The sequence below is a fragment of the Triticum aestivum genome, chromosome 4A (assembly GCF_018294505.1).
Source record: "Triticum aestivum cultivar Chinese Spring chromosome 4A, IWGSC CS RefSeq v2.1, whole genome shotgun sequence".
NCBI classification, from domain to species: Eukaryota; Viridiplantae; Streptophyta; class Magnoliopsida; order Poales; family Poaceae; genus Triticum; species Triticum aestivum.
Window position 1 is genome coordinate 558,495,233 of NC_057803.1, and position 72,089 is coordinate 558,567,321.

At 44.8% G+C, this 72,089-nt stretch overlaps 3 protein-coding genes across 5 annotated transcripts; 1 reads left to right on the plus strand and 2 right to left on the minus strand.

Annotated features, from left to right (window-relative positions):
• Positions 1-16,283: 16,283 nt before the first annotated feature.
• LOC123086952 (formin-like protein 20) lies at positions 16,284-18,462 on the plus strand. Of its 3 annotated transcripts, XM_044508820.1 has the most exons (3): positions 16,285-16,872; positions 17,448-17,593; positions 17,876-18,462. In XM_044508820.1, exons 1-2 carry the CDS (start codon positions 16,326-16,328, stop codon positions 17,543-17,545), a joined length of 645 nt encoding a protein of 214 aa, XP_044364755.1. In that variant the 5' UTR covers positions 16,285-16,325; the 3' UTR covers positions 17,546-17,593; positions 17,876-18,462. The 3 variants fall into 3 exon arrangements, with proteins under 3 accessions (XP_044364756.1, XP_044364755.1, XP_044364754.1); XM_044508821.1 differs by having other exon boundaries at positions 16,284-16,872; positions 17,474-18,461; XM_044508819.1 differs by having other exon boundaries at positions 16,286-16,872; positions 17,448-18,460.
• A 5,742-nt stretch (positions 18,463-24,204) lies between these two features.
• On the minus strand, positions 24,205-26,438 carry LOC123086955 (UPF0481 protein At3g47200). Its single transcript, XM_044508823.1, has 2 exons — positions 25,589-26,438; positions 24,205-25,259 (listed from the first exon to the last, which is right to left on the minus strand). Exons 1-2 carry the CDS (start codon positions 26,192-26,194, stop codon positions 24,552-24,554), a joined length of 1,314 nt encoding a protein of 437 aa, XP_044364758.1. The 5' UTR covers positions 26,195-26,438; the 3' UTR covers positions 24,205-24,551.
• Positions 26,439-32,240: 5,802 nt separating this feature from the next.
• LOC123086954 (beta-fructofuranosidase, insoluble isoenzyme 3-like) lies at positions 32,241-34,536 on the minus strand. Its single transcript, XM_044508822.1, has 3 exons — positions 34,250-34,536; positions 32,805-34,153; positions 32,241-32,568 (listed from the first exon to the last, which is right to left on the minus strand). The coding sequence occupies exons 1-3, from the start codon at positions 34,440-34,442 to the stop codon at positions 32,365-32,367; spliced, it is 1,746 nt and encodes a 581-aa protein (XP_044364757.1). The 5' UTR covers positions 34,443-34,536; the 3' UTR covers positions 32,241-32,364.
• Between the last annotated feature and the right edge of the window lie 37,553 nt (positions 34,537-72,089).

Consider the following 72,089-nt stretch of genomic DNA (forward strand, 5'->3'; position numbering starts at 1 on the left):
CAAGGTGATGTGGTATGCTCCTATAATACCACGGTTGAAACGTTTGTTCCAAAACAAAGAGCATGCCAAGGCGATGCGATGGCACAGAGAAGACCATAAGAAAGACGGAAAGTTGAGAGTACCCGCTGACGGGTCACAGTGGAGAAAAATCGAAAGAAAGTACGGGAAGGAGTTTGCAGATGACGCAAGGAACGTATGGTTTGGTCTAAGCGCAGATGGCATTAATCCTTTTGGGGAGCAGAGCAGCAACCATAGCACCTGGCCTGTGACTCTATGTTTGTATAACCTTCCTCCTTGGTTGTGCATGAAGCGGAAGTTCATTATGATGCCAGTGCTCATCCAAGGCCCTAAGCAACCCGGCAACGACATTGATGTGTACCTAAGGCCATTAGTTGAAGAACTCTTACAATTGTGGAATGGAACAGGTGTACGTGCGTGGGATGAGCACATGTGGGAAGAATTTGACCTAAAGGCATTGCTGTTCGTGACCATCAATGATTGGCCTGCTCTCAGTAACCTTTCAGGACAGACAAACAAGGGATACCGCGCATGCACGCACTGTTTGGACGATACCGACAGTATATATTTGGCTAATTGTAAGAAGAATGTGTACCTGGGACATCGTCGATTTCTTCCGAGCAGGCATCCCGTAAGAAAGAAAGGCAAGAATTTCAATGGTGAGGCGGATCACCGGACGAAGCCTCGCCACCGTACTGGTGCTGATGTACATGATATGGTCAAGGATTTTAAGGTGGTCTTTGGAAAGGGTCCTGGTGGACAACCTGTTCTGAATGACGCTGACGGACGTGCACCCATGTGGAAGAAGAAATCTATATTTTGGGCCCTGCCCTATTGGAAAGATCTAGAGGTCCGCTCCGCAATCGACGTGATGCACGTGACAAAGAATCTTTGTGTGACCCTGCTTGGCTTCTTGGGCGTGTATGGGAAGACAAAAGATACACCTGAGGCACGGGAGGACCAGCAACGTATGCACGGAAAAGACGACATACATCAGGGTCATGCAAGCTATGCTCTTACCAAAGAAGAGAAGGAAATCTTCTTTGAATGCCTGCTCAGTATTAAGGTACCCTCTGGCTTCTCGTCGAATATAAAGGGAATAATAAACATGGCAGAGAAAAAGTTCCAGAACCTAAAGTCTCTTGACTGCCACGTGATTATGACGCAAATGCTTCCGGTTACATTGAGGGGGCTTCTACCGGAAAACGTTCGATTAGCCATTGTGAAGCTATGTGCATTCCTCAATGCAATCTCTCAGAAGGTAATCGATCCAGAAATCATACCAAGGTTAGAGAATGATTTGGTGCAATGTCTTGTCAGTTTCGAGTTGGTGTTCCCACCATCCTTCTTCAATATCATGACGCACGTCCTAGTTCACCTATGTGAAGAGATTAACATTTTGGGTCCTGTATTTCTAAACAATATGTTCCCCTTTGAGAGGTTCATGGGAGTCTTAAAGAAATATGTTCATAACCGTGCTAGGCCAGAAGGAAGCATCTCCAAGGGCCATGAAAATGAGGAGGTCATTGAGTTTTGTATTGACTTTATTCCTGACCTTAAGCCGATTGGTGTTCCTAAATCGCGGCATAAGGGCAGACTGGATGGAAAAGGCACGCTAGGAGGGGAACAAATAATATGTATGGACAGAAATTCTCTCACTGAAGCACACTACACGGTTCTACAGAATTCCGCCTTGGTGGCTTCATATATGGATGAACACAAGAATTTGCTATGCTCCAAACACCCGGAGCGGTCTGTGTTGGGTAACGTAGTAATTTAAAAAATTTCCTACGCACACGAAAGATCAGGGTGATGCATAGCAACGAGAGGGGGAGTATGATCTACATACCTAGTAGATCGACAACGGAAGCGTTTGGTTGATGTAGTCGTACGTCTTCACAATCCGACCGATCAAGCACCAAAACTACGGCACCTCCGAGTTCTAGCACACATTCAGCTCGATGACGATCCCCGGACTCCGATCCAGCAAAGTGTTGGGGAAGAGTTCTGTCAACACGACGGCGTGGTGACGATCTTGACGTACTACTGCTGCAGGGCTTCGCCTAAGCACCGCTACAATATTATCAAGGACTATGGTGGCTGGGGGCGCCGCACACGGCTAAGGAATAGATCACGTGGATCAACTTGTGTGTTCTAGGGTGCCTCTGCCTCAGTATATAAAGGACCAAAAGGGGGGAGGCTGGCCGGCCACATAGGGCGCGCCAGGAGAGTCCTACTCCCTCTGGGAGTAGGATTCCCCCCCCCCAATCCTAGTTGGAATAGGACTTGTGGAGGGGGGAAAAGAGAAAGAGGGTCCGGCCCCCTCTCCTTGTCCAATTCGGACCAAGCGAGGGGAGGGGCGCGCGGCCCATGTAGGGCTGCCTCTTCTCTTTTCCACTAAGGCCCATCATGGCCCATTTAGCTCCCGGGGGGGTCCGGTAACCTCCCGGTACTCCGGTAAAATCCCGATTTCACCCGGAACACTTCCGATATCCAAACATAGGCTTCCAATATATCAATCTTTATGTCTCGACCATTTCGAGACCCCTCGTCATGTCCGTGATCACATCCGGGACTCCGAACAACCTTCGGTACATCAAAATGCATAAACTCATAATATAACTGTCATCGTAACCTTAAGCGTGCGGACCCTACGGGTTCGAGAACAGTGCAGACATGACCGAGACATGTCTCCGGTCAATAACCAATAGCGGGACCTGGATGCCCATATTGGCTCCTACATATTCTACGAAGATCTTAATCGCTCAGACCGCATAACAACATACGTTGTTCCCTTTGTCATCGGTATGTTACTTGCCCGAGATTCGATCGTCGGTATTCCAATACCTAGTTCAATCTCGTTACCGGCAAGTCTCTTTACTCGTTCTGTAATACATCATCCCGCAACTAACTCATTTAGTTGCAATGCTTGCAAGGCTTAAGTGATGTCCATTACCGAGAGGGCCCAGAGATACCTCTCCGACAATCGGAGTGACAAAACCTAATCTCGAAATACGCCAACCCAACATGTACCTTTAGAGACACCTGTAGTACTCCTTTATAATCACCCAGTTACGTTGTGACGTTTGGTAGTACCCAAAGTGTTCCTCCGGTAAACGGGAGTTGCATAATCTCATAGTTACAGGAACATGTATAAGTCATGAAGAAAGCAATAGCAACATACTAAACGATCGGGTGCTAAGCTAATGGAATGGGTCATGTCAATCCGATCATTCTCTCAATGATGCGATCCCGTTAATCAAATAACAACTCATTGTTCATGGTTAGGAAACATAACCATCTTTGATTAACGAGCTAGTCAAGTAGAGGCATACTAGTGACACTTTGTTTGTCTATGTATTCACACATGTATTATGTTTTCGGTTAATACAATTCTAGCATGAATAATAAACATTTATCATGATTATAAGGAAATAAATAATAACTTTATTATTGCCTCTAGGGCATATTTCCTTCAGTCTCCCACTTGCACTAGAGTCAATAATCTAGATTACACAGTAATGATTCTAACACCCATGGAGCCTTGGTGCTGATCATGTTTTGCTCGTGGAAGAGGCTTAGTCAACGGGTCTGCAACATTCAGATCCGTATGTATCTTGCAAATCTCTATGTCTCCCACCTGGACTAGATCCCGGATGGAATTGAAGCGTCTCTTGATGTGCTTGGTTCTCTTGTGAAATCTGGATTCCTTTGCCAAGGCAATTGCACCAGTATTGTCACAAAAGATTTTCATTGGACCCGATGCTCTAGGTATGACACCTAGATCGGATATGAACTCCTTCATCCAGACTCCTTCATTTGCTGCTTCCGAAGCAGCTATGTACTCTGCTTCACATGTAGATCCCGCTACAACGCTTTGTTTAGAACTGCACCAACTGACAGCCCCACCGTTTAATGTAAACACGTATCCGGTTTGCGATTTAGAATCGTCCGGATCAGTGTCAAAGCTTGCATCAACGTAACCTTTACGATGAGCTCTTTGTCACCTCCATATACGAGAAGCATATCCTTAGTCCTTTTCAGGTATTTCAGGATGTTCTTGACCGCTGTCCAGTGATCCACTCCTGGATTACTTTGGTACCTCCCTGCTAGACTTATAGCAAGGCACACATCAGGTCTGGTACACAGCATTGCATACATGATAGATCCTATGGCTGATGCATAGGGAACATCTTTCATATTCTCTCTATCTTCTGCAGTGGTCGGGCATTGAGTCTTACTCAACTTCACACCTTGTAACACAGGCAAGAACCCTTTCTTTGCTTGATCCATTTTGAACTTTTTCAAAATTTTGTCAAGGTATGTGGTTTGTGAAAGTCCAATTAAGCGTTTTGATCTATCTCTATAGATCTTAATGCCTAATATGTAAGCAGCTTCACCGAGGTCTTTCATTGAAAAACTCTTATTCAAGTATCCCTTTATGCTATCCAGAAATTCTATATCATTTCCAATTAGTAATATGTCATCTACATATAATATCAGAAATGCTACAGAGCTCCCACTCACTTTCTTGTAAATACAGGCTTCTCCAAAAGTCTGTATAAAACCAAATGCTTTGATCACACTATCAAAGCGTTTATTCCAACTCCGAGAGGCTTGCACCAGTCCATAAATGGATCGCTGGAGCTTGCACACTTTGTTAGCTCCCTTTGGATCGACAAAACCTTCTGGTTGCATCATATACAACTCTTCTTCCAGAAATCCATTCAGGAATGCAGTTTTGACATCCATCTGCCAAATTTCATAATCATAAAATGCGGCAATTGCTAACATGATTCGGACAGACTTAAGCATCGCTACGGGTGAGAAGGTCTCATCGTAGTCAATCCCTTGAACTTGCCGAAAACCTTTTGCGACAAGTCGAGCTTTGTAGACAGTAATATTACCGTCAGCGTCAGTCTTCTTCTTGAAGATCCATTTATTCTCAATTGCTTGCCGATCATCGGGCAAGTCAACCAAAGTCCACACTTTGTTCTCATACATGGATCCCATCTCAGATTTCATGGCTTCAAGCCATTTTGCGGAATCTGGGCTCACCATCGCTTCTTCATAGTTCGTAGGTTCATCATGATCTAGTAGCATGACTTCCAGAACAGGATTACCGTACCACTCTGGCGCGGATCTTACTCTGGTTGATCTACGAGGTTCAGTAGTATCTTGTTCTGAAGTTTCATGATCATCATCATTAGCTTCCTCGCTAACTGGTGTAGGTGTCGCAGAAACAGTTTTCTGTGATGTACTACTTTCCAATAAGGGAGTAGGTACAGTTACCTCGTCAAGTTCTACTTTCCTCCCACTCACTTCTTTCGAGAGAAACTCCTTCTCCAGAAAGTTTCCGAATTTAGCAACAAAAGTCTTGCCTTCGGATCTGTGATAGAAGGTGTATCCAATAGTTTCCTTTGGATATCCTATGAAGACACATTTCTCCGATTTGGGTTCGAGCTTATCAGGTTGAAGCTTTTTCACATAAGCATCGCAGCCCCAAACTTTCAGAAACGACAACTTTGGTTTCTTGCCAAACCACAGTTCATAAGGCGTCGTCTCAACGGATTTTGATGGTGCCCTATTTAACGTGAATGCGGCCGTCTCTAGAGCGTATCCCCAAAACGATAGCGGTAAATCAGTAAGAGACATCATAGATCGCACCATATCCAGTAAAGTACGATTACGACGTTCGGACACACCATTACGCTGAGGTGTTCCGGGTGGCGTGAGTTGCGAAACTATTCCACAATTTTTCAAATGTACACCAAACTCGTAACTCAAATATTCTCCTCCACGATCAGATCGTAGAAACTTTATTTTCTTGTTACGATGATTTTCAACTTCACTCTGAAATTCTTTGAACTTTTCAAATGTTTCAGACTTGTGTTTCATTAAGTAGATATACCCATATCTGCTTAAGTCATCTGTGAAGGTGAGAAAATAACGATATCCGCCACGAGCCTCAATATTCATCGGACCACACACATCTGTATGTATGATTTCCAACAAATCTGTTGCTCTCTCCATAGTACCGGAGAACGGTGTTTTAGTCATCTTGCCTATGAGGCACGGTTCGCAAGTACCAAGTGATTCATAATCAAGTGGTTCCAAAAGTCCATCAGTATGGAGTTTCTTCATGCGCTTTACACCGATATGACCTAAACGGCAGTGCCACAAATAAGTTGCACTATCATTATCAACTCTGCATCTTTTGGCTTCAACATTATGAATATGTGTGTTACTACTATCGAGATTCAACAAGAATAGACCACTCTTCAAGGGTGCATGACCATAAAAGATATTACTCATATAAATAGAACAACCATTATTCTCTGATTTAAATGAATAACCGTCTCGCATCAAACAAGATCCAGATATAATGTTCATGCTTAACGCTGGCACCAAATAACAATTATTTAGGTCTAATACTAATCCCGAAGGTAGATGTAGAGGTAGCGTGCCGACTGCGATCACATCGACTTTGGAACCGTTTCCCACGCGCATCGTCACCTCGTCCTTAACCAATCTTCGCTTGATCCGTAGTCCCTGTTTCGAGTTGCAAATATTAGCAACAGAACCAGTATCAAATACCCAGGTGCTACTGCGAGCATTAGTAAGGTACACATCAATAACATGTATATCACATATACCTTTGTTCACCTTGCCATCCTTCTTATCCGCCAAATACTTGGGGCAGTTCCGCTTCCAGTGACCAGTCTGCTTGCAATAGAAGCACTCAGTTTCAGGCTTAGGTCCAGGTTTGGGTTTCTTCTCTTGAGTAGCAACTTGCTTGCCGTTCTTTTTGAAGTTCCCCTTCTTCTTCCCTTTGCCCTTTTTCTTGAAACTAGTGGTCTTGTTGACCATCAACACTTGATGCTCCTTCTTGATTTCTACCTCCGCAGCTTTCAGCATCGCGAAGAGCTCGGGAATAGTCTTATTCATCCCTTGCATATTATAGTTCATCACGAAGCTCTTGTAGCTTGGTGGCAGTGATTGGAGAATTCTGTCAATGACGCAATCATCTGGAAGATTAACTCCCAATTGAATCAAGTGATTATTATACCCAGACATTTTGAGTATATGCTCACTAACAGAACTGTTCTCCTCCATCTTGCAGCTATAGAACTTATTGGAGACTTCATATCTCTCAATCCGGGCATTTGCTTGAAATATTAACTTCAACTCCTGGAACATCTCATATGCTCCATGACGTTCAAAACGTCGTTGAAGTCCCGATTCTAAGCCGTAAAGCATGGCACACTGAACTATCGAGTAGTCATCAGCTTTGCTCTGCCAGACGTTCATAACATCCGGCGTTGCTCCTGCAGCAGGCCTGGCACCCAGCGGTGCTTCCAGGACGTAATTCTTCTGTGCAGCAATGAGGATAATCCTCAAGTTACGGACCCAGTCCGTGTAATTGCTACCATCATCTTTCAACTTTGCTTTCTCAAGGAACGCATTAAAATTCAACGGAACAACAGCACGAGCCATCTATCTACAATCAAACATAAACAAGCAAGATACTAATCAGGTACTAAGTTTCATGATAAATTTAAGTTCAGTTAATTTACTTAAAGAACTCCCACTTAGATAGACATCCCTCTAATCCTCTAAGTGATTACGTGATCCAAATCAACTAAACCATGTCCGATCATCACGTGAGATGGAGTAGTTTCATTGGTGAACATCATTATGTTGATCATATCTACTATATGATTCACGCTCGACCTTTCGGTCTCCGTGTTCCGAGGCCATATCTGTATATGCTTGGCTCGTCAAGTATAACCTGAGTATTCCGCGTGTGCAACTGTTTTGCACCCGTTGTATTTGAACGTAGAACCTATCACACCCGATCATCACGTGGTGTCTCAGCACGAAGAACTTTCGCAACGGTGCATACTCAGGGAGAACTCTTCTTGATAATTTAGTGAGAGATCATCTTATAATGCTACCGTCAATCAAAGCAAGATAAGATGCATAAAATATAAACATCACATGCAATCAATATAAGTGATATGATATGGCCATCATCATCTTGTGCTTGTGGTCTTCCATCTCCGAAGCACCGTCGTGATCACCATCGTCACCGGCGCGCCACCTTGATCTCCATCGTAGCATCGTTGTCGCCTCGCCAAGCTTGTGCTTCCACGACTATCGCTACTGTTTAGTGATAAAGTAAAGCATTACAGCGCGATTGCATCGCATACAATAAAGAGACAACCATATGGCTCCTGCCGGTTGCCGATAACTCGGTTACAAAACATGATCATCTCATACAATAAAATTCAGCATCATGTATTGACCATATCACATCACAACATGCCCTGCAAAAACAAGTTAGACGTCCTCTACTTTGTTGTTGCAAGTTTTACGTGGCTGCTACGGGCTTAAGTAAGAACCAATCTCACCTACGCATCAAAACCACAATGATAGTTTGTCAATTTGACTCCGTTTTAACCTTCGCAAGGACCGGGCGTAGCCACACTTGGTTCAACTAAAGTTGGAGAAACTGTCACCCACAAGCCACCTCTGTGCAAAGCACGTTGGGAGAACCGGTCTCGCGTAAGCGTACGCATAATGTCGGTCTGGGCCGCTTCATCCAACAATACCGCCGAACCAAAGTATGACATGCTGGTAGGCAGTATGACTTATATCGCCCACAACTCACTTGTGTTCTACTCGTGCATATAACATCAACATATAAAACCTAGGCTCGGATGCCACTGTTGGGTTACGTAGTAATTTCAAAAAATTCCTACGCACACGCAAGATCATGGTGATGCATAGCAACGAGAGGGGGAGTATGATCTACATACCTAGTAGATCGACAACGGAAGCGTTTGGTTGATGTAGTCGTACGTCTTCACGATCCGACCGATCAAGCACCGAAACTACGGCACCTCCGAGTTCTAGCACACGTTCAGCTTGATGACGATCCCCGGACTCCGATCCAGCAAAGTGTCGGGGAAGAGTTCCGTCAGCACGACGGCGTGGTGACGATCTTGACGTACTACTGCTGCAGGGCTTCGCCTAAGCACCGCTACAATATTATCGAGGACTATGGTGGCTGGGGGCGCCGCACACGGCTAAGGAATAGATCACGTGGATCAACTTGTGTGTTATAGGGTGCCTCTGCCTCAGTATATAAAGGACCAAAAGGGGGGAGGCTGGCCGGCCACATAGGGCGCACCAGGAGAGTCCTACTCCCTCTGGGAGTAGGATTCCCCCCCCCCCCAATCCTAGTTGGAATAGGACTTGTGGAGGGGGGAAAAGAGAGAGAGGGGCCGGCCCCCTCTCCTTGTCCAATTCGGACCAAGGGAGGGGAGGGGCGTGCGGCCCATGTAGGGCTGCCTCTTCTCTTTTCCACTAAGGCCCATCATGGCCCATTTAGCTCCCAGGGGGTTCCGGTAACCTCCCGGTACTCCGGTAAAATCCCGATTTCACCCGGAACACTTCCGATATCCAAACATAGGCTTCCAATATATCAATCTTTATGTCTCGACCATTTCGAGACTCCTCGTCATGTCCGTGATCACATCCGGGACTCCGAACAACCTTTGGTACATCAAAATGCATAAACTCATAATATAACTGTCATCGTAACCTTAAGCGTGCGGACCCTACGGGTTCGAGAACAATGCAGACATGACCGAGACATGTCTGCGGTCAATAACCAATAGCGGGACCTGGATGCCCATATTGGCTCCTACATATTCTACGAAGATCTTTATCGGTCAGACCGCATAACAACATACATTGTTCCCTTTGTCATATGTATGTTACTTGCCCGAGATTCGATCGTCGGTATTCCAATACCTAGTTCAATCTCGTTACCGGCAAGTCTCTTTACTCGTTCTGTAATACATCATCCCGCAACTAACTCATTTAGTTGCAATGCTTGCAAGGCTTAAGTGATGTGCATTACCGAGAGGGCCCAGAGATACCTCTCCGACAATCGGAGTGACAAAACCTAATCTCGAAATACGCCAACCCAACATGTACCTTTGGAGACACCTGTAGTACTCCTTTATAATCACCCAGTTACGTTGTGACGTTTGGTAGTACCCAAAGTGTTCCTCCGGTAAACGGGAGTTGCATAATCTCATAGTTACAGGAACATGTATAAGTCATGAAGAAAGCAATAGCAACATACTAAACGATCGGGTGCTAAGCTAATGGAATGGGTCATGTTAATCAGATCATTCTCTCAATAATGCGATCCCGTTAATCAAATAACAACTCATTGTTCATGGTTAGGAAACATAACCATCTTTGATTAACGAGCTAGTCAAGTAGAGGCATACTAGTGACACTTTGTTTGTCTATGTATTCACACATGTATTATGTTTCCGGTTAATACAATTCTAGCATGAATAATAAACATTTATCATGATTATAAGGAAATAAATAATAACTTTATTATTGCCTCTAGGGCATATTTCCTTCAGTCTGATCACTGGATTACACGTGAACAAACTAGGAGTTTCGCCAGCTGGTTGCAGACACGTACCATGCATGACACCTCTATTGAAGATGACCTGTACTTGCTGTCCCAGTTACCATCTTCGAATATAATGACTTTCAAAGGGTACGAGATAAATGGTAATACATTTTACACAATCGCCCAAGATAAGAAGAGCACCAACCAAAACAGTGGTGTCCGCTTTGATGCAGAAACCAAGACGGGAAAGGAAACATATTATGGTTATATATAGGACATATGGGAACTTGACTATCGATGTGGTTTGAATGTCCCTTTGTTTCGGTGCAAATGGGTCAATATGACACGAGGCGGGGTAACGAAAGACCCGCAGTACGGAATGACAACAGTGGATAACAATCTTGCGTATGCAGATGAACCATTCGTCCTAGCCAATGATGTGGCACAGGTTTTCTATGTGAAGGACATGTCTACCAAGCCGAGAAAAAGAAAAGATAAGGAAGCGAATGCATCGTACGATGAGCCAAAGCGGCACATAGTTCTTTCTGGGAAGAGAAACATCGTGGGAGTGGATGGCAAGACAGACATGTCAGGAGATTATGAAAAGTTTGATGAAATTGCTCCATTCACAGTGAATATTGACCCGAGCATCCAGTTAAATGATGAAGATTTTCCATGGCTACGACGCAAAGGGACACACGCGAAGAAAAAGTTTCACACCCAAAGATCTGGGATGTGATCGGCTTCACTATCATCACTTTCTTCCGTGTTTCACACCCAGGAGGGAATCTCTGTAATAGTTAGGGTAGCTAGTTATGTGTTTTGGCATTTGAAACGCGAAGAAATTTTATGTGCAAGCAAATACTTTCATGCATTTACTGATTTTTTTCAGCTAAATGACCCTGAAATTGAAAAGCATTTCAAATAAACTCAGAAAAGGTTGAAAGTTGGCATGGTATCATAATTTCACCCACACAGCTGTAGAGAGAGTTACCGCAAAAACTGGATGCACTTCATATACAAAATGGACAATCTCTTTCGAAGTATCAGGGTTTCAGACGAAAATTCATCCGTTACAAAGGCATTTCATTTTTTAAATAACCTAAGCATTACCAAATTGAATATAATGATAAAACACACTAATATTAAACATAAAAAAAGAATCACTGAAAAATCTATTTTCAAAGTTAAGTTATTCACAAACTAGTGATTCACACAAATTTCAAATAATTCAAAATTTAAACTATTCAAATTTGTAAACTACCGGTACTAACAAAAAGTTTGTAATTTTTTGTACCTAAAGCAAAAATATTCACAAAGAAACTCTAAATAGAGCCAAAAAAACTCAAAAATAAATAAAACAAAAATAAATAAATAAAGCAAACAAAATAAGAAAAAAGCCCACCTACTGCGCCACAACGGCCTGCATACGACTAGAAACCCAACCCGTTGTTGGGCCAGGATGCAGGACCGCAAAGGCCCAGTAGGCCCACAGGGCAGCACAGAACATTTAGGCCCAGTAGGTCTGCTTTGGAGAGGAGTTCGAGGGAGCTATCACACTGGGGCTTATAAACCAGTGCGGACGCCCCTCGGCTAGCGAGATGGGACTAAACATTTCACACCGCACCTGCGCCAGTGCACCCCCTTTAGTACCGGGTGGTGGCTCAAACCGGTACTAAAGGGGGGGGGGTCTTTAGTACCGGTTGGAGCCACCACCCGGTACTAAAGGGGTGTCGTTCCTGCCGCTTGGCCTGGCCAAAATAGACCTTTAGTACCGGTTGGTGGCTCCAACCGGTACTAAAGGTTGTTCTATATAAGAAAACACTTCAAAAAATTTGTCAGTTTCTTATCTCTCCCTCTGCTTCTTTCTCCTCCGCCCCGTCGCCGCCGCCCCTCGTCGCCGACCCCGTCGCTGTCCCCGTCCCCGTCGTCCCCGTCGCCGCGCCGCGCCCCGTCATCGCGCCCCGCCCCGTCCTCCGTCGTCCCCGCCCGGCCCATCGCCGCCCCGTCCCCGTCGTCGCCACCCCGTCGCCATCTCCGTCTCCGTCCCCGTCCCTGTCGCCACCCCCCGTCGTCGCGCCTCGCTAGTGAGCTCCTGCCCCGGCCGCCATGTACCACACACACACACACAGACACACACAATCTTTCTGTTTTTTAGTGATAGAATTATTAGAAATGTTAGTTATATAGAAATGTTAGTTATAGAATTATTATAAATGTTATTCAACAACCACAAGAATCATGAATGGGCCAAGTACGTCAAGGGAGGAAGGAAGACTCCAGTATTCGAGGGAACACTAGAGAAGCAAAGTGCTCATTGGGACGATTTCTTGAAATTCAAGGATTCGGAATTATCTAAGGAACGGTCGAGAATAAACAAGGCCAATGCCGCAAAAAAGGATAAGTTCCATAAGCTGGGGCCAGGTGGCTATGCAGTGGGAATGCCTAAGTGGGATAAGTCCGTGAAAGAGATGGAGGATGCAGGTGTCACTCCAGAAACATTGAGCAGGCCCCCCAGGTGCAGGACTTGGTTCTATGCGCATGGGAGGGAGTTGGACCCGAAGACAGGCAAAGTTTCGAAGAAGGCATGTCTGGACGGAGCCAAAGATAAGCTACTTGTTGCAATAGAAGAGGCTCGATCGGGGGTGTTCCAGCCCAACAGAGAGAACGACGAGCTTGCGTGTGCCCTGGGAAATCTTGAACACCCGGGAAGAGCACGAGGCATGGGCTCTATTCCGTGGTATGAGGAGTTTTCGGACTGGAACACCAACTACAGAACCCGTGCGAGAAAGAAGATTGCGGAGGAGAAGAAGAGGAAGGTGGAGGAGGAGCAGAGGAAGCTAGACTATGAACGCCTTCAAGGCCTAGAATCAGCGCACGCGGACTTGGCAGTCAAATTTCAGCGGCAGCAGGAGCAGATCGACTCACTTAGCCAGCAAAGGGGGTCTCAGCAGCTGCATCAGCTAGCGGATGATCCAGCATTGGATATCACCGTCCCATCCATGCCAAGAAGCAGCGTGGGTTCCGCCCCGGGCGACGCATTGCTGGATAGCTACCCAGTGGATGACATCATGGAGAACACTAACTGCGAGCTACACTTCAAAATGAAGAACATATCCATGAAGGTGGCGGACGCCCTTGCTTTTACAAATCCCCCCGAGGCAACCTTCCATTGCAACCCGATTCCAGCGGGCTATGCTCGTGTCTTGGTTGATGAGGTGGTGGACCAATATTCGGGGCTAGAGCTTGACATTCCTGGAGGTGACGATGAGCACACACTAGGAGAGGCCAACCATCGTATCATCCTATGGAGAAAGGATTGGATCATCTTTCGAAGGCCACCGACACCGCGTTATCCGACTCCTCGTCGAAGTCCACCACCGAGTCAGCAGACTCCCGCTCCTCCAAGTCCACCAACGCGTCAGGCCACTCCTCCTCTAAGTCCGGCACAGCTTCAGGCCACTCCTCCTCCAAGTCCGGCACAGCTTCAGGCCACTCCTCCTCCAAGTCCGGCACAGCTTCAGGCCACTCCTCCTCCAACTCAGCCACATCAGCCGTCTTCGCCGCCTCAACAATCACGGAAGAGAGCCGCCTCAGCTATGGTGCGTAGTGGTACAAGTCGAGGTAGTACTGGAGGTACAGGCGGAGGCAAGCGATTTCAATATGGTCCAAGCCTCGCGCCTCTTCCGCAGAGGCCTTACGACAAGTCCGAGGAGTAAAACGTAGCCATATCGAAGGCCGAGGTGGAAGCCCATTTTGCACCGAAATCGCCACCGCCGCCAAGGGAGAAAGTGCCTGAGGAAAAGATTGACCACTTCATTCGTATGGCTAGAGCACCATCTCCCAAGTCTGTTGACACAGACTATGAGCGCCACATCAAGAAGTTAAATCGAGCACATCTACAGAAAGAGGCGAGCTCGAGCTTGAGCAAATCAGCTGGCAAAAGAAGCGGTAAAACCGTTCCCCAGCTGGGAGAACAGGCGGCGCAATCAATCCCCCCGCTTGTTGTGCCAACAACACATGAGAGTAGGCGCGCCCAATATTATTGTGGGCAAACCATTAACGTTCCCGGGCTGGGCGATGTGGTAATAACCGAGGAGCATATTGAGCAGGCTGAAACGCTCATGATCACTGTTGGACAACTCCTCGATATCGAGCCCATGTCTCCGACTAAAGAGGAGGAAATAAAACGGAAATATGCCCGGGGCCAACCTTTGGTTGAGCCAGACGAGGTCAAGAAGCTCCCAACGAGAATGTATGAATTGCATCAATGGTACATGGACATTACCAAGATTTCCAATCGAGAGTCCCTCATGGTGAATGTCAAGAAGGATCATTATTACAATGAGAAAGCTGTGTCCGTTGAGTATTCAGAACTATTTCATCTATACAATCAAGACGCACTCGACAAATCTATCGCCAGTTGCTATTGTCTGTAAGTGATTTCTTTCTGTAATTTAAGTCTCAAGCTAGCTGTAGTGATCATTTTGATCAATCATTACCTGTAATTATCCTCACTATATTCTTTTCTGTGGTATTATGCAGGATGAAGATTTATGAAATGAAAAAAGGTGGACGCTATGGCATTGGGTTCGTTGACCCAAATACCATTAATGAATACACATGGAAATTAGATCCATATTACGAAAAAAGTGTAGAGGAAAGCATGCTAGAGTTTTTCAAGCGCCTCAAATACAATGAAGATATACTACTTCCTTACAACTTCGAGCGAGTCACACTGTCTTGTACTACAAATTCTGTTTTTGCCTACTAGCTAGCTACATGTTTTTGCTTACATATGCCCGCTTAATTAAGACATGCAAACGTGTGTGCATGCAGATTTCACTGGATCTTGTTAATCATTAAAGTTGATGAAGGAACAGTTGAAGTACTAGACTCACTACTTAAGAAACCAACTGACTACACCATCGTGAAGGGGATGGTCAACAGGTAATTTCAATCATTATTAACTATATCTCGGCCTATTTAATTAGTTCATCATTTCCTAATAACAACTATTTAATAACCCCTTTATTCATTTTCTTTGTCGGCAGGCAGGGCTTGGGCAAAGTTCATCAGGGCCACTCCAGGCCCATGGAAACAAAATCTAAAATGGTATCGACCCCAGGTAAGTAATTAAGTAGTACTAGCTAGCTGCCATCTCTTTAATTATCATGCTTGATTAATTATTATCTGATCAAATTCCATTCTTGTAAAGGCCCTGAAGCAGGCGCCGAGGAATAATCTGTGTGCATACTACGTTTGCGAGAACATTCGCATGATGGCGTCCGAAAGGAGCAGATCTCAAAGACAGGAGTGGGTACGTTTGTCAGAACACTATTCATAATTTTTACACCATTATCGATATTTAGTCACACAACTAATACACATGCATATTGATCTCATTCTTAACAATCTAAAGAGGTGCGGGAGAAGCTCCTACCAGAGGACCGCATAGAAGCAATTCAAGAGGAAATAGCGGGATTTTTGCTCGACCAGGTCATAGATCCCAAAGGAGAATACTATTACCCGCTACCGCCCCCATGAACCACTTTCAATTGTTATCGTACTCCGAAGGCACCAATTAAGCTAATGCCATTGACTCTGAAGGCATCAATTAAGAGAAATAATAGATAGCTAGCTAATTATATATATATATATATATATATTTATATATATATATATAGTAGCACTATTTTGATTCTGGGATCAGAATAGTTATTTGGATCACAGCAGCCGGCCCGATGAGGTGTTCCTGAGATTAAGAGCAACACTAGACCGGCCCATTAGCACATCACCGAACGGCCTAATAACCCGGCGACGACCTTCCGTCTGAACGCTATCTCTAACCTCCCACGAGATGCTCAAAAAAAAAAAAAAAAACCTCCCACGATTCCACCATCCTCCTCCGGTAGCGCCGCCGCCGTCCACCGGCCTCGTCCTGCCCACCTTACGTCGGCCTCCTCCTACGAAATCGCCGCCGCCCGTCTCCAACGGAACCGCCGCCGGCCTCATCCCGTGGCCCTGCAGCCGCCCTTTTGCTGCGGCCACGCGCCTTCCTCCTGCCGCGGCCTTGCCCCCGGTCTTCTCCAGCGGCCGCGCACCGTCCTCCTGCCGTTGCCCCGCCCCGATATCCTCCCGCGGACGCGCCTCCGCCGACCCCCAACAGGATCCCGTACCTCCACCACCCCCAAGATCCTACGCCGCTGGGCGGGATCCGACGCCCCGCATCCATGTCCCGGCGATCCCAAGCACGCCGCCTGCCGCGTGCACTCGACATGACACCTCCTGCCTCCCCACGTCGCCGCCTACACCGCAATCACACATCACTCCGGCCGGGATCCGTGGCGCAGTCCAACCTCGTCCGTGCGTGCAGTCCCTCCTTGTCTGCTCGCTTGACAGCAGAGGTGAGATCTCCCTCTCTGCCCCCTCCTCCACCTCATGACCTCCTTGCAGACAATTCACCGAGGGCTGGCAGTTCAATTTGCTCCAGCAATTCTATTTTGTCATGTGCATCACCGAGATGAATATGTCTGTGTTTCGTTTAGTATACATTGAGTAAGTTCGGTATTGTTTTTTCAATTCGCTCCAGCACTCCTAGTATTTTCAATTTGGCGTGTATATGTACATTGAGAAAGTTAAGTATTGTCGTGCTCGACAATGGCCATGAAGAGCTAAGTAACTTTGTCTAATTATCTATATGGGTGCATATCTTGTGTTTGTTGAAACGCTGCCACACACAAGAATACTAGTTCCATCAGTTTCAAGTACGTGTGATGTGGTCCTCTGTTTGTTTATTCTTCCGGGAAATTCTTGCAGTGTTCTACATTCCCTTGTTTATTGTAGTGGGGCATGCACTGCTTGTTCCATGAAAAAAATCTGTAGCTAGCTGCTGGTGCACCTACTCTCTCGCCGGGACGACTGGCTGATGTGTGTCTATCACTAGGTGCTAATTCTCTATCTATTTGATTCTGATCCGCAGCAAATACTGCTTCCAAAAATATGCAGAAGGAGCTCCGGATTTTGATGTCTGAAGTTCAGCTGTACCATGGAGACTACTGCGGCCGTTCGAAACACTAGCAGGCGACGTGCTAACCAGCTGCAGGTCACGGTCTCCTCGAGTTGCAGGTCCCGCCCTTTACCCATCAGCGTCGTCGCATGCGCCCTACTTAATATTCTACGGCTGAATATTATCGTAACAGTCTTCTTCAACCCATTGTTTTTCTTCAAAAAGGTTCAGAGTTCTATTGGGTTAGAAGCCACAGGAGAGCAATTACATTTGTGTTTGCTTTTCAGTAAATATTCTAGGGCTGAATGTTATCCTAACAGTCGTTCAAACCATGGTTTTTCTTCAGAAGGTTCAGAGTTCTATTGGGTTAGAAACACGTACAGTTTGCCAGCTTGTTTCAGGTCGTCTAAATCTGGAGTTCTGGACTATTTGATCTACCGGGTTGCCTGCGCCGGCCTTCGAAGCCTACCGAGGTGGTGCCCCACTACTGCCAGCGTCTCCCTGCACCCCTCCTCGACACCACAAGGACGACAGAGATATCAAGTTGTTGCTCTTGCTCTTCAACTACATCTTTAGGTTCACAAAAGTTCAGCTTGGCGCGGGATGAAAGTTCAGCTGGTGGGGGGCCCTGGCAACAGCAACGTTTCGCTGTGCGGTGTAGGCTACGGTGGCAGCACCATTTTAATTTATGTGTTTCTACTACTGCCAACAGAGGAGAAGAATGGCCAGCACCGAGCTACTACTGCTACTGCTTGTTTTTGCTTGCACAGCCAATTTGGGCGTTACCAGGAACATGACAAAGCGAGAAAATTATGGAGTGATAGAGATAAAAGAGTAGTGTGCCTACGTGGTGTGGATATGAAACGTGTGGTGTGTGAGAGGATAAGGAATGTGTGTTACTATTCAGTGATAAAATAACTTGTGGTTCAGAGAAAAGCAACGTTCTATTTACCTAGCGCTCACGATCAGCTATGAAGCTTGTATCTTTTAACTCTGATTCACACTAGAACATTATAAAAGAATTCAAAATTATTTGTTTTAATATTTTCACTACTTAACAAGAATGGTTAAATTTCAAGATACGAAATACTTGACAATAAAGAAGAAAAATAACATTCAAAAACCTCAAAACTTCAATGAGATAAACAAGCAGATTTCATTCACTCTCTCACTTCAAAACACATGGGAAAAAACCATGTAAAAATCACGGTAGAAGTTCATCATTAAAAAAAGACGAAGTTCAACCGAGAACAAAAGGAAGAAAGTATCATGTCACAAAAAGTAAAAAAGGAAGTTCATCACTAAAAAGACGAAGTTGAAATGAGAACAAAATGAAGAAAGTATCACGTCACAAAAAATCAAAAAGGAAGTTCAACATTAAAAAAAGACGAAGTTCAAACGAGAACAAAAGGAAGAAAGTATCACGCTACAAAAAATCAAAAGGATCACCACACAAAACATACTAAGTTTGCAGAATAAAATAAAACTATATTGTTTTATTAAGTTTAATAGGTGAAACCAAAAAAGTTAGATGAGAATGAAAGTTTATAAAAATGTATTTTTAGCATTGCTAAATTAAAAAAATTAGAAGTTCAAATTTTAAAAATAGAGCACTTCAAATTTATATAAAAAAGGATTTTCACCATTCCTAAAAAATTCTAGAAGTTCAAATTTAAGTAATTGAGCGGTTCGATATTTATTACATAACCAGGATTTGATCCGTTACTAATGAATAACACCAAGAAGTCCTAATTAAAAACATGAAACTATTTGATGTTCATAAAAAACTCAGATTTCCCCAATACTAAAGATTAAAACCATGAAGTTCAATTTTAAAAAATGGAGCAGTTCAATGTATATAGAAAAACTCAGGTTTCTCGTTACTAATGAATAGAACCGAGAAGTTCAATTGGAAAAAGCGGAGCAGTTTGATATTTATTAAAAAAAATCAAAATTTTCTAGTTACTAAAGAATAAAACCAATAAGTTCAATTTGAAATAAGGAAGAAGTTCGATATTTCTAAAAAACTCCAATTTCCACATTTCTAAGAATACACAATGAAGTTCAAATAAAAAAGATAGAGTGGTTCAAGGTCTATAAAACACTCAGATATTTTCACGTAACCGAGAGAAGCTTAGGTTGATAACTGCCAGAAGTTCACGTACTACACGGCGTATATTTTGTATTAAAAAGAATAAAAAAGCTAGGGCCGAAAGTTTTGTTACTAGAAGTTCAAGTGCTCTGCCCGAGAAAGTTAAAAAATCTTGTGAGAGAGGTTGAACAAAAAGCATGACAGAAGTTCAAGGTGAAACAACGAGAAGTTCAATACTGCAAGGAATGCATTTCAGATAGTAATATAAGAGTAGAAAACAAAAAGGTTAAAAGGTTTGTTGCAAGAAGTTCACGTGCTCCCCCGGTGAAGTTCAAGATCTCTAGTGCAAGACGTCCGACCTTCAATTATATATAAAAACAGGCAAAAACGACGTTGTTTTTTCCATTTATAAAACTGCTCTTAAACGATAAAAATTTGTAACGTATGTCTACATGAAAAAGATGCTCCTATTCATAAGCTTTTCAATGGTATATTATATGCTATATTCCGATGAATGGTTTAAAAGTTTTATGTATACCGTTAAAAACACAATTTTACGCATTCAAAAAATTATTTTGAACCGCCGCGAGTATGAAAAACTGAACAACACGAGAAAGTTGCGTGTTTGCAACAGCTTTCCATCGGCATATCATTTGCTCAATTCCGGTAAGTGGTTTGAGAGTTACATGCAAAAACATCACGTCATAAACAGAGTGAAGTTCAAACAGACGTGCGCGGGAAGTTCAACTACTTCACACAGTGCATTTCCATTCGCGATGAAGGCATAAATTATGATCTCATCATTTTCTAATTTACTTCAAAACAACAGGAATATCATTTGTGTAAGTTCAAGTCCTCGTCCAAGAAATTTAAAAAAATTATCGTAAGAGAGGTTTGTATAAAAATAATATCATTTATGTAACACTGACGAAATGGATGGGAAAATTAAAAACGAAAATACGTCACAGAAGTTCAACGTGAAAACAGCCCGAAGTTCGACTACTATAGTGAATGAATTGGAGATGAAAAACTTTTAAATTTGTCGCGAGTATGAAAAAACGATCAACACGGGAAAGTTGCGTGTTTACAACAGCTTTCCATCGGTATATCACTTGCTCAATTCCGGTGAGTGGATGGAGAGCTACGGGCAAAAAAATCACGTGAAAAACAGAGTGAAGTTCAGGTACACGCGCCGAGAAATCCAGGTTCTTCACGCGGTGCATTTTCAAAGAATCTGTTTTGCGATAAAGGCAGAACGCATGATCCCGCCGTTTTCGAAATTACTTGAAAACGGCTAGGAATCAGAGAAAACCATCAACATGAAAAAGTTTCGTATTTTCCGTAGCTTTTTAGCGGTATATTATTTGCCCCATTCCGATAAAGTTTGTAGAAATTACGGCAAAAATACGTTTTTAACCATTTTCAAAACTGACATAAAACCGTAGTGAATTAGGAGAAACAATACATACCAAAACGTTTCGCATTTCTTCAAGCTTTCCAACGCCATATCATTTGCTGCATTTGGACGTACGGTTAAAAAATTAGCTCAAAAATACGAACTCGGTGGAACTTGTATTATTTTCTAAATTACTTTTAAACCATTCAAAATTAGAAAAAACTTTTAACATAAAAAAGTAGCGCATTTTCATAAGCTTTCCAACTCCATATTATTTTCCTCAATTGGATTAGCCGTTTAGAAATAACGTCAAAAATACGAACTCGGGTGTTCGGTTTACGAAATTTTACGATTTTCTGAATTACTTTTTAACCGTAGGGAATTAGAGAAAACTTTCACCATGTGAAAGGAGCGGTTTTGCAGCAGCTTTCCAACGCCATATTATTTGCCTCATTCCGATAAACAGTTTAAAAATGCGATCGAAAATACGATTCACGTTTTTTGTGTGAAGAAAAAAAATAGTTTTCAAAACTGCTCTTAAACCGCTTATATTTTGCCAAAATTTTAACTTGGGTCATGATACTAATGTCCATAGCTATCCAACGGTATATCGCAAGCCCTATTTGAACACCTTTTAGCTGAAGTTCAACCTAGTACTCGGGGAAGGTCAGGCGCGTTACTCGGGAAGTTCATGTTGTGATTAGAATATTATTCTGATCCCGTGATCAGAATAGTGTTTATATATATATATATATATATATATATATATATATATATATATATATATAATGATCGGTTCTACTAGAAATTCTATTTATATATATGCATAACGTGTACAATATGTAGTATCGTAAAATACCAGCAAACAAAAAAGAATTAAATGGAAAACACAAAATTAAATGAAAAAGAAATCATAAACCCAAACCCCCCAACCTTTTAATACCGGTTGGTGTCACCAACCGGTACTAAAGGGCACCCTGCCCCCGAAGCTGGCTCGTGTCACGTGGTTGCCTTTTAGCACCGGTTCGTGCTGAACCGGTACTAAGGGGGGTGGGCTTTAGTGCCCACACGTTACTAAAGGGCCTTACGAACCGGTGCTATTGCCCGGTTCTGCACTAGTGTTGTGGTTTGTCGTGACTTCTATGGGAATTATTTGCGAAGCTCATCTCTAGTGATATTTGGTATGCACGCCGCTAACACACTTGAGACAATCGCGTGTCACGAAGGTCTAGCACTGGCTGAAGACCTTGGACTCCACAATTTTGTTGTTGCCTCATATCCGAAGTAGGTTGTTAATGATATGGCAAATGGTGGTCGGGGACACAATGGTGTGATCATCGGTGATATCAAGTCTAGAGCAACTAGTTTTAATTGTCATTTTTCTTTTGAACCTCATTTAGGTAATGAGGATGCTCATAATTTAGCTAGATTCTCCCTCTATTTAGGCCAGGGTCGCCACATGTGGGTTATGCAACCCCATGACCCAAATGTAATCCCACAAACTGTGATATTTGATGAATAAAGCATTGCTTTACTCCTCAAAAGAAATTAGGAATATCATTTGCGATCGTATAGGAAGTATCGCTAGAGATAGGTGCTTTGTAAGTGTAGGACTATACCATCACATCTAGGCATTTCACCACTACAAAAAATGGCATTTAATTCATAGTAACTTTCCAAAAGAAAATTTATTTTTTGAAAGGATGGATTATTGAATGCAAATGACAAAAACATGAAGTATCCGACATAGATACCATGACTTTTTAAATTTCACAAGAATCCAAAGAACTTGGGTTTACACTAATGTGAGTGTATACCCATAGAATCACATAAACAATTTGTAAGAGCTCTAAACTAAAATCAAGTGGAAAAAAATGTGTGGCTGAAGTCCTACAATAATAACCATACAATCACATAAGCCTATGATAGATTCGAATGGGCTTACCTCCAAGCAGTTATGTTAAAACTGGGATTTACTGAAAGGTGGGTGAGCATTGTGATGAGTACGATAAGCTCGGCGAAATTTTCAGTTTTATTTAATGGGAAGAAACTTCAGGAATTTACACCATCACGAACAATCCGATAAGGGGGGTCTGACCTCTCCATATTTGTTCTTCTTGGCAACAGAGGGCCTTTCGAGCCTCCCCAAATCAAAAAGTGAGTCATCAATCTTCATGGTCTGCAGATGGTCCCTTTGTCCCCATCAGTAAACCATATTTTATTTGTAGATGGCAGCCTATTGTTCTTCAAGGCTAATGGCGTAGGAGCATCTGAGGTGCACTAGGTGTTGGACACTTACTGTTTGGCTACAGGGCAACAGATAAATTTTGCAAAATCATCAATCTACTTCAGTAAAGATGTCCTTAAAAATATTAGGACGGACATAGAAGGGATTGCTACAAGTTGCGAACAAGACATTGAACGAAAAATATCTTGGGATGCCATCTGATGCGGCGTCATCCACAAATGGGGCATTTAAATACTTAAAGGATCGCTTATGGAGCAGGTCCAGGGATATATTGAAAGAACTATGTCAATGGCGGGGAAAGAAATTTTGGTAAAGTCAGTAGCCCAAGTTGTGCCTGTATACTCTATGTCTTGCTTCAAGCTTCCAAGGGGTCTATGTGAGAAACTAAACATGTTAATCAGGAAATTTAGGTGGGGAAGTATAGATGGACAGTGAAAGCCACACTGGGTTTCTTGGAAGGACATGATGCAACCCAAAGGCATGGGAGGCCTAGGGTTCAAGGATTTCTAGCTGTTTAATTTATCTCTGCTTGCAAGGCTGGCGGATTGGGTTGAGCAAGCAGTTCGATAAGAGATTGGAATATGTTGTCCCTATCAAGGCAGTCACGACAAAGGGGGTTACATCTCTTGTGGCAGACCCTGTCCATGGCGAGGGTACGGGCCGGGCTCGACATGTAGTCACCGTTGTAAAGAGTAAAAATACTTCCAGCGTTGAGTGGGCATGACCCGTGTGTATGATGAATAGAGGGAGCGGGGGAGAGAGTAACGTACCACGCGAACAAACCCATGCTCCAAAACCACCTTCCATGCATCAGGGCGGGGGAAGAGGGGAGTCATTTGTCCATTTTTGTGAACTTCAGATTGTCACATACCCAAGTTTATATTCTATTCATGAAATCTTAAAGGTTATTTGGATTAAACAATTTTGTAGTTGTAAACAAAAGCTTTTTTAGTCAAGATACATCAATTTATTCCCAAATTATTTGTTGCATAGATGTCCATAATGAACGAAACTTATATACATGTTGTTAACACACATTATATGCTTAAAAACACAGTATCGAATGTACATTTAGATGGTACTTGCTCCTTGCAAATTATAGTGCACATAAGATTTCTTTTATCAAATCGCCAAACTTCATAAAACTAGACCAAGTTTATAGAAAAAAATATCGATATTTTCTATACCAAACCAATACCACTATATTTGTATATGGTGTACATTTTGTATTGTAAATGTTTATTTAGTATAAATTTGGTCACAGTTTACAAAGTTTGACTTTGAAAAAAAAATCTTATATGCACTATAATTTGGCAGGGATGGCATACTAACTTACTACTGCTAGGATATTAGCTTGTAAAAGGGTGCAACCGTATAGAAGGTCTGCAAAAGTGTGGCAACTAGTAGAATAATGGTGGCGACGAGGGAAATGAACACCCAAGGGTTTCTCAAGTAGGTTTGTATGAAGTTAGCTCGCCACCTGTTCCATCTCTTCCTGCAGTGGGCATTCACCTGTCGCTGCACATCGTGGAGCCTACTAGAAGGGCTCATCACTCCTCCCTTGTTTAGCGTGTTGTTTAGGAGCTTAGCGACCTCTTCATCGCTGCCCAACCCACTCTCGATAATCATCTTAGATCTGAGCAGGGCGACATCCTTGGCCGAGCTAATCATGTTGTCCATGAAGATTACGTAGGCCGTCACGGCATTGCCAGCAGAAGGGTGGAGCCGTTCGAATGCCATTAGATTGAGGAACCTCTTCTCGGTGCCTTCGTTGACCCTAACCGCCGGCATGCTTAGCACGCCATGCTCGAAGTGGACGTCGAGGAGGCTGTCGGTGTCGCTCACCTTGAAATGGATTCCTGCTTCATAGATCTCCATCGCGGAGGGCATGACATACGCCTTCGAACCTTTGCGATCTTGGTGGTCGTCATGGGTAAGGCTTTGGTGTAAGATGTCGAGGGGATGGAGCCCGAGGGGGTTTATATCAACCACATGTCGGCGCCAAGGACAAAGGGAATCAAGCACCAACTTTCTTATCTCTCGAGCATCCTGTAGGAAAGTTGACATATATAGAGGGTTACATCTAACGTGCATTCTGCATCGAAACACATATACATTTACTTTTTAGTCACTTTTAACAGCTCAGTAATTTGACAGTGTGTGTGTATCTACAAAAGAAAAGTATCTATATATGCGCAATTTAAATTTTAGTACAAAGCAGTTTGAACCTGCTATTTTGATGCTCCATGTTATTCTAGTAAATGGTACTCCTTCTGTACCGAAATACTTGTAGTTGGGAGAAAATGGTAGGATGGTATTTATTATCATATGAAATAAATGAAAATGGAAAATATGAGAAAAGAGTAATGAGTACGTACCTGATATTTGTCATGGTCGAGAACAAGGAATAGCCTGTGGAGAAGAAGCAGTGGCAGCTGGTTCTCCATGACGACCATGTCGGACTGGATATACAGCCACAAGTAGAGGTAACCGTACTGGCTAAAGACGGGGTCGTTGGGCGCGTAGTCGCCCTGCACCTTCCCCCGCAGCGCGTCCATCCTCATGGCCTCCAGCAGGAAGCAGCCGTCGGTGAGCATGAGCTCGACGAAGCGCTGCCGGTTATCGTCCCCGCGCCACTCGGTGCCGAGGTCCTTGTACGCCTCCTGGAGCTGCTGCGTGACCTCGGCCACGGCGTTGACGAACTCCCGCAGCGGCCTCCCGGAGCGCTTGACGAGGTGCACCACGGCCCGGCGCTTGTGCTCCTCCATGGGGAGCAGGTCGGGCTCGCCGTGGTGAAAGGGGCCGAGGGAGACGAGCTCCGGCCGGTACGCCTTGGTGTTGTGCAGGTTCTTGATGCGCTCGGGGACGAGGTAGATGGAGTGCCGCTTCCAGCGCGCCATCTCCACCGCCGGGTCGATGTCGCCGATCGTCCTCTCCATCTCCATCACCCAGCTGCTGGAGCCGATGGACGGCGCCTTCTCCATTTTTAGCTCACCTTTGATCAGCTTGCGGCTTACCCTTTATTTAAAGCCGGCCGGGGAGTCCTTGCGTATATATACATAGATAGATACGAATAGCACCATGCAGTCTGTACGTAAGCGCGCGAATACGTAGCACACTGATCGAACAAGGCTATCTTTACATGAACTCGTATTAGCTACTCCAACATATGCATATATACGTACGTACTTGTCTTGGTGTAGTCCATCGGCGGCGGCGTAACGATTACCAAAGATATGAAAGGACACTTCATGGAACAGCCGGAATATGTGACAAAGGGTGTCTACTAAAGCTACCTGATCTAGCTAGATACTGCTCTCTATGCATACAGTAGACGGAGCACGGTGGTATGTACAGTGCTAATGGCAGCGAACCGGAACCTTTCTTAGATGGGAGGCAAAGAAAAAGACCCGGCCGGGCCGGCCGGGTCATACGGGGAAGCGTGTGTAGTTGGTGCACTCTGTCGCGCTTTATGCATGTGTGTTGCCTCCTTCGCACGCTCGGGGCTCGGCAGTGCAGCAGGTGAAACTTGGTGATGGTGCCCGGTTCAGCAGTGCAGCAGGTGAAACGGTCATGGTGCACCGCGCAGTGCACGCCGCTGTGTGTCGTCAAGAAAATAAATAGTAGTACAAAACATGCACTTTCAACAACAAAAAATGACATATATTAGTTTACTCAAATGATAAGTGCCATACGTGTGGCATGAAGTACTCCGGGTCTGGTGTTTTTTACAACTAAAGTTGTCATCCGAAAAGAAAAACAAACCAAAAAAAACTGAAACTTGCCGTCTTGCATCACTAAACTTGGCATCAAAACCGCCTGCAGTTGCCATGTGTTTGTGTCATACGTGCGGCATTTATCAGGGTCCTTAGTTTAAGAGCACGGCGTCCCGGTGGAGTCTGCGAGCACAATGTCCGGCACGTACGTCTTGGTTGCGTGGTCGTATGTGCCGAAGGTGTAGTACCCGAATCGCGTCAAGTCGAGGCTCACCTTGAGCATGTGCTTTACATCGCCGAGGACGCCATGGGAGGTGACAGGGTAGAAGTCCACACACTCCGACATGCCGGTGTCGCCGTGGTGTAGCTCTCGGCGCACCAGCACCCAGTGCCAGAAGTCTCGGCTCTGATGCAGCACCACAAGGCCCCGGTGGTTGTCCTTGGTCCCGATGATCAGGCACTAGAGCCTATCGGGTCCCCGCCACGCATTTGTCGGGTCACGTTACGCGGTGGCGTTGACCCTGGCATGATGACGGGGTTGAATTCTGATTTGACCCACTCCCGAAGGTAGGATGCTCATCTTATCGCGGCCTCCGATGCTCTGAACTATGGAGCGGCCGATCTGCGCGGAATGCACAATTGAGCATCAATTGTTAGTTAGTGCAGGAGCATCAATCATGTTAAGGTGCAGTGGCCATTTTGCAGTTCGGGGTGGGGGGGGGGGGGGGCATGGCCCCCAGCTATGGTATAATCTTTAAAAGCAAAAGGGCCTAGAGGCCCAGATGTTTTCTAACCAAGTCCATCGCCGAGAATGACAACTCAACGTCGTCTTACACTGGTGTCGTGAGCCCGAGGACCTCTAAGTAGTCCCCACCCTTGACGAGCACATTCGTGATGTTGACATGGGACGACAAGTCCTTTATTTTTGACAATATGCCAGCACCACTAGTAGAATTCTGCAGGAATATTGTCAGGCCCAGGAGCCCTATTAGCCTCCATAGCAAATAGGCTCCTTTAGTTCCTCCTCCTAGAAGTTTTTAATCAGATAATTATTATCCCTATCATTGAGTTTCTCATCCCCCCCGCCCCCACGTGTCAGGATTCGTATGAAATTGGTTCCCAGGAGCAGGACCAAACAGGTTTTTATAGTACTCAGTAGTGTGGGTGATAAGGTTATTCGTACCCTCAGTTTCCACCTCTCCACGTTTCAGAGGATGAATAGTATTTTTCCTTTTACGCCCATTAGCAATCTTATAAAAATAGTTAGTATTTAGATCACCTTTGAGCAGCCAACGCTCGTGTTATTGTTGAAGCCAAAAGATCTCTTCATTAACTAGGATCTCATGAAGCTCAAAATTCACATCCAGCTTTCTGTTATACAATTCAGGAGTTAAAGGACGAACTTCCTCATATTCTTCTAATAAGGATAGTTCCATCCTCAAATCTTTCTCTCTTTTTATCATAACCATGTTTATTAGACCCCCAGCCCTTAAAAGTCTAACTTAATTCTCCTAAGTTTAATGTTGAGAATATCAATAGGATCAACAACATATGCAACTCTAGACCAAATTTCTCAACCAGGGTGTAGAACTCATCATTTTTCAACCAAGTTAGGTCAAACTGAAACTCTCTAGGATTAGGCGCATCCTTACTTTCATCTCCTGGGGAGAGAAGTAAGGGGTTATGATCACAGACAAATTTCCTAACCAAGACCAAGGGAGTTATGATCTGAACATCTGCACAGAAGTAAGGGGTTATGATCAAAGAGTTCAGAGACAAATTACTTGGAAGTGAAAGACACAAAGCAAAATAACCCATCTAATCTCTCATATCATGACACCTCAAGTCTGTTATTAGATACTACCTAATAATCTAGCTATACAAATGTACATCTTCCGCGTCAATCATCTGATCAGTTGATCGATGTCCATGTTGATCTTGGCCGACCGCATGTGGTACACGTTCAGGTGCGTGACTTTGACGTCTGGCCCGCAGCATGCCTTGTTGCCGACGGCCTTTGTGGCGTAGACCCTCACAATATGCTCTGTCGTGGCCTCCTAAGCTCTCCACCATGGAGTGGTCAATCTGCGCAGAATGCACCAATTGACTTTTCTGGTCTTTGTTATACAACTTTGATTATGATTTTCATGTGGTCTACAAAATTAGTATGCAGACATATAAAATAAAATTGTTTCAAAACACAAATACGATTGTGCCATTTATACATGTTTAATACATATATTTTGACATATATTAACGGTCAAAGTCATGCATCAAAGACCGAGCAAAGTCAATTTCGTCTTATATTTTGAGGAGGGAGTACCACTGTTAAGACAGTGGTGTAGTAGGTTGGTGTAATGTACCAAAGGTTCTGAGAGGTATCTTACTGCCGGTCTCGACAACGTCAACGTTAATGAAGCCGGTGAAGGTCGGCTTGTAGAGGTTGTCGGCATAGGACAACCTAATTTTTGCTATGGGTTTGTCTAGATCTCAGTCGACTGAGACTTCGCGAAGTCTCGATCGACTGATGACATCAGCATACGTATATGATATCAGCATATGTACAAACTAGGCCTGCTTTGTTTATGGAACTGTTTGCATGTTTTTGTTGCTATGGGCTGGCTTTGTATTTCTACTGGGCTTTTATCTCATCTTTTCCCCTGTGATCTGTTGCTTTGTTGCCAGATTTTTTTTCCTCTTCTTGTACTTGGGATGTACAACTGCAAGTATAATACTCCCTCCGTTTCTAAATATTTGTCTTTTTAGAGATTTCAACAAGTGACTATATACGAAGCAAAATGAGTGAATCTACACTTTAAAATATGTCTATATACATCCGTATATGGTAGTCCATTTAAAATCTCTAAAAAAACAATTATTTAGGAACGGAGGGAGTATGTGTTTTGCTATCCAGCTACAACCTCAACGAGTGAGGTAATTTTTTTGTTCAAATCATAGCATTATTTTTTGCCGGAAAAAATCTTGTATGCAATACGATGCATGCTTGTGTTGTTTTTTATATGGGCATGTAACTTATTGTCATTTTTTCGTTCGTGAAAAAATACAAAGTATTTGAACACAAAGAAAAGATATTGAAGAAAAAATAATAGTTTTGTGCTTGCTATTGCTTGCCCGCGAGCTATGAAGTTGTTGCATGCTGTTGTTAAAGTACAGAAGGACAAAGGTCAAACACATAGGTATATAGAATATATACACCATTTTTGTTACACGAACAATTTTTTAAAAGTGAAAATCACATGAGCATTTTTTAAGAACCGTGAACAGTTTTCAATTTTATGGACAGTTTAAAAGAAATATGAAATATGTTTTCAAATATGGACAATTTTTTAAATGCATGAACATTTAATAAGAATTGCATGAAAAAATCTAGAAAATTGTTCATCGCGTATTGAAAAAATGTTCACTGCATATTTGAAAAGTGCTCACTAATTATTTAAAAATCCTTAAACATGTATTTTTTAAAATATTCATATACATGCAAGGAAATGTATTTCTACTAATGGGAAATGAAAATCATATTAAAGGGGAAAAGGAGCAAATTAACTGCAAGTGTCCCTCTTCCACCGCCCTCCAGCAAAACAAGCATCGGTTGCAATTGAGGGCGACTCTTGCAGTTGCGTGCCGGGCGTCAGACATGCAACTACCCCCCCTCCCCCTCTCTCTCCCGCCGCCCACCGACAAAACAAAGGTCAGTTGCAGTAGGGTGCGTTGACATGCAGTTTCACTCAAGGGCGACACTTGCAGTTGCATGCCTAGTGTCAAACATGCAACTCCCCCCTCTTTGGCCACCCTCCAACGAAACAAAGGACAATTGAAGTCGGATGGGTAGACATACAATTGCAGTCGGGGGCAAAACTTACAGTTGCGTGCCTACAGTCATACATGCAACTACCCCCCCCCCCCTCCTCCAGATGTCCTTCGACTTAAGAAAAAGTTTAGTTGCAATCGGGTGGGTAGACATGCAGTTGCAGTCAAGAACAACACTTGCAGTTGCATGCCCAGTTTGAAGCATGCAACTACCCCCCTCCTGCCGCCCATCAATGGAGCAAAAGTCAATTGCAGTCGCTTGTGTGGACATGCAGTTGCAGTTGAGGGCGAAATTTGCAATTGCATGTTTAGTGACAAACATGCAACTACTCCTTCCCTCTCCCATTGTTCTCCGACAAAACAAAGGTCAGTTGTAGTCAAGGGCGACACTTGTAGTTGCATGCCTAATGTGAGGCATGCAACTTTACGGTGTACGCCTGTGAAAAAAAAGACACATAGCATATAAACACAATAAAAATTTGTTTTTGGGTAATACACAAAGAAACAAAGTAAAAAAAAAGACAGGATGCAAATAAGCAAATAAAACAAAAGTCATGTAGAAAAGGCAACCACATCTCAGAATTAAAAAATAAGACAACAACATGTGAGAATAAAAATTGTTCACGCAATGTCAAAATGTAGGTTCCTAAAAAATATAAATGTTCCATATTTCCTAAACAAGAAAGATAAAAAAAATCGAAAATGGAAATACAAGTACAGATGTATACTGTATACATAAACAGAAAGTCATCTGCCCAATTAACTTTCTTCTTCTATGTGTTCAATTTTTTTTCTTCTGTACATACACGGTGCACACAACCCAGCAAAAAAGAAAAAGAAAAAACATACAAATATTTACATGGGACGACTACGAGAATATAAAAACAGACAATCACAAAAGAAAGGGCCACAAGCCACAACCCACAACCCAAGTAATGGAAGGCCTAGTGTGCTTTGAAAAGGAAGAATACATCAGCGATTGAAACAGGTCGATGAAACTGGAGAGCTAATCTCGTCGATTGAGACTTCATAAAGTCTTAGTCGACTGAGTTTTAGCATTCCCCTTTTGCTATAAATTTTGCCTTGGGGTCCGACTCGTTGGCCCAACCCCATAGGATGTGGCGTTGCTTCACCGGGTCGAGGAACGTTTGGGATGCGTACAAGTTACCGTAGTCGCAGCGGAGCCTATCGTTTCCGTCCGTGAGCGCCGCATCAGGCACGTACGTCTCGGTGGAATGGTCGTATGTGCCGAAGGTGTAGTAATCGAACCACGTAAGATCGAGGCTCACCTTGAGCATATGTTCTTGGGAGGGAATGTGACGTTCTTTTTTGCAGACAATTCTTGAGATGTTAATGGTATTTTACAGATTGCATCCTTCATACTGACGAGTTTATAGTGCTGGGAAACTTATTGACTTTTGAATATCAACATCAATGTTTGTTTGAGTTTTAGAGCATCATCAATGCAGTGCATACTAGTTTGCAGTAACTAAAAGATACACATCAAATAACCTGTCTAGCCTCTGGTATCATGACACCTCAAGTCTGTTATTTGATACTTATTTCCTAATAATCTAGCTATACAAATGTGCAATTATCATGCGCGTCGATCATCTGGTCAGTTGATTGATATCCGTGCTGATCTTGGCCGACCGCATGTCATACGCATTCAGGTGCGTAACCTTGATGTCTGACTCGCCGTGGTTGAACACGTAGAGGCGCGCCTTGTCGCCGACGGCCTTTGTCGGGTAGACCCTCGACAATATGCTTATTCTGCCGTGCCCTCCGAAACTCTCCACCATGGAGTGGTCGATCTGCGCACAATGCAGCGTAGAGCATCAATTGCTAGTTACAAAAAAACTAGAAGCCCGGATTAAGAAAAGTACACACATTTGGCCCCCAAACATGCTGATATGTAGTACTACCAGTAGCTACTTCCTCCGTTCCAAATTACTTGTCGGGGAAAATGATGTATCTAGAACTAAAATACATCTAGATACATCCATACCTGCACAAATAATTTGGAACCAAAGAAGTAGGTGTAACGTACCAAGGTTCTGAGAGGTATCTTGCCGCCAGCCTTCACAATGTCGACGTCGATGAATCCGGCGAAGCTTGGCTTGTAGAGGTGGTCGGCGTAGGACGACCTCGAGGGATCGTTGCACATCAGCACGACGTGCTTGCCGTCGTCGCCGTCCTTGAACACCCTGAAGAAGACCGCCGTCCTCTCCTTGAGCTCGTCGGACGCGAGCACCCACAGCCCGAACGGCCCCACGCCGCCTTTGACGTCCGCACCCCGCGCCGCGCACACCGTCTGCGCGTCGGCGCCGCGCCATGCCGGGTCGAACGGTTCGGCTTTGTCCAGGTCCATCGCCGCGAACGATACCTCCACGTCGGCCTGCGCCGGCGTCGTGAGCCCGAGGACCTCGAAGTAGTCCCCACCCTTGATGAGCCTGTCGGTGATATTGACGTGGTTGCCGCGGAGGGACTCGACCTCGGCGACCGGCCATTGCATGAGCTGCTTGCTGTTCGCCGCAAGCCAGATCTTCCTGGGGATGGCCTGCACGCCGGCCCAGCCCTTCCTGACGTCGTCGGCCGTGGAGTCTGACTCGTTGGCCCAACCCCACAGGATGCGGCGGTGCTTCGCCGGGTCGAGGAACGTCTTGGACGCATAAAAGTTACCGTAGTCGTAGCGGAGCCCGTCGTTGCCATCTGCGAGCGCCGCATCCGGCACGTAGGTCTCAGTGGCGTGGTCGTACGCGCCGAAGGTGTAGTACTCGAACCGTGTTAGGTCGAGGCTCACCTTGAGCACGTGCTTTACGTCACCAAGGACGCCATGGGAGGTGACGGGGTAGAAGTCCGGGCACTCCCACATGCCGGTGTCGCCGTGGTGCAGCGGTCGGCGCACCGGCACCCAACGCCGGAAGTCCCGGCTGCGGTAGAGCACCGCGATGCCCCGGTGGTTGTCCTTGGTCCCGACCACCAGGCGCCAGAGCCCGTCGGGTCCCCGCCACGCCGTCGTCGGGTCACGGAACGCGGTGGCGTTGATCCCGGGGCCCGGCGCGATGACGGGGTTGTAGTCGGGCTTGACCCACTCCCGGAGATAAGGATCCGAGAGGTCCTTGGGGTAGGCGACGTTCTGCACCTGCCGGCCGCCGCCATCGATGCCGGTGTACATGATGGCCGGCGTGCCGTCGGGCAGCACGGTGGCGGAGCCGGACCAGCAGCCGTTGACGTCGAAGGGCGCCGTGGGGTAGATGGCCGGCTGGAGCATGACCCAGTTGACGAGGTCCGTGGACACGGCGTGCGCCCAAACGATGTTGCCCCACACGGCCCCCTTGGGATTGTACTGGTAGAAGAGGTGGTACACGCCCTTGTAGTACATCACGCCATTAGGATCTGCAGTGCACACACGTACGCATCGAAAAATCAAGATAGCGAAAGACAATGTCGATCAAGATCAGCGAGGTATTCAATCTGCACATAAGTACGTACCGTTGATCCAGTGCATGGGGGGCTGGAAGTGGTAGCCGGTGCGGAGCGAGTCGTCGACGTCGACGGCGCGCCCGCCCTCGGCCTCCAGGGACTGCAAGTCGGGGAAGACGCGGTGCGACGCCTCCGCGATGGGCCACGACGACGACAGCGCGAGCAACAGGAAAACCACCCACGTTATCGGCTGGATCGCCATGCCCGAAACGATCAACGTGCTGCTCGCGGTTCAAACTACTGTAGTTGCTAGGTCGACGAGTACGTGGGAGGGACACACGAACGTGCGTTATAAGGGGAACCCAACCGGCCAACCTAGCAATCTGTAGATGCCCCATGATTTTAAAAAAGAGTCTACGTGCTAGTTTTTGCGTATTTTAAGTAACAAATAAAACGTGACAAGTCAGGATTGAAGATTAGAACAGGAGGGGCCATCCCTGTTAAAATCAGGGGGAGAGGGTTAGATTAGGAACTTTACATAACATTAACATTGCGTGGTTTTTTTTGCGAATCAACCTGTGGTTGAGTTGGTTAGGTGGACAGTGGTACCCCCACCCACCAGGGTTCAAATCTGGGTGCTTGCATTATTCCTGGATTTATTTCAGAATTTCCGGCGATACACTTTCAGTGGGAGGAGACGTTCCCGTCGACGACGAGGCGCCTACGGTGACTTTGTAAATCTCAAGATGATATGCCGGCTCAGTCTCTCGGAGGTGCTCATAGGGGTAGGGTGTGCGTGTGTGCGTTCATAGGGGTGAGTGTATGCGCGTGTATATGAGCGCTTGTGTCTGTACTGATGCTCAAAAAAAACATTACGTGTTTTTTTTCTTTTGATAGGAAGACCATCATGCTTTATCTACTACCACTATAAAAAAAAGAGAGGGGCAGATCCAAACAATCACATCCATCCATCATCAACATCTAATGGCTCTTAATCATCCGGTGTTTAACGCTACCAACCACGCATTACGCCACTAGAATCCATCAATCGCTAATCTGCCCCGTCGATAAAAAAAATGCTGCCCGCACATGACCGCACGACCTCTCTGGCTCTCTCGCCCCTCCTCTTCCTCCCCCGCCGTTACTCCTGCAGCCTCGCGCCGCCTTAGCCGCAGGAGCCGCCCCACCGCGCCCGGAGCCGCCTCCCGCGCCCGTCGCCCCGGGAGCCGCCCCGCCGGAGCTGCCACCCATCACGCGCCGGGGGAGCCCCACCACAGGTCGCCGCCCTTCGCCGCGGGAGAGCCGAAGCCGCCGTCCGTCGCGCGCCGGGGGAGCCCCGTCGCAGGTCGCCGCCCTTCGCCGCGGGAGAGCCGGAGCTGCCGCCCGTCGCGCGCCGGGGGAGCCCCGTCGCAGGTCGCCGCCCTTCGCCGCAGGAGAGCCGGAGCCACCGCCCTTCGCTACGGGAGTCGCCGGCAAATCGCAGCCCGTCACGCGCTGGGGGAGACCCGCCCTAGGTCGCCGCCCTTTCCCACGGGAGAGCCGCCGCCCGTCGTGCGCCTGCCTCTCCTCCTCTGCTGCCGCAGGTACGCCGACGCCTCCTGACAAGCCAGTAAGTTCCCTCCTCCGCTCTCCTACTGATGCGCGGCTGCTTCGCCCAGTCCATGCCGATGCCCCGATGTTCAGGTGAGCAGAAACGCCATGCCGAATTCACCATTGCGGCCGGCCGACCTTGTTTGCCGTAGCTGTTGCCTCAACCGGTGCGTCCCCGCCTATCTGGCGATGGCGCGACCGCGATGGACGCGATTATGCGTGGCTCACAGAGATCCAAGGGCAAGACCAGTTTCCGCCCATGAAAGGTAAACACCGATTGAGACCACCGTCTAGAGGGTAAGCGGGCGTATCTGTCTATTATTTAGCTTGTGATTTGTGATGTATGGGTGGCGTTGGATAATGTTGTTCTTATTGGAAGTAATCTTTGATTTCTGTTTTTTTGGCTCTTCCCAGCCTGGACATGGGAACGCCGCAGCTCCTTCCTCAACGCTACTTTTTCTAAATCTGATCTCTGCAACACGTGAGGATTCAAATCACTAAAGGAACTAGGAGTACTACTTGTTTTATTATATGTGTCTTCTAATCTAAGAACTACTGAGCAAGATAATTCAGATGAATCTAATTAAGAATCTTGTATCAACGGTGATCAGGGCTGTTTTTACATATGTTTTGTAACGCCCCGAGACCGATGTGCCAGGTGTCCTTCAGTTATTCGCTGTTGTTACCTTGTCATTGCTTGCGTGTCATGCATCTCATATCATGTCATCATGTGCATCGCATTTGCATACATGTTCGTCTCATGCATCCGAGCATTTTCCCCGTTGTCCGTTTCTCAATCCGACACTCTTATGTCCTCCGGCGCCCCCTTTTACCTCATTTCATGAGTGGCCGAAAAATGTTCTCGGAATGGGATGAAACTTGGCGTGCGGTCTTATTATAGTGTAGACAGAGCGCCTGTATAGTTTCGTCGCATTCAGAGCTCGTTTGGTAGCCCAACCGTTATATATATAGCGGCACCGTTGCCCGTATTTTCGTCGGACGTTTTCGGTCTTCGGAGTTCCCGTGTCGGGCTGCAGTTCTTTTCTCTCCTCTCAGTCCAGCCCACTAAACCCCCCTCCGACCGGAACCGTTCGATTACGATCGGAGGGCTCCGAAACCCCCCTAACCCTAACCCCTTCTATATATATATACACCTTCCCTAGCCCATTTTTGGACAAACCTAGCCTAAACCTACCCCTACCTCTAGCCAGCCGCAATCCCCACCTCCTCCTCGAATTCCGCGCACATCCAGCCTCCCACCGCCACTTGGCGCTGCCGCCGCCGCGCCCCGGACCAATCCGGGCGTGCCACGTCGCCCCGGCCGTCTCCAGCCACCCCTGCGCCGCCATGTGGCGTCGCCACCTCACCCCAGCGCTCCCCACCGCCACCGGCTGTGCGAGCCCTGCCGCGGCCCACCTAAGCCCATCTGGGGCCCGGGACAGTCCCCGCGTCGCCTCCCGCTCCCTCGTCCCCGAGCTCCAGGCCCCGTCGACATCCTCGCCGGAGCAGCAGCGAGCTCCACCAGGTCGACCCCGTCCCTCTCCTATCCCTTTTCTCTCTCTTCTCTTTTTCTCTCCCTGACCTCTCTGCGCTTCCCCGTGGTCAGCGCCGCCACCAGGGCTCCCTCGCCGACGCCCACGACGAACCGCCGTTGAATCCGGCCGGAATGGACCCGGCGCGACCAGATCCGGCCATCTCCATGTCCCCGCGACCTCCCCGCCGTTGCTGCTCCCTCGCCGGCGTGCGCCGTCGCCGTCGTCTCTGCCTTTCGGTTCGTGCGGGCACGAGGAAGAAGAGCGCCTCTCGTGTGGGCCCCGCGTGGGCCGATGCGCCCCAAGGCCCAGCTCCCGGCCTAGTCGCCCAGACTGCTATTTCCACCGCCTTGGGCCAAGCTCCACTGGGTGAGAACCCTGCTATGCACTGTTGGCCCAGTCTGATTCGGCCCGCCTCTGTTTTTTTTTTCAGATCTGCAATTTGTCTATTTTTCCAGAGGAGAGCATTTTTGCAGGAAAGCCCTTGTGGATCATGCATATAATAACTTACAATTGGTGCATCGGATTAAAATGAATTATATATGAAAGTTGCTTAGAATTTTGTCTAGTTTCACAATATCCAACTTTCATGCATGTTTACAATGTTTAAACTGATGTTTGCTTTAATTTGCTCCTATGCCATGTTAAAATGCTTTAATTCATAACTAAATAACCGTAACTCGGATTTTAATAAACTTTATATGTAAATGGGGTAGAATTTTGCCTAGTTTAACATGGTGGCATCATCTTGCATGTTTAATAACTATAAAATATGGTTTAGGGCAGAACAGTACCAAAACCTAAATTATGCACATGAGGAGTTTCCAGACTTGTTGTTTGTTGTTCCGGCCTCATTTAAACTTGCCTAGATGGGTAGTTTTCATATGCTTCACCTCTTGCCATGCTAACCAACATTTAATTTTGTTGAACACCTAAAGGAGAGAGAACTAAATAAGTCATGTGGTGTTTTCTTCAAAATGCAACTCCGTTGCATAATGAGCTCCACTTAATTTGTAGGATTGTTTGTGCACTTTGCCATGCCATGCCTCATTAAACCGGACATGCATCATACTTGATTGTGCATCATGCCATGTTTATGTGGTGGTTGTTTACTATGTTGTGTGCTTCTTTCTGGTGTTGCTTCTTCGGGTTGGTTCCGGTAACGTCGTGATTGTGAGGACCCGTTCGACTACGTCCGTTTGGCTTCTTCATGGACTCGTTCTTCTTCCTTGCGGGATTTCAGGCAAGATGACCATACCCTCGAAATCACTTCTATCTTTGCTTGCTAGATGCTCGCTCTTTTGCTATGCCTATGCTGCGATACCTACCACTTGCTTATCATGCCTCCTATATTGTTGAACCAAGCCTCTAACCCACCTTGTCCTAGCAAACCGTTGTTTGGCTATGTTACCTCTTTGCTCAGCCCCTCTTATAGCGTTGTTAGTTGCAGGTGAAGATTGGAGCTTGTTCCATGTTTGGAACATGTTTACTTGTTGGGATATCACAATATCTCTTATTTAATTAATGCATCTATATACTTGGTAAAGGGTGGAAGGCTCGGCCTTATGCCTGGTGTTTTGTTCCACTCTTGCCGCCCTAGTTTCGTCATATCGGTGTTATGTTCCCGGATTTTGCGTTCCTTACGCGGTTGGGTTATAATGGGAACCCCTTGACAGTTCGCCTTGACTAAAACTCCTCCAGCAATGCCCAACCTTGGTTTTACCATTTAACAACCTACCACCTTCCCTTGGGTTCTGCAGACTCAAGGGTCATCTTTATTTTAACCCCCCCAGCAGTGCTTCTCTAAGTGTTGGTCCGAACTGAGCTGCCTGCAGGGCCACCTCGGGGAAACTTGAGGGTTGGTTTTACTCGTAGCTAGTCTCATCTGAGTGTGCCCTGAGAACGAGATATGTGCAGCTCCTATCGGGATTTGTCGGCACATTCGGGCGGTGTTGCTGGACTTGTTTTACCATTGTCGAGGATGTCTTGTAACCTGGATGCCGAGCCTGATTGGAATGTCTTGGGAGAAGGAATATCCTTCGTTGACCGTGAGAGCTTGTGATGGGCTAAGTTGGGACTCCCCTGCAGGGATTTGAACTTTCGAAAGCCGTGCCCGTGGTTATGGGAAGAAGGGAATTTGTTAACGTCCGGTTGTAGAAAACCTGAAGTTGACCTTAATTAAAATGCATCAACCGCGTGTGTAACCGTGATGGTCTCTTTCCGGCGGAGTCCGGGAAGTGAACACGGTGTTGGAGTTATGCTTGACGTAGGTTGTTCTACGATCACTTCTTGATCATAGTTCCTCGACCGTGCTTTGCCTTCTCTTCTCGCTCTCATTTGCGTATGTTAGCCACCATATATGCTAGTCGCTTGCTGCAGCTCCACCTCATACCTTTTACCTTACCCATAAGCTTAAATAGTCTTGATCGCGAGGGTGCGAGATTGCTGAGTCCCCGTGACTCACAGATACTTCCAAAACCAGCTTGCAGGTGCCGTTGAACCATGCAGATGACGCAATCAAGCTCAGGAGGAGCTCGATGAAGATCTTGTCCTTTGTGTTGTTTTGATCCAGTTGATCAGTAGTGGAGCCCAGTCGGGGCGATCGGGGATCTGTGTAGCTTTTGGGGTAGTCTTCTTTTATTTTGGTTCCGTAGTCAGACCTTGATTGTATTTGGATGATGTAATGTTTTATTCATGTAATTGTGTCAAGTGGCAATTGTAAGCCAACTATGTATCTTTTCCCCCTATTGTATTACATGGGTTGTGTGAAGATTACCTCACTTGCGACATTGCTTTCAATGTTGTTTATAGACAACTTGTGCCAAAGCTATGTGTATTGGACGACCTGCGCCAAAGCTGTCCATACAGGGCAGATGGTCCTCAAAGCATGGTGTCGATTTCGTAAGTTGTTAAGTTGATTTGTTAAGTCTATACAGTGTGGACGACCTACTCTATCTATCTATTTAATGGGTAAGTTGATTTCGTTCTGTTGTCTCACCGGCTTAGAGTGTTGTGCATGCGGTGCTTGTTAGAGCTTTGTCCAAACATGTCATTTCCTGTCATACAAACTGCTTTTGCTCAGAGTTATACATGGATGGAACTTTTATGTGTTTGCAATACATGATAACAGGGGTTACCATTTTGCAGCTCAGGAACACACTTTGGATATAACATCATGGGGACAAAAAAACATATTACTGGAAAATCAGGTTAAGCAGCACCCTATCTTTTTTTCTCATGCTATATGGGATGCTTGGAACTTTATTATCATTCTCTGATGTCCTGCCTTTGTTTTCAAATATTGATTGGGATCAAAAAAATTACTTGTCCTTTGTACAGAAGCATATGGGAACCACATTTGAGAAATGCTCTCAACTTTTGGTTGCAAATATTGAAAAGGTGATAAAAATGCAGTGACTTTTTGAATCATAGTGAGGTCATTTGATTTTTGCGGTCTTCTTAGCTTTGATTCATGTTGCTACTAGCAAAAGAAATAACTATTTGTGTTGTAGTTTCCACTGAAAACTTGCACCTATGTAGTTTATTATTGGTACCTGTTTTCTTCATACAACTAGATTAATTTCACATGCTTTCACAAGACAATGTAACTATTTTCTTGTAGTTGTTGTTTACATGGAATCAAGTGAAGACATCGGTGATTTTGCAGTATGGATGAAGCTGTATACACACACAAAATTTGAATTTCTTGCCTTGAAATATATTTTTGCAGCATGTATTAAACATGGTGTGTCCAAACATAGACGATAAATGAAAACATGTCTTTTGCTTTGACGTTTTGGCGTGCAGTAACAGTTTCAAATGATATACTTGTTTTATTATGATCTCTACACAATATTATTAGCTTGAAAATTGAATATGTGCATTTTTTATTTTACACATACAATAAAATTTTGTACAGTATTTGATACATGCATTTGCACGTACACGATTACTAAATCTTGGCATTTTCTTCTAAGTACGAAATCTGTTACAGAGTGCTAAGTCTTGATATTTTGTTTGCCACCTAAGAAGAAAAATGCCACTCCCGGTGATTATGATTCGCGATTTTAGTGGTGTTTATTGTTTCATTGCATGTAAAAGTGATGGGTGTCTTGCACAGACCTACTGAAGTTTGTCTTCTAATAGCTGATACATGCCTTCTACATTACTCCCTCCGTCCCAAAATAAGTGTCTCAAGCATAGTACAAATTTGTACTAAAGTTAGTACAAAGTTGAGACATTTATTTTGGGACGGAGGGAGTATATTTTATGCCTTATTTAAGGTTTAATTTCCAATATATTATAGGTACACCTTTGAGTATATGATACTCCATATATAGATTGCTTCCTTAACTGAAGTAGGTGACCAGGATTATTTCATTCTAGAAAAGGTAAAAGGAAGATGAATGATACCTCTCTCAATACCATGGTTCATGGCAGATCAGCGGCACTATTATGTGTTTGCTGCGTTTGAACCGAACCAATAATGTGGTACAATATCTACTGTTTCCTTTATCTGAACCGAAACAATAGTTTTTAAAATCATAATAATATTTCCTTAGATATGCAGGTTGACTATTCTGAAGTTGATGGGTTTGTGCTACAAACTGAACTAATTCCTCTTTGCCTTTGTAATATGGAGGTTTTGTGTGTGTGTGGGCGGGGGGGGGGGGGGGGGGGGGGTGAGTTCGTACTATGGAGTTGGGCACTGAACTTTCGTGCAAATGAGGCACAAGATAGATCACATGTGTGCACAGTATTTGAGATGCAGGCCCTTTATTTTTATTTACAATTGGGACATATTCAACATACCAAGGCTCACCAAATATTACCCGGGGCAATACCAGTAAGCAACACACAAATCTAGATAATAGGTCCTGATAGGCAAACCATATGCTTCATGACAAAACTATGAACCAATGGCACAATAGTAATATTAGCATGTTGTATCTTTCTTCTTTTCCCCCAATGAGCTTGTTCATGCTTCAGGACAATTGGACATGGCATATATCTTTGCCTTCTCCTGATGTACAAGTCATTTAAGATCATAGTCGTTTTGTACTCAGGTTACATTATACGAGATTAAGTATATGACAATGTGTTTTTTTTCTGCTGGCATATTCATGCTTTTGGATGCATTGATTTAACCAAAGGAGTGTTGTGTTTTCCAATACGTTTTTTCATCAATGGGATTTAAAAGGACAAAATGTTATTAAACATGTGTATATTTTGCATTCATAATTTTGAAGAACAGACATCAGCAGCCTAGGAACAATGAGAATGACCATCCTTGACTTCGCCAAAAAACATGCTTAGGTACATTAACAACGTATATTTTTCTTATTATAGTTTTCCTTAAACTTAATCATAGTATACGTTCGTTTGAAATAGTTTTTGACTGCTATTACATGACTATCTTTTCAATGCATGTGAATTGTCACGTGCAGGCTTACTATTTAATCTGTCGACACTTCCTACAGAAAATAAAAAAACTAACTAAACTCGCAAATGGTTACTGCCTACTACGGGAAGCATGAACTCAAAGGTGGATATGTATAGATCAAGATGGCTGATACTTTTTCTTCCGGCTTACCACGCGAGTTTAGTTCAGATAAGACTACGGGTTCTTATGTAATATTATTATTTTATCTCAATGCAAGTTATTGGTTCAGGATTCTTTTTTGTTTTTTCCCATTCTTTGTTTTCACGCAACGCCTCCATGGAGTTCATCGACTACTACTTGTTGCCTACACTCACACACATATATATGATCTACCCCGTCCTTCTGTGTACTTCCCCCTACTATGGCAATAGCACCTCCAGTAGTTGTAGTTCTCTGCTAGGTGGCCTTTTTATCTTCATCTTTTCCATGGATTTGCAGCCCTGACAGTCCTGGTTCCTCCCAGTGATTTTATTTTGTTAAGTATTTTTATAATAGATGTTTTTTTATCTCAAAAAATTTAGGTACTAGCGGTCCAAGTTTTCGTCCTGATTCTGTCCATTTCTTTAGGGAAATCTAGGAGAGCGTGAACCTGTGGTTATTGTATATTGGTTCGGAGATTCTTCACTTGACAATTTGTGCAATGACTAACGGGCCTGGTTAGTTTATGCAATAGTTCATCTCTTAGTTCTGTAATTTCTTGGATTTGATAGCCCTAAAAAGTATATATGTGTATTAGGACCGAAGATGCATGAGGCATCCCTGGAGAATGGAGATGAATGAGGAAGTGCTAAGATAGTGAGAGATGAGATTCCAACCTGGTAAGGCGACACCGATAATTATCTATTTTTTCATAAAAATGTATATATCCATCTCTGATCTTTTTTTTGTTCTGATTGTTTGGAAAGGGTCCAGGACCAAGAAAGATGTTACGAAGTGGTATGTCAAAACAAAAGCTAATGTTTCCATTCAGATTATGCAGTTTAGAAGGTATTACAAATTAAGTACAAACTATTGACTTCAGACTATCCCTTTTTAGCCTTGAATTATCGAGTTCGTCTTCTTTTAATTATCGTATCATCCCTTTACATACATGGTTCCATTACCGAAATCAGGGAGGAGCTTGGTGGTGCTGGAGTTAAGGAGTACAGCTGGTGGTGGGTTAGGATAGTGTCGGTCGTTGTTTTCACATGCTCTGCCTTCAGGTCCTCTCGCGATGTCCTGCACCACTAGGAACGTCTCATTCGCTCATTGCCATACACACTTCTACATTGGCCGCTCATGATGATCTATATTATCCCCTTATTGGGTTTGTTTAGATTTTTGCATGATAATTGTTTGATTACTTATACATGGAGTATTAGGTTGCGTTTTCTGCAAAGATGTTGATATGAAAGCCTTTTTTCTGGTAGATGTGGTTCATTCTGCTTTTAATATCTTATAAAGACTTCTAGCATTTTATCCTAATGTTTAACCAACTATTGAGGAGTTGGGCATATCTTTATAAAATATAGATTTTGGATTACATTCATGATTCAGATGTTGTTCTATCATGTTCTATTTTATGCTTCAAGTGTTGACTAGCACTGTCTCCACTACTTCCACCTATCCCTTTTGTTACCTTCTCCCAGTTAGGTTGATTCCCAATTCTCTATTCCGTTTTATCCCTCCATATTCTTGGACAACTGTTAAGTTAGTGGTTGTGCTTTTCCTCTATGTTCCTTTAAGGTTACAAAAATGTAGGTTCATTTAGTCGGCAAGGTAGATTCGGGAAACAAGTATCTAATCCATTCATTTATATAATTGCTGAGAAAATTGTCTTAGATAACCTGAATTTCCACCAATCATTTAGATATTGCAGTGCGGTCTCATGAGGTATATCATCGTTGCATAGTTCCTTTCCTTAATATCTCTGTGGTTCATTACTCCATTTTCCTATTGAAAGATCTTTTAGTCATGGTCATATTATGCTTTTCACAGCCACCAAAACTAGAAAGAACGACAAGAAATTTTTGTTACATTGACTGCTTCCTGCCATGGCATGGAATCTTATTGTTGTATTTCTATAAAACTCTATCCCATCAGATTTGAGAAATAGATTGTCGGCACCCTCTCCATGCAATACAGCCGTGACCAATCGGTTCGCATCCTGCATGGTGCTACACTAGGAGAGTACAGAAGAGAAACAAGAGGAGAAGCGACTCGGCATCCCTACAGAATTTGTAACCGCCTTAGACAAGAAAATTTGAAAGCGTATTGTGATTCTTAGGAGACTTCCTCATCAGCTATTTATTGTTTTCATGTGTTGTTTGTTTTCTCTTATAAGTTAAATAATTTATTGGTGTTATTTTTGTAATATGAAGTGGGTACTACAGAGGAGCCAAGTAGTTGATCATTTATCTTGTCTTGGAAGAAATATATGTACTATGTTGATGGTTTATTGGTGTCCTGCTCCCGCAGAAATCTCCTATCATTTGTCTTAAACATGGAGAGGGGGAGGCTGTCATTGAATCCCACGGTCTACAAAAACTTGGTCTTCTTGGAACTTCATCTAAATTTTGGTCGCTCTTGGGAGTTTTTGTTCTAATCAGATCCCGTATCTGCTGGAACCGAGCGTGATCTTGTTAACATGCCGCAAATTCAGGGTAGTGTGTGGGATTTTTCAATAGAAAAGTAGCTTCAGAGATGGCTCTTCTTGGCACCACCATCTCTTGTGTGGGCGTCCTTGCTATGCTCATGCCTGTATGTCTGTTTGTTTATTTCTAAATAAATGGAAAATTAGAAAGTTTGCTTTCTAAATTTTACTCATGCCATACAAAATAGTATTTAGATTGTTTTCTCGAGAAAAGAGAGTATTCAAATTGGTTAGGTAGAAACATATTATTAAATTTATCTGGATTACTTTTTGTTTCTTTCATGCTTCAATCTTGAAATAGATTGTTCAATGAAGGATTCACATTGTGATCAATCTTGAAACAAATAGTATTAGTCGAGACGTGCGTTGCACGTACATGCTTACTAGTTAATCACAAGATGCTTAAATCATCTGCTAGAGCAACCGGGAGAAAATCAGGGGGTGTGTCCATCCACAAAGATGGAGGTTCCATACGTCCCTCCTGAGCTAATATATGAGCAACCATAGTCGACTCTCTTTTACAATGTTCTACTTCGACCTGCCCAAAATCTTCCATCAAGTTACGGCATTCATCAATGATTGGAGCAGCCACCATAGACTGCCCACTATTGCTTTTTAGAGACTCAACCACAATCAAATTATTAATCTGGATCAGAAGAGAATTTGTCCCAAGTTGTAGAGCTAGCTTAAGGCCTTCTACCAGCAGGGGCGGAGCCAGGCTGGAGCTGGGCCCCGGGCCTGCTTCCTTGCTACAGTGATGTACAGTGATCAAGAGTACAAATTCTGCTATAGTCAACGAAGGTTGCTCCTGCCACGACCCGGGCCCAGGCCCCCCAGGCCTGGGGTGTAGCTCCGCCACTGTCTACCAGAGCAGCTGCTTCTGCTGCTACAATATCGGCTGCATATTCAAGCTTGGCTATGGATGCAACAATGAAGGAGCCAAGGCGATCTCGAATGACAGCTCCACATGACCCTCAGTAACTTTCTTCAGTAAAGGATGCATCAGCGTTAAGTGACAACTGACCAGATAGAGGCTTCCTCCACCGATTCATATGCGGCATCGCGGCAGGCTTCCCATTTGCGCGCACATAGTTTAGTGCTAAGGCTCGGATTGCTGGACCAGTCTCGCTGGCGCTTGCACCTCTTCCTTCTTCACAATTTGACGCCGCTACCACCATAGATACCAGCTGGTAGCCGTGATCATCTTCGGGGTTTGAACCACGTCCAAATACTGCTTCCTACTAGCCTCATTACATAGCAGATACACTAAGATTTCTGGTCCTGACCGGTGTGGTGTGCATGCCTATTCTATGGTTTCAATTAAGCCCAGCGTGCGCCATACTTCTTTTGCTCGACTGCACATGAATAGGGCGTGCGCTACATCCTCTGTATGTATCTGACACACTAGGCATTGACCGGAAGTTAAGATATGTCGATTAGCCAGTACAACCATACATGGAATAGCATTGTGAAGGCATCTCCATACAATATTTTCACCTTCCCTGGCATTTTAAGATTCCATATGATCTTTCATATTGGATGTGACACTGATCCTCTAATTCCTCCTGTACTTGAGTTCTGGGCCGAATATATAGGAATCCTCCCACTGCCTGTAGTAGGCCGATCGAACGGTAAAGATACCAGACTTTGTGAGATGCCATGCGACAAAGTCATATATATCGTGCTGGAATAAAGGAATTTGCAGTATTCTTTCTGCATCAATGTTCCAAAAATTGTCCCTGATAAGTTGCTCATCCCATCCTCCAATGACCGGGTCTATCAATTCATTCACAGTGGTTAGAATTCCATTGCGCGCATCGTAATTATCTTCCTAGAAGAGCTGTTTGGGATCCAACTATCCTCCCAAATGTTGTCTTCATGCCATTTCCCACTCGCCAAATACACCCTTTTTGAAAGTCTGAATGCCAGCCCATATACTCTGCCATACATAGGAGGAACCTTTCTTGAGTTGGAAGTTTAGGATATCTCCAGATGGGTTGTACTTGGACCTTAAAACCCTGGCACAAAGAGAGATTCATAATTCTCAATGAGTCTCCAACATTGTTTCACGAGCATAGCTAAATTGAAACTATGAACCTCGTGAAAGCCTCAGCCTCCTTTCTCCTTCAGAACACACATCTTCCACCAAGCGAACCAATGCATTTTTTGCTGGTTTTCTCCATCACCCCACCAGTAATGCGATACGGCATCAGTGATTCCTTTGCAAAAAAAATTAGGGAATTTGAATACACTCACCGCATACGTTGGTATGGCATGGCCTACTGCCTTAATCAATGCCTCTTTCCCGCCATAAGATAGTTGAGGGAGTCCTGGATTAGGGGGTGTTCGGGTAGCCGGACTATACCTTCAGCCGGACTCCAGGACTATGAAGATACAAGATTGAAGACTTTGTCCCGTGTCCGGATGGGACTTTCGTTGGCGTGGAAGGCAAGCTTGGCGATGCGGATATTCAAGATCTCCTACCATTGTAACCGACTTTGTGTAACCCTAACCCTCTCCGGTGTCTATATAAACTGGAGGGTTTTAGTCCGTAGGACAACTTCATCATACAACAATCATACCATAGGCTAGCTTCTAGGGTTTAGCCTCCTTGATCTCGTGGTAGATCTACTCTTGTACTATCCATATCATCAATATTAATCAAGCAGGATGTAGGGTTTTACCTCCATCAAGAGGGCCCGAACCTGGGTAAAACATCGTGTTCCTTGCCTCCTGTTACCATCCGGCCTAGACGCACAGTTCGGGACCCCCTACCCGAGATCCGCCGGTTTTGACACCGACATTGGTGCTTTCATTGAGAGTTCCTCTGTGTCGTCGCCTTTAGGCCCGATGGCTCCTTCGATCATCAACAACGATGCACTCCAGGGTGAGACTTTTCTCCCTGGGCAGATCTTCGTCTTCGTCGGCTTCGCACTGCGGGCCAAGTCGCTTGGCCACCTTGAGCAGATCGAAAGCTACGCCCCTGGCCATTAGGTCAGGTTTGGAAGCCTAAACTACATGGCTGACATCCGCGGGGACTTGATCTTCGACGGATTCGAGCCACAGCCAAGCGCGCCGCACTGTCTCGATGGGCATGATATAGCTCTGCCGCCGAACAGCGCCTTGGAGGCCGCACACGCATCGGTTCCGACCATTGATTCGGAGCCTACTGCGCCGATCGAGGATCAGCGGTTGGACGCTGCCTCAGGGGCTGCGATCTCAGAGGCGATCGAGCCGAACTCCAGCCCCGCACTCCGCATGGCCCGTGACTCCGAGGAGCCGGATTCCATCCCGAACTCCGAGCCTCCCGCGCCCCTGCCGATCGAATCCGATTGGGCGCCGATAATGGAGTTCACCGCCGCAGACATCTTTCAGCACTCGCCCTTCGGCGACATCCTGAATTCGCTAAAGTCTCTCTCTTTATCAGGAGAGCCCTGGCCGGACTACGGTCAGCAAGGATGGGATTCGGATGATGAAGAAATTCAAAACCCACCCACCACCCACTTCGTAGCCACTGTCGACGACTTAACCGACATGCTCGACTTCGACTCCGAAGACATCGACGGTATGGACGATGATGCAGGAGACAACCAAGAACCAACGCCTATAGGGCATTGGACAGCCACCTCATCTCACGATGTGTACATGGTGGATACCCCTAAAGGAAGCAACAACGAGGAAAACGGGGATGGAAAGAGGGATCGATCTCTCGAAAAACAATCAAAGCGTCGGCGTAAACGCCGACCCAAGCCCCGCCTCGATAAAGACCCAGCCATAGAGCAGGATGAGCCGGTAGACGACGAGCATGCCTTAGAGCAACCGTCCCAACAGGACAACCCGGATAGAGAAACCGAACATCCCTCCCCCGGCGAAAATGGCATTCCGGACGACCCTACGCCGGACAAGCCCACGAAGCAGAAGAACCTCCACAAACGGCTCGTTGCAACCGCACGCAGCCTGAAAAAGCAGAAGCGGAAGCTAAAAACTGCGGAAGATGCACTCAGGATCAGATGGAGTAAAGTAATCAATACCGCAGACAAATACGGCGACAGTCGCCGCACTAAAAGCTATCCGAAGAGAAAGCTACTGCCTGAATTCGACGAGGAGGCCTTAGAGCCCTCGCATTCCAAAAGTGAGAAAGCCACACGGTCGGATAGACGACCCCATGGCCAGCATAAAGCGGCAAGCAGCGCCGCACTTAAGCCGGCATGCGACCCACTTAAGGATTCGCATCATGGCCCAGCCAGGTCCATTTACGGGCCAAGAAAGCAAGCTCTCGTAAGCAATGCAATAAAGCCATTATCAGAATCCGGCACACCCAAATACAGGGGTGCCGCACACCCCCTATGTTTCACCGATGAGGTCCTGGATTATGAATTTCCAGCGGGATTCAAACCCGTAAACATAGAGGCATATGATGGAACAACAGACCCTGGAGTCTGGATCGAGGATTATATCCTCCACATACATATGGCTAGAGGAGATGACCTCCACGCCATAAAATACTTACCCCTCAAGCTTAAAGGGCCAGCCCGGCATTGGCTCAAAAGCCTTCCTGAAAACACAATCGGAAGTTGGGAAGAGCTCGAGGACGCTTTCCGAGCAAATTTTCAAGGGACCTATGTCCGCCCTCCGGATGCAGACGATCTTAGTCACATAACTCAACAGCCCGGAGAGTCAGCTCGGCAATTCTGGAATAGATTTCTTACTAAAAAGAATCAGATAGTCGACTGTCCGGACGCTGAAGCCTTAGCGGCTTTCAGGCATAATGTCCGAGACGAATGGCTCGCCAGACACCTCGGCCAAGAAAAGCCAAGAACAATGGCCGCACTAACAAGCCTCATGACCCGCTTTTGCGCAGGAGAGGACAGCTGGTTGGCAAGATGCAGCACCAGTGACCCAAGTACATCCGAAACTAGGGATGGAAACGGAAAACCGCGACGCAATAAGGACCGTCGCCGGACTAAGGAAAAAAGTCCGAAGAGCACGGCAGTCAACGCCGGATTCAAAAGCTCACGACAGAATCAGAAAAAGCCGCCCCTCCAAGATAACAGGGACGACCTATCCAACCTAAACAAAATCTTGGATAGGATATGTCAAATACACAGCACTCCCGGAAAGCCTGCTAACCATACCCACAGAGATTGTTGGGTTTTCAAACAATCCGGCAGACTCAACGCCGAACACAAGGGGCTCGACACACCAAGCGAAGACGAGGACGAACCCCAAAAGCAGAGTACCAGGAAACAAAAGAATTTCCCACAAGAAGTAAAAACAGTAAACTTACTCCACATAACAAAACGTGCGGCGCCCATAAAGGTACGCGCCCCACGGCCTATCCCAAAGGAATCCCGCCACTGGTTGTCAAAACCAATCATCTTCGATCATCTGGATTATTCTAGAAGTGTCAGGAACCCAGGCTGGACTGCCCTGGTACTCGATCCAATAATTGGCGGACTCCAGTTTTCAAATGTCCTTATGGACGGTGGCAGCGGACTCAACCTGATATATCAGGACTCAATCCGCCACATGGGGATCGACCCAAAAAGAATTCGCCACAGCAAAACCTCCTTTCAAGGAGTAACGCCAGGTCCGGACACCCATTGCATGGGTTTTCTCCGGCTCGAGGTTATTTTCGGCTCTGCCGATAACTTCCGTCGCGAAAAGCTGACTTTCCACATCGTCCCATTCTCAAGTCGCTATCAAGCACTACTGGGACGCGAAGCTTTCGCCCGCTTTAACGCAATACCGCATTATGCATCTCTTACGCTTAAGATGCCCGGTCCACGCGGCATCATCTCCTTAAAGGGGAAGCAGTGAGAACACCTCCCCCAAGCGGAGGATTGTGCGGCCGCTTTAACAGCCCCACAATACAATGGCTTCACCAGCCAGAACATCGGAACAGGTCATTAAGACCACGGACACGGATAGACGAGTCCGGCACAAAAGTATCGTTGATAAAGGCTTAGTGGCCATATACCCCTGCACTAGGGGCTTCACACGTATAAAATAAGAGACAATAAAGCTCAATTTTTCATATTTTACTTTACACTTTGTTTATTTCATATAACTTTTGTTCGGCACGCCCCTTTTTCAACTTAGTTGCTCTCTTTTTACAGATGAACGTCGTGCTGCGCCCGTCCAGGATACGGCACAACGGAGACACAGGCGCAGACGTGCAGTAGGGACCCGTTCCAAGGATTCTTTTCAGATTAAGACCCTGCGTAAACCTTTTTTACTGTCTCTTGTTGATACACATCCCCTGGTTCTATGACCAAGGAGGAGGCTGGCGTCTTGGCATGTGGCCACGTCAGAATTCTTGCGCGTACCTGGACACTAGGGGCTTATACCTCAGAGCGTTACCTCGCCCGCTCTCATAAAGACCGAATACCTTAGGGAGTGTTCGGCGTCGCGAGTTTGGCCTTATATGCATCAGCTCCGAGTCATGATTTTGGTCAAATGTTGGGTTGCCCGGCTCCTGTGTTCGGCCGCCTTACGTTCCGCTCTATCGGCTAAGGCGGCACCAGGAGAACTACTGCGATTGTGCCCTGGTTCGGCCAGGCGAGCACCTCAGTAGAGAAAGCCGAAAACCGACTGTCATGATATGGCGTGAGACTGGTCAACCACTCGATGACTCTCCGGAATCTGTAGGATTCCTCCGCATTAACGAAGGGCCGTTTCCCGGCCAGGCACATACGCGCCCCGAATTCGGGCGAGCGCAGTCGCCACCAGGGGCTACCTAAATAGTCCCATTGTCAAGCTCCTATGGCTAAGTGAAAGTGTTAAAGCATTATAGTCCGGTTGCCTAGCTCGCTGCGCTATCACCTCCTTTGTAGGACCAAGACGTTGGATTAAGTGTGAAAATGCGCCTTCTGCGAGCACCCCCGCACTATGTGCGTGGGGGCTGAAGCCAACGACTGCAATCTTTCAGATTTTGTATATATATCTTAAAACGGCCGCACAGGAGGTGTTCCAAATACTTGAAGGCACAAGTATAAAAGGCTACTACAATTCATCAAAATATTGCTTTATAATTACATATGCTATCAGAACATAGCATCCTTCGAGCACTGCGTCTCTATTACACGAGCGCCTTCAAGGACTTCCTGAAAATAGTGCTCGGAGGGTACTCGGCTTTTGTCCGAATCTCGGGATGCAACAACGGTGGTCTCCATCTCTGCCCAGTATGTCTTGACACGGGCAAGAGCCATCCGTGCGCCCTCTATGCATGCTGACCTCTTCATCGCATTGATACGTGGCACCGCGTCAAGGAATTGCTGCACCAAGCTGAAATAACTCTTCGGCTCCGATCTCCCCGGCCACAGATGACCCATGACGTACTTCATGGCGAGTCCGGACAATCTATTCAGTTCGGCCCATTGAGCCAGACGATCGTCCACTGCCAGTGGACGCTCTGGATTCTGGAACTGCGACCAGAAAAGCCTTTCCACTTCGCGATCTTCTTGATCTCGAAAGTATTCGGTCGCATCAGCAGCACTCGCTGCCAAATCCAGATAGGTGTCCTCCGCACTCCACATCCGGTCCAACGGAGCAAACTTCGGATCGCAAAACTTCCTCCGCAGCATAAAGGGCTTTCCAGCCGCAATCTGTCCGGCCTGACGCAGCTCCTCCTTCGCAGCTCTCATCGCAGAGCGAGCGTCCTTGGCATCAGCAACGGCCTTCTCTAAGTCCGTCTGTCTCGCCCGGTCTTCTTTCTCAAGAAACTTGCAACGGTCAGCAGCACTTTTTAACTTCACGGCCATCACGGCCATCTCCTTCTTGCTTCGGCAGTGAGCAGCCTGTTCGGCTCTCAGCTCTTCAAGGGCCTTCTCGGCAGCCGCATCACTTTTCCTGGCTTGTTCCTTAGCTCGGGCAAGTTCCGCCCGAAGACTCTCCACGGCGGCCGCACCATCTGCGTCAAGCACACACATTGTAAGATACTGGCATAAAGCTCCTCTTACCAGATGCCGCCCGAGGAATTGCATACCTTGAGCCTCATCAAGCCGCTCGTTGACGAGCGCGATGTCGGCATCTGCCACGTCAAGTTGCCGCTTTAGTTCGGCAAAATCATCAGTTCGGCTCGATTCCGGACACTTCGCCACCTGTATACAAAGGCGACATTTTAGACCTGGGATTATGATCCTCTGCGCGCCGTCAATTTTGACAACGCACAGAGTCTCAGGGGCTACTATCTACACAGGGCGCATCTTGTTTATGCGCAACTGACAAAGAAGTACATTATCAAACGTACCTCAAAACCCGTCAGCAAACTTCTGACGGCCTCATGCAATCCGCTTTCCGCGGACGAAATCCTTCCAATCACCGTACCCATCAATGCACGGTGCTCCTCTGAGATAGAAGCTCGCCCCAGCAGAATCATCAGCTCCTCCGACCGCGCATCGGACGGTGCCGGACTCGTCCTATGACCTCCATCGAAGGCCGGACGCGGAGAACCTTGGGGGGACATATGGCTACCTTCCACCCCTGCCGGATTCGGAGAAACCCTCCGCGACGACACCTCAGGGTCGCCCGCCTCGCCAGGCGGTACGGCAGGGGGAGGCGTTCCACTCTCCATCATCTCCGGAAGAAGATCCCCCGAAGACGAGCTCTGCTGAGAAGGGCTGAGGTCCGAGCTACAAAGTAAAATTTCGGTTAATCTTCTCAGATAAAAAGCAAGGATTTCTCTCATCCCTCTAAAGGAAAATCTTTCTCTACTTACGGCTCGCTGGAGGGCTGATCCCTTTGAGGGCGTAGTTCGGCCGAGGATCTCCCCGGCGTCGGACCCTCTGACGAGGACTTTTCCCCCGCTTTGAGGCCATGGTCTCCGGGTCGTCAGAGGCGGCCCTCTTCTTCCCCTTAGGAGAGGAATTGTCGGTTCTTCCCTTCGGAGCAGCCTCCTTCGAGGAGGCCATAGTTTCCTTGTCCTCCCCCTCACTTCCCTCCAAAGGCACGATCTTCAACATCCTGACTAGCACGGGATCCGGCCTGGTCTCAGGAAGGGGAGCCGGACACCTGATCAGCTTTGCCTTCGCTATCCACTCCTGTTTAAAAGGACAGCTCTTTTAGGGGCGAATTTATGACAATTTTACGGATAGCGAGTCCGGGCACAAGGTTACTTACTTGAGTATCCGGGCGATTGCAGCTTAAACCTGCGTCCTCGGTCAAATCCGGACACATTGCTTGTGATCCGAAGAACATTTTATACATCTCCACGGGCGTTGCGCCCATAAAATGCTGGAGAGCTCGTGGTCCCTCCGGATTAAACTCCCACAGACGAAGGGAGCGACGTTTGCCGGGCAGTGTTCGGCGAATCAGCATGACCTGCGTCACCTTGACCAGGTTGAGGTCTCTTTCTAAGAGATCCCTAATGCGGCCCTGCAACAAGGGCACGTCTTTGGATAACCCCCAATCTAATCCTTTGTTGACCCATGACGCTAGCCGTGGTGGGGGACCCGAGCGAAAGGCAGGAGGCGCCACCCACTTGGTGCTCCTGGGAGCGGTGATATAGAACCACTCTCGTTGCCACAAGCCGAGCTCCTCTTGAAAGGAGCCCTCGGGCCATGGAGCATCAGCATTCTTACTTATGACAGCGCCTCCGCACTCTGCGTGCCGTCCCTCGATCATCTTCGGCTCCACTCCAAAAGTCTTGAGCCATAATCCGAAGTGAGGAGTAACACGGAGGAACGCTTCGCACACAACGATGAATGAGGAAATGTGGAGGATGGACTCCGGAGCTAAGTCATGAAATTCCAGCCCATAATAGAACATCAGCCCCCTCACGAAGGGATCCATCGGGAAGCCTAACCCCCGAAGGAAGTGAGACATGAACACTACGCTCTCACCGGGCTGGGGACTGGGAATAGCCTGCCTTTGAGCAGGCAACCTATGCAAAATTTCGGCGGTCAAGAACTTAGCCTCTCTCAACTTTAGCACGTCCTCCTCCGTGACGGAGGAGGGCATCCATCGGCCTTGAAGGTCGGAACCGGACATTGTCGAAGGTCCGAAGCGCCTGGAATCTGGAGCCTAGGGTGTTGGAACTCGAGGCGACGGGCGAACTTGTTTTGAGATTGGAGAAAAGGAGTAAGGCCTTGGTCTCTTTATAAGAGGTTGAATACCAGGAGCCCTCCCCGTAACCGTTTGGGACTCGCCTTTAATCGAGAAGACATGCTAACGGGCACGATTGGGTTACCCACGTCCGTATTGATGAGAATCCCGTAAATAAAGGGGACACGATCTCTGCTTTGACAAGACGTGCCAAGGAAACCGCCTCGCAAAACACGCTGAGGTGGAAAAGTGAAAACGATTCGAATAAAGGCTTGGCCGTAGTGTGATGTCACGCTGCGGAATACGTCAGCGGATTAGATTTGTGTTAATATTATTCTCTCTGTGGCAATACGTGGAAACTTATTTTGCAGAGCCGGACACTACTCTTGGTGTTTACAAACTTTTATGAAGAATTTGGAGGAGGAACCCGCCTTGCAATGCCGAAGACAATCTACGCGCCGGACTCGTCGTCATTGAAGCCTGGTTCAGGGGCTACTGAGGGAGTCCTGGATTAGGGGGTGTTCGGGTAGCCGGACTATACCTTCAGCCGGACTCCAGGACTATGAAGATACAAGATTGAAGACTTCGTCCCGTGTCCGGATGGGACTTTCCTTGGCGTGGAAGGCAAGCTTGGCGATGCGGATATTTAAGATCTCCTACCATTGTAACCGACTTTGTGTAACCCTAACCCTCTCCGGTGTCTATATAAACCGGAGGGTTTTAGTCCGTAGGACAACTTCATCATACAACAATCATACCATAGGCTAGCTTCTAGGGTTTAGCCTCCTTGATCTCGTGGTAGATCTACTCTTGTACTATCCATATCATCAATATTAATCAAGCAGGACGTAGGGTTTTACCTCCATCAAGAGGGCCCGAACCTGTGTAAAACATCGTGTTCCTTGCCTCCTGTTACCATCCGGCCTAGACGCACAGTTCGGGACCCCCTACCCGAGATCCGCCGGTTTTGACACCGACAATAGTGTTCTTTCCTTCCAACCGTTAGCCAATTTTTGGATTCTCTCTATCAAGTGTTTAAAGCAATCCACTCGATCCACACCTATCATTGAGGGTAATCCCAGATATTTATCAAAGAGAGATTCTGTCATAATATCAAGTGTCTGGCATACCTCAACTTTGTCCTCCACATATGTGTTTGGACTGAAATAAATAGATGATTTAGCCGCGCTCACCCTGCCCTGAAGCTGCACAATAGTCATCTAGAATCCCCTTCAAGGCAACATCATTCGTATCATCCACCCTCATGAGAATCAAGGAATCATCGGTGAAGAGTAAACGAGATATCACCGGGGAGTCACAACACACCTGTATTCCTTTCAAACCCCCTGCTCCTCTTCATGAGAGAGTGCCAAGAGACCTTCCACACACAGCAAAAAGAGGTATGGGGACAAAGGGTCCCCTTGTCTTAAACCCCTTGTAGGAACAAAGGGTTATGTTTCATTAGAGTTGAACCTGACCTTATAATCAACCAAGGTCACACATGACATGATTAGACCAATCTATCGCTCATCGAACCCCAACTTGCCAAGGATTGCCTTCAGAAAAACCCATTTAACATGATCATACGCTTTATGCATATCAAGCTTCAGAGCACATAGACCAATTTTACCTTTCCTTCTCTTTTTCATCGTGTGTAGACATTCATAAGCCACTATAACATTGTCTGTGATTATCCTCCCTCGTACGAAGGCACTTTGAGTCTCACTAATAATCTCTGGAAGGAAAGGTTTCAACCGAGCATCTAGCATTTTTAGATGACTTTGTGCACCACTTTGCAAAGAATGTTGTCTGAATTGAGAGACACTATCTAGATCATCTACTTTCGGTATTAGGACAATAGTGGTCAGGTTCCATCCTATAGGAATAACTCTCGCCGGTTTACACGCAATCTTCCTTATGATCTTAACCTTGTAAAAAGAAAAGTTGCATTTATTAAATCAATCTAATCATTCTAGCACAACAAGTACGTCCTTAAAATAAAGAAACAACTCACAGTGGATTTGAGAGATGCAACACACACTATCAAGTTTAGGATATTTTGGATGAACTGTCGTACCCTCTAGGGGTGGGTTTTGTATTATATTTGTAAGAGAATACATGTACAATTACAAGGCAATACAATATAAGAGAACGTGTATAACTAAAATTCTTACACCCGCCCTCAATCTCAACCGTGTTCTGCTTGTTGAGATTGTGCCGACAGTTCTCAAACAAAGGTAACGGCAACGGCTTGACGAAGATGTCTGCAAGTTGATCTTTAGAGGAGATCAACTTCATCTGGAGTAGTTTTGTGCGACACATTCTTTGACAAAGTGGTAATCAACCTCGATGTGTGTGGTTTTGTTCGCGCATGAAATACTGGATTAGAAGAAAGGTATGTAGCGCCAATATTATCACACCAGAGAACAGGTGGCTATCGCTGAGGTACTCGCAGCTCAGAAGAAAAGACTGTACCCAAATAATTTCTGCGGTTGCATCATCCACAGCCTTATACTCAGCCTCTGTACTGCTGCGAGATACCGAGGCCTGCTTGCGGGCACTCCAAGCAATCAAGTTAGGGCCAAAAAAGACTGCATATCCCCCCATGGATCACCGATCATCAGGATTGCCTGCCCAGTTTGCATCTAAAAAGCAGAAAGAACGTTAGAGGTAGCAGGCCGAAGATGCAATCCATAAGATGTTGTCAGGCAAACATAATGAAGTATGCGCTTGAACATTGTACGATGCAAGTCCTGAGGTGCATGCAGATATTGGCAAACACGATTGACCGCAAAGGCAATATTTGGTCTAGTGATAGTGAGATACTGCATGCCACCAACAAGACTACGATATTAATAGCATCATCAGGAGATAGAGGATCACCATGAACAGCAGAAAGCTTGTCAATAGCAGACATGGGTGTGGAGGAGGGGTTGCACTTGAGCATACCAGCACGACATAAGAGATCGAAGGAATACTTATTCTAAGTGAGATAAAGTCCATCAGAAGTGTGAGCAACCTCCAGTCCTAGAAAATAATTAGGCTTCCAAGGTCCTTAATAGCAAAAATCAGAACGAAAAGCTGAGAGAAGACGATCAACAGCAGGCACTGAGGAACTGACAAGAATGATGTCATCAACATAAACCAGAAGATAGATGGTGACATCGGAGTGCTGTAAAAGGAACAATGATGTATCAGCTGTCGATGGAACAAAACCATGAGCATGGAGAGTAGTCGCAAGACGAGCATGCCAATCACGGGGAGCCTGCTTCAGACCATACAGTGCTTTGTCCAAGCGACAAAGGTGATGAGGATGATCAAAATCAACAAAACCTAGGTGCTGCCTCATATAAACTTCCTCCTCTAACACACCATGAAGAAAAGCATTCTGGACATCCAACTGTCGGAGAGACCAGCCGCATGTAACTGCTAAAGATAACAAGAGACGAATCGTAGTGGGCTTGACAACTAGACTGAAAGTATCCTCATAGTCAAGACCATGGCATTATTTGAAACCTTTAGCAACCAGACGTGCCTTGTAGCGCTCAATGGATCCGTCAGAATGCTTATTCACTTTAAACAACCATTTAGAGTCAATGATATTAACACCAGGAGGAGGAGGAACTACATGCCATGTTTTATTGTGTAGTAGAGCATGGTACTATTGTTCCATGGCAGTCCGCCAGTGTGGAATACTCATAGAAGCTTGATAATGTCGGGGTTCAGACATGAGATCCGAGACTACATGAGCCATGTAGGTCTTTGCTTTGAGTGTCGTGTATTATATGGTCTTTGCTTTGTTTTCTTTTTAGTTTGCCACAATCATCTTTTGCTGGACGCAGCTTTTGAGAAGGACACACATTTATTCGCGAGTTATCAGAATACTCTATGTGCTTCACTTATATCTTTTTGAGAGTTTGATAATTAGTAATGGCGATATGCACGGGTTATGTAATTGGTCCTAATATGATAGGTATTCAAGAGGGATATAATAAAAACTTCCACGTAAATCACTGAATATGATAAGTTTGATTCCTTGCAATAGTTTTGCAATATTAAGATGGTAATATGTGGGAGGTACTAGTGAGTAATTGTGGTTAGTAAGAATATTGGTGTTACGGTTTGTGATTCCCGAAGCATGCACGTATGGTCTCTAGCTATGCTAGAAGTTGGAGCATGATTTATTATTGATTGTCCCCCTTGTGAGTGGCAGTCGGGGACAAGCGATGGTCTTTTCCTACCAATCTATCCCCCTAAGGGCATGCGTAGTAGTACTTTGCTTTGAGGGCTAATAAACTTTCACAATAAGTGTGTGAGTTCTTTATGACTAATGTGAGTCTATGGATTATACCCACTCTCACCTTTCCGCAATTTGCTAGCCTCCAGTAAGGCTCTTTTTGGCCTCTTATATATATCCTCACTGGGACTAACCTATTAACCCAGTGTTAAGTGTGAGTTTTTGTTTTTTTGCTTGTTTTTGGTTTTCTAGGAAATCAGTACCAAACAGAGTCCAAACGCTACGAAACTTTTTGAAGATTTTTTTTCTTGACAAGAGACACCCTAGAAGCTTCGGGAGGAGACCAGAAGGCAAACGAGGAGATGGCAAGGCAACCCAGCACACCCAGATGGGTAGGCGTGCCGGGATACCTTGTGGGCCCCTCGTGGCTCCACCTGACTTAATCCCACTTCTATTACCTTGTGGGCACCTTGTGGCTCCGTTTGACCTAATCCCATTTCTATAAATTCTCAACTGTTAGGAAACAACCCAGGAGCCACCCGAAACACTGTTTCCGCCACTTCGAGTCTCTGTCCTTTCATGATCCCATATGGAGGCCTTTTCTAGTATTCTACTGAAGGGGGAATCAATCAAGAAGGGCTTCTATATCAACCTTACTACCCTTCTAATGATGCGTGAGTAGTTCACCATAGACCTATGAGTTCATAGTTAGTAGCTAGATGACTTCCTCTCTCTCTCTCTCTCTCTCTCTCTCTCTCTTTGATCTTCAATACCATGTTCTCCTCGATCTTCTTGGAGTTCTATTCGATGTAATTATCTATTGCGGTGTGTTTGTTGGGGCCGATAAATTGTGGGTTTATGATATGAATATTTATGTATACTAATGAATTCTTTTTCGAACTTTATTATGCATGATTGTTATAGTTTTGTATTTCTCTCTGGTCTATCCGCTTGGTTTGGCCAACTAGATTGATTTATTTTGCAATGGGAGAGGTGCTTTGTAATGGGTTCAGTCTTGCGGTGCTCTATACCCTAGTGACAAACTAGGGAAAAGACACGTATTGTTGCCCTTAAGGGTAAAACAACATGTTTTATTCATACTAGGAAACATGCCCGTGCGTTGCAACGGGAGAAAATAATAATTGATTGACCCTTTTTTCATACGACAATTCAAAAATCTGGATCGTCATTTATCTGATTCCAAAACACTCAATTCCGGTGGTGCTCTACCTCACCATTAATGATTAAAAAAATACATCGTGATCCATTTTTTGCAACACAATAAAAAGTTAAACCTCCCACAGTTGTATACAAACACATCATTCCAAGAGCCTTTTCAATGGTTCTAGGTTAAAACAAAGAATCATTGAAAGAATTGTCCTATAGTCTAATAATACCATCGGTTGTCTGAATATCTAAAATTACTTTCATGGAAGAAAGAAAGAAATATTCACCACTTACTCGAATTTAGTTTTTCTTTTTCACATTGAAACTTCCAAGTATATCAAAATCTGTTAATATGAAAAAAAAATACACCGAATGATCTTGAAGTTAAATAGGTTTTCTATTAAATCATTAGAAAAAAACAATTATTTCACTTGAGTATCACCATATGTAGATTCAATGTGAGAAGCATTTGGCCAATAATAAACAACAAATACATGACAATTGCATCATAGTAATATAAATAGGAACCACTTACGCTGACAGTCAGGGCACTATGCCGATCTTGTTTCAGATGCATGTATTTCTTTGCCTATATATATCACGGAATTATTTAGATTGATTATTCTGCTATCTCCATGTCATTAGTACTTCCCCAAGCATTATTTATTGGAACATATGACATGCATCTGATACATAAACTTGAAGCAAGAAAGGAGAAGGATAGGAGATTAAGGTGAGACTGATTGCTATATTGTTCCACAACTTGGAATTGCTGCTAATCCGCAATGAAAGTCAAGCAAAAAAATGAAAGAAGATGAGGAATATCACCTGCTGGTTGCAAACTTCTTTCTCTCGATTTATTTATGCTGAGGGGACTCGATGTGCGTTGGCTGACAGACACCGCGTGCGACATTTGCACAATGAGAGCACGAACCATTGTTGAACAGGTTCAACTGTAGCCTTGTATTTGCTTCTTCCATCTATGACGTGCAGCGCGCCACCGGCCCTATTTAGCTGCTTCTACACCACAAATCTTAGGAGATCAGTCTGCGTGAGAACAAACATAGCAGCCACCATGGCCAGAATTTGCACAGGTTGAGAGAAAGTGCCAGGAACAAAAATCATAAAAATAGTGGAAAAACAAAACGCTGCCTCTATGCGCCTTCAGTGTCGGCTAACTCCACTGAATTAGTAGATGAAAAGATGAGTGTCCCTTCACACAAACTATGGACGCATCAACCGGCGCTCGTCGATATTCTGCTGCTCCACCACCCATTGTCCAACTTATTCTCCTGTTCTTGTATCCGGCCACATACGCATGTCACCCTGTACCACCCCAACACCTCCGCTCGGGCGACCATACCTGGAATTGTTGTCCGGGGGCTCGGGCTGTGTAGTCTGCACTGGATTCGTTGCCGTAGCCATACTACTTGTTCGTTTCCACGTCATAGACTCGTAGCAGTATCGGCATCTCATAGTCTGCACTGGAGACTGGACCAAGGTTTTGGTTACCGAATGAGGTAATTTTACCGAGGGGGACTGATAAATGTGGTTACCACGGTTACCGAGAAATACCGACAAATACCGAGAATATTTCGAGCGAATTTTATAGTTGAATTTTGAATTCAAATAAGAAAATGAACGAATATTCAAACCAGAGACCTCTCAAAACAGGAACTAGGTTGCTACCAACATGCCATAACCAACTTTCATTGCATTAATTAGACCCTACATACCTTACTGTAAATCGAGTGTTTAAATTCAAAAATTTCAAAAAAATGGTATTTTTTGCTCGGTATGACGATTTACCGAGGGGCACGGAAATACGTGGTAACCATGGAAAATCTTGAAATTTCGACTGGTAACCAAAACCTTGGACTGGACTCGTTGCCGCCGCGACTAATGTACGCCATCGGCATCCCCTGCCATTAACGTTCTCAAGGAACACCGGTTCTCCTCGCTCGAGGATTCTTCGTGCACCGGGGTGGCCGCCGCGGCATGGGTGGTCATCGGCTTCTTGGCGTGGCAGTGCACGCTGCAGCAGAGGTAGGCCAACCGGCAGTTCTTCTCCACCTGGCGACTGTAGCGGCTGTACCTAAAGTCCTAAACATGGAGTCGATTGCAGTTTCCTCGGGTGCCACCGCCGGATTTAACCAAGGGTAAGACCTGCCATGATGGTCGATTGCGGCTTCCTCCGCGTAGAAAAGAAAACCGGGTCGGAGTGGACGTGGCACATGCAGGCGGGCGAGCAACTCGACGAAGCGATCTCCCACCAGCCATCAACGGGTAGACACTACAGAGATGACACGCAAGGTAAGGTAGACCCACCACAGCCGGCCGCAGAGATAGCGCCCAAGGTTGGGTTAATGGAGGGATGATGACGCTCGATGAACCGCCCGGTGGGATCGGTCGTCCCTCTGTACTCCTCCTGTCCGACGTCTTCGTTTGCTGCATGTCGGCCTTCGCAGAATCCAACCTTCCCCTGAGCCCAGCTGGTCGATCCTGAGGCGTCGTCCATGGACGGAAAGTGAGAGCGAAGAGTTCTTCGGCGGGTCAGTCATGGAGGACCGATAGCGAGCGAAGATTTCTTTCTTTCCATGGATTTGATTTTATAGAAAAAGATCAGAGAAGAGTTTGAATCGAAGGGGAGAGGGCAGTGGACTCAGTAAAGGAAACACGATCGATCCGTGCTTTATTAGGGATAGGTGAAAAAAAACTGAAAGCGTAAATTCACGGAAAAAAGCGTATTGTAACGGTGAACCCACGGAGTCAATCCGTGCTTTATTATTAGGGATAGATTGATTGGGTTTACTTTGTCTATATCATGCCATCTTGCTAAAGGTGTTACTGTGTTTTATACTTAATACAATAGATGCATGTTGGATAGCGGTCAATTGGTGGACTAATAGTAGTAGATGCAGACAGGAGTCGGTATACTTGTCTCAGACGTGATGTCTATATACATGATCATTGCCTTGAATATCGTCATAACTATGCGTTTTTCTATCAATTGCCAGCAGTAATTTGTTCACCCACCATATGCTATGTGTTCGAGAGAGAAGTCTCTAGTGAAAACTATGGCCCCCGGGTATACTTTTATCATATATAAAATCCAAAAGTACCTTTCTACAATTTTATTTTCTTTATTTTATTTTATAATTTATTTTATCTATCTATCACTATCAGAATTAATCCTTGCAAATAACCACCAAGGGGATTGACAACCCTCTTGTTTGCGTTGGGTGCAAGTATTTGTTTTGTGTATGTGTAGGTGTTGCTAATGAGGTTCTATGTGGTTCTCCTACTGGATTGATAACCTTGGTTCTTAACTGAGGGAAATACTTATCTCTATAGTACTGCATCGTCATCTTCTCTTCGAGGAAATCGCAACGCAGCTTGATACGACTCCAACGTATCTATAATTTTTTGATTGTTCCATATTGTTATATTATCAATATTGGATGTTTTATAATCATTTTATAGTCATTTTCTATCATTTTTGGTACTAACCTATTGACATAGTGCCAATTCCTATTTTTTCGTGTTTTTTACATCGCAGAAAATCAATATCAGACGGAGTCCAAATGCCACGGAACTTTACGGAGAATTTTTATGAGCCAAAAGGAACACAACGGGCCCTGACTACGACTAGGGGTGCCCCGAGGGGGGCACAACCCACCAGGGTGCGCCAGGAGGCACAAGCGTGCCCTGGTGGGTTGTGCCCACCTCGGGTGCCCCCCCAGACCGCCTCTTTGCTCTATAAATACCTCAAAAATCCCAGAACCCTAGAAGCATCGACGAAATATTCATCCAGCCGCCGCAGAGTCCAGAACCACCAGATCCAATCTAGACACCATCTCGGATGGGGTTCACCACCTCCATTGGTGCCTCCCCGATGTTGCGTGAGTAGTTCTTTGTAGACCTTCGGGTCCATAGTTAGTAGCTAGATGGCTTCATCTATCTCTCTTGATTCTCAATACAAGGTCTCTTGGAGATCCATATGATGTAACTCTTTTGTGGTGTGTTTGTTGGGATGTGATGAACTTTGAGTTTATGATCAGATATATATATTTATATCCATGAAAGTATTTGAGTTTGTTTGATCTCTTTTATGCACGATTGCTTGTAGTCTCGTATTTCTTCTCTGATATTTGGGTTTTGTTTGGCCAACTTGATCTATTTATCTTGCAATGGGAAGAGGTGCCCGGTAGTGGGTTCGATCTTACGGTGCTTGATCGCAGTGACAGAAGGGGAACCGACACGTATGTATCATTGCTACTAAGGATAAAACGATGGGGTCTATCTCTATATAGATAAATCTTGTCTACATCATGTCATCGTTCTTATTGCATTACTCCGTTTCTCCGTGAACATAATACACTAGATGCATGCTGGATAGCGGTCGATGTGTGGAGTAATAGTAGTAGATGCAGGCAGGAGTTGGTCATTGCCTGGATATCGTCATGAGTATTTGAAGTTCTATCAATTGCCCAATAGTAATTTTTTCACCCGCCGTTTGCTATTTTTCTCGAGAGAAGCCACTAGTGAAACCTACGCCCCCGGGTCTTGTTTCTCATATATTTGCCTTTGCGATCTACTTTTTCCTTGCTTTTATTCTCATATCTATTAAACCAAAAATACAAAAATACGTTGCTGCACTTTATTTTATTTGCGATCTATTTATCCAATCAATTACAACCTTTTTACCGTCACGCACCAATTTATGGCGCCGTTATCCGAAAGGGATTGACAACCCCTTTAACATGTCGGGTTGTGAGGTGTTGTTATTTGTGTGCAAGGGATGTTTACGTTGTGTTGCTTGGTTCTCCTACTGGTTCGATAACCTTGATTTCGTATCTGAGGGAAATACATACCGCATTTGTGCTGCATCATCCCTTCCTCTTTGGGGAAATACCGACGTAGCTTCCAGCAACATCAAAAGGAATCTCTGGTGCCGTTGTCGGGGAGTATCTTCAACATATACCAGGTTCCTAATCACAAATCTCATCTCCTCGCAATTTACATTATTTGCCATTTGCCTCTCGTTTTCCTCTCCCCCACTTCACAAAAATTTGCCGTTTTATTCGCCCCTCTTTTCCGTTCACCGTTTTCTTGCTGGATTTATTTTGAGTGCAATCTTGGTGTGTGGTCATCATGACTCAAGAGAACACCAAATTATGTGATTTCTCAAATACCAACAAAAATGATTTTATTGGCACTCCGCTTGCTCCTCCCGCTGCTAGTGCAGAGACTTGTGATATTAATACTACTTTGCTGAATCTTGTTATGAAAGACCAATTTTCCAGTACTCCTAATGAGGATGTCGCGTCCCATCTTAATACCTTCGTGGAATTATGCGATATGTAAAATAAAAAAGATGTGGACAATGATGTGGTCAAGATGAAATTATTTTCGTTTTCTTTGCTTGATTCTGCAAAAAATGGTTCTCTTCTTTGCCTCGCAATAGTATCGATTCTTAGAATAAGTGCAAAGATGCTTTTATGACTAAGTATTTTCCTCCTACCAAAATTATTTCCCTTAGAACCTAGATCATGAATTTCAAGCAACTTGGACATGAGCATGTTGCACAATCTTGGGAAAGGATGAAAATGATGCTAAGGGATTGCCCAACTCATGGGTTACATCTTTGGATGATTGATAACCTACAAGTATAGGGATCGCAATAGTTTTTGATAAGTAAGAATGTCGAACCCAACGAGGAGCTAAAGGTAGAACAAATATTCCCTCAAGTTCTATCGACCACCGATACAATTCTACGCACGCTTGACGTTCGCTTTACTTAGAACAAGTATGAAACTAGAAGTACTTTGTAGGTGTTTTTGGATAGGTTTGCAAGAATATAAAGAGCATGTAAATAAAAAGTAGGGGTTGTTTAGATAAAGACACAACTAAGTTGGTTTTAGTAAAGAGCTTTTTGTTACGAGAAAGTTATTTGTCCCTAGGCAATCGATAACTAGACCGGTAATCATTATTGCAATTTTATTTGAGGGAGAGGCATAAGCTAACATACTTTCTCTACTTGGATCATATGCACTTATGATTGGAACTCTAGCAAGCATCCGCAACTACTAAAGATCATTAAGGTAAAACCCAACCATAGCACTAAAGTATCAAGTCCTCTTTATCCCATACGCAAACAACCTACTTACTCGGGTCTGTGCTTCTGTCACTCACGCCACCCACCGTAAGCAAATCATGAACATATTGCAAACCCTACAGCGGGAATCCCTCACGCTTGCGCGACACGGAGAGCACCATAGGACAACACCAATAATAAAACATGCAACCCAAACCAATCACAATCATCAAATAACCCATAGGACAAAACAGATCTACTCAAACATCAAAGGATAGCCATACATCATTGGGAAATAATATATAGCGTTGAGGACCATGTTTAAGTACAGATTACAGCGGGTAAGAGAGAGGTTACACCGCTGCATAGAGGGGGGAAGAGTTGGTGATGATGGCAGTGAAGTTGTTGGTGAAGATTGCGGTGATGATGATGGCCCCGGCGGTGTCCCGGCGCCACCGGAAGAGAGGGGGAGAGGGCCCTTCTTCTTCTTCTTCCTTGACCTCCTCCCTAGATGGGAGAAGGGTTTCACCTCTGGTCCTTGGTCTCCATGGCATGGGAGGGGCGAGAGCCCCTCCGGGATTGGATCTGTCTCTCTGTCTCTCTCTGTTTCCGCGTTCCCTGATTCTGCCTTTTCACCGTTTCTTATATTCCCGGAGTTCTGTAACTCCGATTGGGCTGGAATTTTAACACGATCTCTATCTGGATATTAGCTTTCTTGTGGTGAAAGAAGGGCATCAACCGCCTTACGGGGTGGCCACGAGGGCCCAGGGCGCGCCTGCCCCCTTGGGGCGCGCCCCCTGCCTCGTGGCCCCCTCGGGCATCATCTCGCGTGGATTTTTCTTCCCAAAAATCACATATATTCCAAAAAAATCTCCGTCAGTTTGTATCCCGTTTGGACTCCGTTTGATATGGATATTCTGCGAAATAAAAAACATGCAACAAACATGAACTGACACTGGGCACTGGATCAATATGTTGGTCCCAAAAATAGTATAAAAATTTGCCAAAAGTATGTGAAAGTTGTAGAATATTGGCATGGAACAATAAAAAATTATAGATATGATGGAGACGTATCAGCATCCCCAAGCTTAATTCCTGCTCGTCCTCGAGTAGGTAAATGATAAAAAAAGATATGTTTTGATGTGGAATGCTACCTAGCATAATCTTAATCACATAATCTAATCATGACATGAATATTAAGATACAAGTGATTCAAAGCAATAGTCTATCATTTGACATAAAAACAATAATACTTCAAGCCTACTAATAAAGCAATCATGTCTTTTCAAAATAACATGGCCAAAGAAAGTTATCCCTACAAAATCATATAGTCTGGCTATGCTCCATCTTCACCACACAAAATATTCACATCATGCACAACCCCGATGACAAGCCAAGCAATTGTTTCATACTTTTGATGTTCTCAAACCTTTTCAACTTTCAAGCAATACATGAGCGTGAGCCATGGACATAGCACTATAGGTGGAATAGAATGGTGGTTGTGGAGAAGACAAAAAGGAGAAGATAGTCTCACATCAACTAGGCGTATCAACGGGCTATGGAGATGCCCATCAATAGATATTAATGTGAGTGAGTAGGGATTACCATGCAACGGATGCACTAAGAGCTATAAGTGTATGAAAGCTCAGACTGAAAACTAAGTGGGTGTGCATCCAACTTGCTTGCTCATGAAGACCTCGGGCATTTGAGGAAGCCCATCATCGGAATATACAATCCAAGTTCTATAATGAAAATTCCCACAAGTATATGAAAGTGATAACTCAAGAGTCTCTCTATATGAAGAACATGGTGCTACTTTGAAGCACAAGTGTGGTAAAAGGATAGTAACATTGCCCCTTCTCTCTTTTTCTCTCATTTTTTGGGCCTTCTCTGTTTTTTTGGCCTTTCTCTTTTTTTTTTTTGCCCGGAGTCTCATCCCTATTTGTGGGAATCATAGTCTCCATCATCCTTTCCTCACTGGGACAATGCTCTAATAATGATGATCATCACACTTTTATTTACTTACAACTCAATATTACAACTCGATACTATAACAAAGATATGACTCTATATGAATGCCTCCGGCGGTGTACCAGGATGTGCAATGATCTAGCGTAGCAATGACATAAAAAATGGACAAGCCATGAAAACATCATGCTAGCTATCTTACGATCATGCAAAGCAATATGACAATGAATGCTCAAGTCATGTATATGATGATGATGGAAGTTGCATGGCAATATATCTCGGAATGGCTATGGAAATGCCATGATAGATAGGTACGGTGGCTGTTTTGAGGAAGGTATATGGCGGGTTTAAGGTACTGGCAAAAGTTGCGCGATTCTAGAGAGGCTAGCAATGATGGAAGGGTGAGAGTGCGTATAATTCATGGACTCAATATTAGTCATAAAGAACTCACATACTTATTGAAAAAATCTATTAGTTATCGAAACAAAGTACTATGCGCATGCTCCTAGGGGGATAGATTGGTAGGAAAAGACTATCGCTCGTCCCCGATTGCCACTCATAAGGAAGACAATCAATAAATAAATCATGCTCCGACTTCATCACATAACGGTTCACCATACGTGCATGCTACAGGAATCACAAACCTCAACACGAGTATTTCTACTAATCCACAACTACCCACTAGCATGACTCTAATGTCACCATCTTTATATCGCAAAACTATTGCAAGGAATCAAACATATCATATTCAGTGATCTACAAGTTTTATGTAGGATTTTATGACTAACCATGTGAATGACCAATTCCTGTCATCTCTCTAAATAGATATAAGTGAATAAAGAGAGTTTAATTATTTCTACAAAAGATATGCCCACGCTCTAACAAATAGAAGTGAAGCAAAAGAGCATTCTACAAATGGCGGTTTTCTATGTAAAGAGAAACAGGCAATCCAAACTTCAAATGATATAAGCGAAGCACATGAAGCATTCTATAAAGCCATACTCAAAAGATATAAGTGAAGTGCATAGAGCATTCTATAAATCAACCAAGGATGATCTCATAACAGCATGGTGCATAAAATAAAAATGAAAACTAAATGCAAAAGACGCTCCAAGATTGCACATATCGCATGAACGAAACAAATCCGAAATCATACCGATACTTGTTGAAGAAAGAGGGGATGCCTTCCGGGGTATCCCCAAGCTTAGACGCTTGAGTCTCCTTGAATATTTACTTGGGGTGCCTCGGGCATCCCCAAGCTTAAGCTCTTGCCTCTCTCCCTTCTTCTCATATCGAGACCTTCTCGATCATCGAACACTTCATCCACACAAAACTCAACAGAAAGCTCGGTAAGATCCGTTAGTATAATAAAACAAATCACTACTCTAAGTACTATTGCAAACCAATTCATATTTTGTTTTTGAATTTTAGCTACTGTAGTATAACTTTTCCACGGCTTAATCCACTGATATAAATCAATAGTTTCATCAATACAAGCAAACTATGCATCAAAAACCAAATCTGTCTAAAACAGAACAGTCTGTAATAATCTGAACATTCACCATACCTCTGGTACTCCAAAAATTCTACCAAAATTAGGAAAAATAAAAAATTTGTATAGAAATACAGTGAAAAAGGAATCAAAACCATTTTACGTTCTAGTAAAAATTGTAAAATCACGCACTACAGCCAAAGTTTCTGTCCTGCACCATACAAACCAACAAGCAAAGTAAACATCCTAAAGGCAAACCTTGGCACATTATTTTTATAATACAATGGAATTGTACAAGGGGATAATTATTTTTGTTGAAAATTTTCTGTAATTAAGATTCACAAAGTTTCCATGGGCATGAACAAAGTTCAAGGACGTCCCCCACTTTCACAATGCTTGTCTATCTCACTTTCACTTTTCTTTTTGAAAAGTTTTGGGTTCCCCTCTTTATTTTAATTTTTTTAAAACTATATAAAAGCACACATAAGAAATAAATGACTCTCTAAAACTTCCGGGTTGTCTCCCTGGCAGCGCTTTCTTAAAAGCCATTAAGCTAGGCATATAGTGCTCAAGTAATGAATCCACCCGAATCCCAAGGTATATCAAAGCCAATTTTAATTAACAATGATTTGTAATTTAGTAGTGAGCACAAAGTAACATATATCATGCAACAACTAAGTCTAACTCTCTTCCTATGCATCGGCATGTCATAAAATAACAATTCATGCACACATAGTAAAGGCCAATGCATAGTATAAACATGTTCTTGCAATTTTACCATGTTGGAAACATAAAGAGGCGGAGATATAGTTCCTCTATCATAATAATTGCAAGTAGGAGCAGCAAACACATGCATATTATATTCATCAAAATCATCATGTGTAATAGTAAAACGCAACCCATCAATATAATCCTTAATAAGTGCAAACTTCTCCGATATAGTGTAGTCGGGAGAATTCAAAAAGATAATAGGACTATCATGCGTGGGTGCAATAGCAACAATTTCATGTTTAACATAAGGAACTATAGCAAGTTCATCTCCATAAGCATAATTCATATTGGCATCTTGGCCACAAGCATAGCAAGCATCATCAAAAAGGGATATTTCAAGAAAATCAACGAGATCATGACAATCATCATAGCAATCATCCTTCTTTAAGCACGAAGGGAAATTAAACAATGTATGAGTTGAAGAGTTACTCTCATTAGAAGGTGGGCACGGGTAGCTAATCTGTTCTTCCTCCTTTTGTTCTTCGCTCTCCTCATCATCTTTTTCATCCAATGAGCTCACAGTTTCATCAATTTCTTCTTCCATAGACTCCTGCAAAATATTAGTCTCTTCTTGGACAGCGGAGGAGTCCTCAATATATGGTTTAACAAAGGCATTAGAAGCATAATTATCATAACAATATTCAAGTATGGCAATATTTTCATACTTGTAAATAGTAGCATCATACTTTTCAATCAAAGAAGCAATTTCATAAGCACCCTTAAAAGCAACAAATTCTTCAATTTGTTGAACATCATAGTAATTATAAACAACCTTATCATAAGAAGATACGATTCCATTATCACTAAACAAACATTGGTAGAGAAGGTGTTTCTTAGGGTCTTCAGAACAACAAGTATAATCATATATTTCGCATAAATTCCAAGCATAGCACTGCAAACGATGAATTTGATCTAGTAAATGTTTCCCTTTTTCAG

Excerpts from the sequence above, each read along its gene's own strand:
- LOC123086955 (XM_044508823.1), bottom strand. The coding sequence starts at position 26,194 with ATGGAGAAGGCGCCGTCCATCGGCTCCAGCAGCTGGGTGATGGAGATG. Across the intron at positions 25,260-25,588 it reads TCGACCATGACAAATATCAG|GATGCTCGAGAGATAAGAAA; the intron begins GTACGTACTCAT and ends ACTTTCCTACAG.
- LOC123086952 (XM_044508820.1), top strand. The coding sequence starts at position 16,326 with ATGCTCAAAAAAAAAAAAAAAAACCTCCCACGATTCCACCATCCTCCT. Across the intron at positions 16,873-17,447 it reads CTGCTCGCTTGACAGCAGAG|CAAATACTGCTTCCAAAAAT; the intron begins GTGAGATCTCCC and ends TCTGATCCGCAG.
- LOC123086954 (XM_044508822.1), bottom strand. The coding sequence starts at position 34,442 with ATGGCGATCCAGCCGATAACGTGGGTGGTTTTCCTGTTGCTCGCGCTG. Across the intron at positions 34,154-34,249 it reads CCCCATGCACTGGATCAACG|ATCCTAATGGCGTGATGTAC; the intron begins GTACGTACTTAT and ends TGTGCACTGCAG. Across the intron at positions 32,569-32,804 it reads AGATACCTCTCAGAACCTTG|ATCGACCACTCCATGGTGGA; the intron begins GTACGTTACACC and ends CATTGTGCGCAG.